This window comes from Onychomys torridus, chromosome 1 (assembly GCF_903995425.1).
Source record: "Onychomys torridus chromosome 1, mOncTor1.1, whole genome shotgun sequence".
Lineage (NCBI taxonomy): Eukaryota > Metazoa > Chordata > Mammalia > Rodentia > Cricetidae > Onychomys > Onychomys torridus.
The window spans coordinates 5,945,372-6,017,460 of record NC_050443.1 but is presented as its reverse complement, the minus strand read 5'-3'; the positions used below and the strand labels follow the sequence as shown (position 1 = coordinate 6,017,460).

Genomic DNA, 72,089 nt, shown 5'->3' with positions numbered 1-72,089 from the left:
AGAATCAAAAGAAGACTCGGAGGAGGAGAGATTAGTCAGAAATCAAGGAGTTAAAGAAAAATTAAAACAATGTAAAGTGAAACCAAAAGACAGTTCAGGCAAAGAGGACGCTGTTGGCACTCAGCTGTCTGTGCTACCTCTACCTCAGGCCTATTATAAGGAGGAGGATTGGAGATGACCAAATGTAAAAGAGTATCGAGGAGTAGCCTTCCAAAAATGAGGTGCCCATGCATTCCCGGTCATAAAGACAGATGATCCTGCTAACCCTGGTCAGAGAATCAGACAGCATGTTGCCCTCACCTTCAAGGAAATGAGGCAGTTGAAGGAAGCTGTATCCAGTTACAGAGCCTTGGGTCCTTTTACTTATCTTTGGTAGAATCTTACCAGGTATCTAACCTTATACCCAGTGATTGGCAGCAGCTATGCCGTGCTGTTTTGTCTGGAGGTGATTGCTTACTATGGAGAGGAGAATATCAAGAAAAGTATATACAAATTGCCCATTTAAATGCACAAGCTGGATTTCCTCAGAGGAATTTAGACATGCCCACCAGCTGAGGAGGGTACAAATTGTTTATGATCCTGGGGTATATACACAAATAGCTACTGCTGCAAACCAGTCTTGGAAAGCATTGCCTAATAAAGTGGCCAGTGATTAAATGTCTCGAGTGGTTCAGGGCCCATCTGAGGTTTATCATGATTTTATTTCACACTTGTTTCAATTAGTTGGAAAGTTGTTTGGGATGCTGATCAAGTCATGCCAATAGTAAAACAGTTGGCTTTTGAAAATGCCAATAAATACTGTAAGGAGCCATAAGATTTCATAGAAGTAAGAGTTTGAATGATTATATCAGGATCTGTAGAGTTATAGATGGAAATCACATAACTTGACAGGTGTTAGCTGTGGCCATACCCCACGGCCTTGGAGGGCCTGCAGGTAATGCAGGACAGCACAACTGTTTTGGATGTGGACAAGCAGGACACTTTAAAAGGAATTGCCACTTATAGCCACTCCGGGGCCCCTGAAAAGCCCAAGTGCATGGAGCAATGAACCCTTTCAGTATACCAGGAAGCGGCAGGAGTTTGTCCTTCAAGGCAATGCCTTCATGTTGAGAACCTCCCCAGAGGAACACCAGGGAATGCAGTATTGGACCTCACTACCATGGCCAGAGCAGTCATATCTCCTCAAATGGGAAGCAGGCCTTGCCTACAGGAGTTTATGGGCCCTTACCACCTAATACCATGGACCTTAAATTGGGCCACAGCAGCATAACTTTAAGAGGGGTCACAGTTCTTCTAGGAGTCATAGATCAAGATTATCAAGGAGAATTTAAGATTATGACCACTGTTCAAAGAGAAGTTTTAATATTTCCCCAAGGGGAGCAATTGGCTCAATTACTTTTGATACCTAGGGTATCTACAAATAATCTAATTATTAACCCTGTTAGAGGCACTGGGGGTGGGAGGGGTTGGCTCCACAGGTCATGCTGCCTTTTGGGTTGCTTCTTTACAGCACAGACCCCAGTTACATTTAACTATAGATGGGAAGGTTTTTAAGGGGATTCTGGATACTGGGGCAGAAGTTTCTGTTTTGGCTTATGAACATTGGCCTAAAGCCTGGCCCCTGGAGAGTACTTCATCAGAATTACAAGGAATAGGGCAAGCCACACCTCTTAAAAGTATTAAAATTTTGCATTGGAAACATGATGATGGCCATCAAGAGAGTTTTCAGTCTTATGTGTTGCCCGGATTACTTACACACTTATGGGGAAGAAGATGTGCTCTTCCAGATGGGAGCAGTATTAACAACTAATCTAATAGGGATTCCTCCTTCTCCTGTTACTAAAATGATGATGGAAATGTGCTGGGTTCCTGGGTCTGGACTAGGAAGAAATGCCCAGGGCACGAAAGCAGCTATTGAGGCTGATGACCAAATTGTCCAACTGTCAGGAGATCAAACAGGACTAGGGCATTTTTACTAGGGGCCGTTGTTCCATAGCCACAACCCATACCTATTACTTGGCTTAATGATAATCTTCTGTGGGTGGAACAATGGCCCCTGCCAGCCGAAAAATTGTAGGCCACTAATCAGTTGTTGGAAGAACATCTCTTGGCAGGACACATTGTCCTTTCAACTTCATCCTAGAATACCCCTATTTTGTTATTAACAAAAAATCTGGAAAATGGAGATTGTTACATGATCTTAGAACAGTGACTGCTACTGTGCAATGCATGGGCGCCTCACAACCTATTTTACCTATTCCTCTGGCTATACCTAAGGATTGGCACCTTATGGTGATAGATTTGAAGGGTTTTTTTTACTACTCCATTACATAGTAAGGATTGTCAAAGATTTGCCTTTATTGTGCCTTCTATCAATTTAAGAGCTCTTGCTCAGAGGTATAGTTGGATGGTTTTGCCTCTAGGAATGGCCAATACTCCCACTATATATCAAATGTATATTTCAGAAGCACTCCTGCCATTAAGAAAGGAGTTTCCATAATTGTATATTATCCATTATATGGATGATACATTTCTAGCTTCATCCCAAGAAGAGCAACTATTAAGGGCCTATGCACAGTTGCAAGAATGTTTAAAGGTAGCAGGTTTACTTATAGCCCCAGAGAAGGTTCAGTTAATGTCCCCTTATTGATATTTAGGCCATGTTATTAATCAGGGAGGCATTAAGCCTATAAAATTACAATTGAGTATACAACATTTAAATATATTGAATGATTGGCAAAAATTTGGGGGAGATATAAATTGGATTCGGTTTTTTCTATCCATGTCCTCTAAAGCATTAAAGCCCCTTTATGATTTATCACAAGGAAACTCTGATCTGATTTCTTTGCAGCAAATCACTCCAGAAGCCAAAAAGGCCCTTCAACTAGTAGAAGCCTTGGAAAATACTCATTCACCATTCATTAATTATGATTTTCCATTTCTATTGTATTTTTTCCTTCTCAATTCAGTCCTACAGGAGTTTTTTTCTTTTTTTTTTTTTTTTTTTTTTTTTTTTGGCTGGAGGCCCACCCCCCCTCTTTTGGGTTCATGGGTTGGCTTCACCAAATCGAACAGTTACTCCATATTATGATTTAATTTTTACAACTATTATGGAAAGCCAAGCTTATGGATATTAGGATATTTGGTAAAGAACTAGATGTAATTATTCTTCCCTATAATAATCAACAGATACATTATTTACAGATTACACATGATATATGGTGCTTGTTTCTTAGCACCACTGCTAGTCATATTGATTGCCATTATCCTGCCAATAAATCCATGGATTTTATCAAAATAACCCTCTTATTTTTCCTAAAGTTTGTTAAGAATATGCCCATCAAAGAGGCTTGATTAGTTTAAATTCTCCAGCACTGGGAATGAATCCCCTAGGTCTCCATCCCAATGATATTTGGCAGATGGATGTTACACATGTGCCCTCCTTTGGTGTGATTAAGTATATGCTTGTTTCAGTAGATATGTGTTCAGGAGCTATTTTGCTTTCTTACATCAAGGAGAACACTGAAAAATGTACAAAACCATTACATTAAAGCTTTTGCTCACCTTGGAGTTGCCAGACAAGTAAAAACAGATAATGGCCCAGCTTATACTAGCAGAAGGTTTGCACAATTTTGTGCTTCCTGGTCTATTCATCATGTTACTGGCATTCCTTATAATCCTCAAGGCCAGGCTGTAGTTGAACGAGCACATGCTACAATCAAGCAGTATTTAATTAAAATAAAAGTGGGGGATATTGTGGGGCAAGAATTAGGACCAAATGTAAAATTATCATCTGTTTTATACATTTTAATTTTTTTGCATTCTCAGCTCATGCTTTCATTGCTAAAAACATACACATACAGGTGCAGTTTCAAACTCTCAAAACAGTTCTTTTTCCAAGGAGTCAAATGTCTTTAAAACTCCCAAAGATGCATAGATTAAGAAGCTGCCTTTTGTAATACCTCAAACATTCAGTGAAGCTTTTTTTTCCTTTGATCTACAATTATTTTCTTTTCTTATTATTAAGAAAATGTTTATTCATTTTACATATCAATCACAGATCCCCCTCTTCCCTCCTCCTGCCCCTCCAGCCTTCCTACCCCAACCAACCTCCCATTCCCTTCTACAAGAAGGTAAGGCCTCCCCTGGGGAGTCAGCAGAGCCTGGTACATTCAGTAGGAGCAGGTCTAAGGCCCTACCCCAGCCTCAAGGCTGTGCCAGGTGTCCTATCACAGGTAGTGGGCTGCAAAAAGCCAGCTCATGCACCAGAGGTGGATCCTGATCCTACTGCCAAGGAGCCCCCCTGGATAAGCGAGACAGTTGTATAGCCTGATCTACAATTATTTTCTGCCTGCAAGATATGCTAGAGCAATGTTAGCAAAATCTTTTTTTAATATCACATAACTATAAACATTTTAATAGTTTATACTTCACCATGTGTTCACCTGCATTCAGCTCTGCACAGTTCATTTTATCTGGGCTCATTCTTACATATACAAGCAACTTGAAGTACATTTAGGTACTGTTTTGGTTTGAATGTGAAATGTCCTCCATTGCCTTATGGAGTTTAATTCAGTGAAGCTTTTTTAATATCACCTCGTATACACCAATGGCACAATGGAAGATAACACGGAAGAGCAAGCAAACAGCAACACCTTTGCTTGATGGGCAGATGTACCTCCATTGTCAGGTAAATTCCGTGAATATGTGTAATTCTTTTCATTATAGAAATGGGTGAGTTAAGGTTAATGCCCAGACTAGTAAAATTTAAAAACTGAAAACATGCTGGCAGAAAGAATATCTATTTGATCCATGGGATGGGGTGTCAGTGCTGAGGACTGACCCCGGGGCCTAACTCTTCTCCAAGAGCTATATTCCAAGCAAAAAGAACAAAAAAGATTTAAATTAAAGACACAGCATACCATTTCCAAAAGTGTCAAAATGTTTAGATAATATCAGTAATCATAAGTATATTCTGACTTTAAAGGTGTTTATAAGTCTGAGCTCTAAATATACATTTAATTTTCCTGTGTGATCTGTTTTAATTGACTTAGTGGATTATTAGAAAGAGAGTGTTAGAAGACTGAACTCTGACCTTTCACCTTTCTTAGCTGGCAGATATATCAAGAGGCAAAGAACATTTCTATTTGGGATACATCACACACCTCCATTCCTGAACTTCAGTCAGAAGCAAACACCACACTGACAACTCTAATTCAGTTCTGAACGCTGGAAGTTACCTCTCTAGGTGACATCCATAGCAAAGCTCCACAGCAAACGTTAAATTTCCAACTAGTTTTCCATCATGTAGCAGGTAAATTGGATTAAACCCAGTGAAAGTTTTATTTGAATTCTATTTAGGTCTTTCACACATTACAATTACTTTTCATTATTTGTCAAAACTATTTGTTGCTTGGATCATTTCCAAGTCAAGAAGTCTAAGAGGTTCTTAGCTTCCACCATGGGTTTTGGTAGTGCTGGCAACTGAACCCTTTTATCAGCTAAATGCTCTACCATTAGGTTATACTTCTGCTCCTTTTATCATCTTTGTTCATCCAAATACACATCTTTTTTGGAAGAAGAGGCACTTTTACTGTCCCAAGGAATCAAAAGTTTTAGGCAAGATCCATACTTTGACCATCTCATCTAGAGTGAAACTGTAGCTCAACAGTTGTAAATACAGCAACAAGTGCAATCAAAACAGCAATGGCAGTACTTCTGTACCTCTACAGAGACCCTTATGCAATTAGCATAGCATATGAGACATGCAAAATAGAAAATAATTCTCTGAACACAAAATAGGGAAAATGAACCCAAGACATATAATACAGACAATATATGAACAAGCTAGCTTAAAACTAAGAAAGCAAGACATAACCATGAAAAAAGGCCTTGCTTTGAGGACTGAAAAGCTGCAAAGGCAGTATTTCTAGCTACCCTGTGAAAGGCTAACATTTCCCAAAGCACAATGTTTCTCAATGTGAACACACATTTCTGTTCAGACATCAGTTGTTTTGGCCTTTATCTCCTATTCCCAGGGAGAATATCACAGATTCATACACAAAAACAGTAAAGGTCTTGGATTTTCCACTCTTTTTACACTACTAGTTATTATCAATATTTCATCCTGAAGTTAAAAATTATAGTAGATTCATGCACTAACCCCTAACATGGCACTACAATATGCTACTAAGCACTACTGCTTACAAAATTATACACATCTCAAAATGGAAGACATTGGTGATTTTGTTGTTCTTAAACAACTTGTAACACATGTCCACAAGTATTAATATATCTCTATATATCTCTATCTCTATCTCTATCTCTCCATCTCTCTATCTCTCTATCTATCTATCTATCTATCTATCTATATCACATATCCCATTTTTGTTTAGTAACTTCAGAAGAAAAACTGCCAGCTTCCATGGAGAAGGGAGGAGGCACGGCTACAGATGGAAGCACAGCCCTAAAATGGTAGTTTTGGCTGCTATTAAGAAAACCCAAGCAAGACCACGAAATGGAAGTGTACCACACACCAGGCAACCAAAACTGGCATGTCCCCATGGGTGAAATGCCATCTGGTGCTGACAATACAGGACACAGGAGCATGTTTGATAAAGCACACTCAACACCTGAAGGTTTAAGCTACAAACCTGAAGCATCTGGAGCAAAAGATGTTACCTCCTTGGTGTTGACAGCCCTGCCTGAGGGCCATATCCCACAAAGTTGGCCAAAGGAAGGTGCAGGAGGGATTGGACATCTATAAGATTCTCAGTCACCAGCTAGGTTCCATTGTCCTCTAAATGAAAATATAAGTGGCTGGGGTATTTAAAGAGAAAAAAATTGGGTTATATTTGTGTTTCATTTTGAGATTTGTGGTACAGGTGCAGGTTAGGTGGAAAGATCTGTCTACAGGTATTTGGAAAGACCCTGCTCCAGTTCTGGATGGGGTAAGGGGAGCAGTTTGTGTTTATCCTCTAGATGCTGAGTCACCAGCATCTGAGAGGTGTGTCCGTCCTGTAGAAATGTCTGTGGCTGATGGAAATGCTGCTTCTGATTTATCAAGTGAAGCTGGAGACAGTGTATTGGAATCTGGTAAAAAAAAATCCCCCAGTGCTGATGCCTGTGGGCATACATAGCCCTATTTTTCTTCTGTTTATGCTAGTAATTGGACTATGGGCCATCCATTGTCTCATATACCTATGGATAAAACTTTATGATTCTATTCCATCTCATCCTGACTTTTGAGGAGTCTATAATAACAAAGTCAATTATTCTTCTGGGAAAACTTTTAGTGTTTCTTCCTTTACCTGTTTATTAGCTCCTTTTTTGTGGTGTGGAATGATATTGGGGCAGGAGGGGTTGCTTTATTAAAATTGTTCTGTTCAGAGTTCCAGCCTTAGCAGTTGCTGGCATGATGAAGATAATGTGTTAATTGTGGAGAATTCCTGTTGACATTCTGATGCCTGTGGAAGCATCTTCCCAGTTTCCTGTACAATTGTATAGAACAAAGAGAGGTTTTGGAATCACTGCCACCATTGTTACTGCCATTGCTGTTTCTGCTGTTGCTGCTGCTATGGCAGGAATTGCCCTTTCTCAACAGACCCAGTAAGCTGATGTGGTGAAAAGAGTCTCTAATGCTTTGGACATTCAAAATCAGATAAATGGACATGTATATTCTGGACTGCCAATGCTTAATCAACAAATGGCATTGGTACAAGAACAGTTAGAATTGTTATGGACTCAACAACATTCGACCTGTGCTCAGATGTCCATATCTATGTATGTGAACCCTGGGAAGGTTGTTAATGCCTCTCATGAAGTTTGGAGGCTGAATAAGTATATTTCAGGGTCCTGGTATATGACATTTGTTAATTTTACTATGCAGCCTTTTCATGCCATACAAGCCATTAATGATACCAGAGTTATTCCAATTTCAGATATTTGATGGTGGGGTTGAGTGGCCCAGGTTGGGGATTGGTTTCAAAAATGGTCAGGATCACTTGCTATAGCAACCCTTGGATGTCTTGGAATTGGGGTATGCTTCTGGGCCCTCTGGCAACTTAAAACACAATTTACCACTCATCCAGGTGTCACCCGACAGGCCCTGCTAGCTGTCTCAGCATATACTGAATCTGCTCAATCATGGATTCAGATAAGTGGTAACCAGAGGAGTAACTTCATAGGATAGCATGGGTGCCTAAGACAGAAAGTATGGAGGGCACTTTCCTATGATGGGTAAGTTCATGCTAAGACAGGTGCCGCTTAAATAGGTAAAAAGGGAGGAGATGTTGGGATCAGAATGGCTCTGACCCCTCTAAGACTGCCTCCACCTCCCCTGTTCTGAATGCACTGAGGCCAGGCTGTTCTGCAGATGTTTTGCTGATCGGTACATCTTGTCGTTTGGCAGCTGTGGCTTCCTGGGGCATGCTGGCTTTTCGTGACCCTGGGTGCTTGGTAAACAATTTTATTTGTTCCTCCTTCTGAAAGTGCTGTGGATATCGCTCTGTGTAAATAAAGTTCAGATTGGCCAGTGGCCAGGCAGGAAGTATAGGCGGGACAAGAGAGAAGAGAATTCTGGGAAGTAGAAGGTTGGAAAGAGACACCGCCTACTGCCGCCATGAAAAGCAACATGTAAAGACACCGGTAAGCCACAAGCCATGTGGTAAAGTATAGACTAACAGAAATGGGTTAATTTAAGATAGAAAAGGTAGATAACAAGAAGCCTGCCACGGCCATACAGTTTCTAAACAATGTAAGTTTCTGTGTGCTTTCTTGGTTGGGTCTGAACGACTGTGGGACTGGCAGGTAAGAGAGATTTGTCCTGACTGGGCCAGGCAGGAAAACTCTAACTACATGAAAGGGTATATAAGATGAGGAAGAAAGAATAAACGTCTCCCGATGCTTGCATCTTAACTTGTGTGTACTGTGTTCATCCTGACTTCTCCCGCCAGATTTTGGGCTCAATTGCTGTGTCAGCATGGCATTTACATACAGTTGTGCTAGCACCATTTGTCAAAGATGATATATTTCTTCCATTGTACAGTTTTGGCTTCTTTGTCAAAAATCCATTCATAGGTATATGGGTTAATGTCAGTGTAAGGATTATGTCCTTAATTACGTCACCAGCCTGTGATGGTATCCCAGCCTAAAAGAACAGGTGTGCCCTCTGTGTGCTCTCTTTTCCACATTCTCTTCTTCCATTCTCTTCCCTCCACTTTGTCTCTCTGGTTCTCTGTTCCTCTGTTTCTCGTTTCTCTCCCCACCTTTTTCTCCCAATAAAGTGCTTGAAAAGTAACCATCACTTGTAATTCTTCTGCCAACCAGCACTCTCCTCTGTTGGCATGGCTACTGCGGGTGGTGGCCAGCCATGAGCGGCACCCCTTAACCATCACTTGGTACTGTTCACACTGGGATAGACCATGGAGGACCTGCTGACTACTGCTGTTTGCTGCCTCCTCCCCTGTCCAGAGAGACTGCAAGACCCAGAGCACGTGTGTTCCTTGCCTCTGCTGGACACCCTACACAGCTACCACTACTGATACCACCATGAGTCTTCACTATAGTGAGTCTGCCCTTCTCATGGCTGTAGCCTGAGCTATACTCTTTACGATGGACACCCTGGGTGTTGTCCTCGGGCTGTGCTGGCAATGGTAGGCACATTTTTATTCCTGATGAGGGGGTAAAATGCTGTCTTAGGTCCACCATGGACCAACTCCAGCACAGCTGCAGCCCATCCTTTGATGAAGAGGACAGGAACTTGAGCTGATTCTTAGATCTCTCTCCACTCTTTGGGGATGTCTGAGATTGGAGTCTGATCCCTGTTTGTTATTTTAATTTTTGATTTTTCTCTAGGCTACAGCCAAGAGACAAAGGGGCAGATACACTTACTACTTACATTGGCAGATAGGGATGAGTACCAATAAATCTGGCCACATAACAGTGTCATGGGAACTTCTGCCAGCAAATGAACAAAATCCATAGAAAAAAGGGGCAGGTACAAGTAAATCTAGAGACATAACAGCTCCATAGTACCAGTAAATCTAGTGGCTAACAGAATTGTGGGAACTTCTGCCAGTGAATGAGCAAATAAAAAAGTTACTTTATGCCCAAGCTTTGTGCTAAAGCTTTAACCCATTCTCCCTCCCCACTTCTGTGTCTGTCACTTGCAACCTTTTCTGTCTGACTTCTGCCAGAAGTGGGTGAGCTCAAATGGGCAGGCTTGGATAGCTCCTACTCTAGCCCTAGCTCACCTGAACTCCACCCATTCATTCTCAAACTGCCTTGAGAGACACAGACCTGTCTGGTAGCAGCTAAGATCCAAACAAATAAGTTTACAGTGGTCAGGATGGCTCTTAAGTAAAAAATCATCTGAGAGCTTCAGACAAGTCTTCCAAAAGGATCGGTTTATAGTCTGCTTCCTGGCAGATCTTCCAAAAGCTGCCCTTAAGCCACCAATCATCAGAAAAAAAATTCAGAACATAGAGTAAAAACTGTCTCTTGTTTCCCAGACATCCCCTACTAAACTTAAGCATCTGGAGAGCAAGGCTCCTGACCCCACAGGCAAAAGAGTCATCTGTGGCATTTAAGGTCTGCCAGGGAAGATATAAAAGCTGAAAACAAAATTGCCAAGTGCTGGCACTTGCTGACTCCCAAAAGCAGTTGGGTCCCTGTTTTAAAATGTGAAAAAAAAAATGCCACAGGCTAGCAAATATGCCGGGGACCAGCTGCAGCAGTTTTGGTGGTCTGAAGGATGGGATACCTGGAAGGCAAAGGAAAGACTCAGAGACAATGTTCATGCAAGCTATAGGTCACTTTGGGCTTCTGCAGAAGCTAAGTTTCTTTTTCTTCCCTGGCTTCTCTTAGCTTCTGCTTTAAGCCTGGTAACCTCAGTCTTTTATTATCATAAACATGGAGGAACAAAAAGAAAAGGGGAAATCACCCAATACAAAATTTTCTCATGATTCCAAAATTATTCTTAGAAAATCATCAATATATTCCTCATCTTTTACTAAAAAACAGGAACTATCCCAGACTTAATACTAAAGCAAGCATAATCTATTTTTATTATTAATGATTATAGGATCTTTTGAGCACTTGATCCAAAGTCTAGCAACATGCAATTTCACATAAAAGGTAAAAATAAAAACAGTGGTCAATGTACTAGACAGCCATTTCCTTCTCACACAGCCTGTTCCAACCTCAAGACCCCTGCAGCCACCTAAGTTCCTCCTCAGCCCTCTGCAAACACCAAGCCCCATGACTGGTGGGCCACAATGACCTCAGACAAGAAATCTGTTGCTGCAAGTCAGCAACTTCTGTCTTTCTATATCCAACAATTCCAAGGAGGAACTAATCTAATTTATAGAGCTTCTATGAAAGAAAGCTCACCTTTTTTGGCATCTCTTTTTAATCTGGGAGCCCAATAAAGCTTGTAGCAATCATTCCATCAATTGTCAATTTATCTCTACACTCCCTCAGGAGGAATAAAAAATATCTGAATTAAAGTTTCCATCTCCCTTTCTTGGTGGAGGCCACTATTTTCCACCTCTTCTAGGTTCCAACACTTTTAGTTTGTCATCCCATCTATATGTTACTCCATCCACAGTCTTCAGCCAATACCCCTTAGGGTCTCAAGTTTTATACAATGTCCTTGGAAGATACTCAGAAACTTAATTATTCATCATGGCCAATTTAAGTACAGTGTGTTGACCACACATTCAGGACAGTTTATCCAAGCCTAAAAAGATTTTCCAGGCCGCAGGTTCTTTTCCATGAACTACATAACTGCCTCAACCCCAGTCTTAGTGATCACCCCTGTATAATTTCCTGTGAAATTTACTTCACTCCTTTCCTGCATCACAGAAGTCACCATTAGTCTAAGAACACAGAACATGAAGATCAGATAGAAGAAAAAGACTAGCATTACAAGAAATATTTATAAGGAGGAGGACATGACATGTGCACATCATAAAGCATGACCTTGGAACATGTAGGTATTTCTTCCTTGGCCCTCTAGAGGCATGCTAAGCAGACGATCCAGAAGGGAACACACGGAGGGTTGATGATCCACAATCTCAGGTCCCCTTTTCTCCAATCTCTGCTGGCAACCCATCATCCATCTTATATGACATGCCAGGCCATCAACAGCCTTGTTAAAAGTGCTACCTGGAAAGACAACCAGTCAGCTGACTGCCCCCAGGCACCAAGACCTATGGGTACATCAAGCTAAAATCTCCACTAGATGTAGGCTTGGCTACAGACATGGCTGGGAACCCAGAATGCAGCAGAGAAGTGACCTATTTCTTTTCTTCTGGACACCAAAACCATTGACTCAGTCCTGGGAGTTTTGGGATGTCACCTCTCTTTTCTCTATCATCAGGAATACCCTTACCCACCTCAGCAGATTTAATTGCACTTTCTGCAGAGGGCAGCCTTACTTACCTCACCAGATTTAATTGCACTTTCAGAGTTACATAATAAAAAATGTTTTCCAGCTAAGATAAGAGCTCATTGTGTCACTTCAGAGTTACTGCCTGTGTTTCTCAAATGCACACAGATGGGGCCCTGATCTTTACCTTGTCCCTAATTCCAAAAATATAAATTCTTATACACCATGAGCTTTTCTCTTCCCAGTTCCCTGTTCTAACTCACTGTTCAGTTAATGATACAGGACCACCACACAACTGGAGTACAAATATCATCAAGTAAGAAACTGTAACAGCTAAAAGGTACTTACACCCCCAGACCCAAAAGCATCTGGGTGCTACAAAAAGACTTTAATGTAAACATCTATTACTGTGAGATGCTTTTAACAATTAATCACCTGTCTCCTGGATGCTAAACTAGTAAAGGAAACAGGTGATTTAAAATAATTTGTCTCTGATAAAGCTTAACATGTTTCAAAATGCATCTGGACAGGTTGGATTTCCCAACATAAAATAATAATGATTCTTTTCTTTCTAAGCTTTTTTCTATGCTGTCAGCACCTTGTCAAACAGAAAGTTCCCAGCCACAGCCAAGAGGGATACATGTCTCCAGAACAAAGAGATGACAGACAGCATCCCACAACACCAGTCTACTTTGTAAGACTCCCCTTCTCTATTCCCCCAAGAGCCAACTGACATCCAAAAATCAGCTGGAAGCAGTTTTGAGGGGAATGACACCCCATTCCCATCTACCTGCTTTTTTTAATAATACGCAAAAGTCTGGGATATAAGAATTATGTCCTTAATTACGTCACCAGCCTGCTATGGCATCCCAATCTAAAAAAGCAAGCATGGCCTCTGTGCGCTCTCTTTTCCTCATCCTCTCCTTCCATTCTCTTCCCTCTGCATGGTCTCTCTGTTTCTGTTTTTCTCCCCCTCTCTCCCCCTTTTTCTCCCAATAAATCTCTAGAAAGGTAACAATGGCTCATGATTCTTCCTCCAACCAGCACTCTCCTCTGTCAGCATGGCCGCTGTGGGCAGTGGCCAGCCACTAGCTCAGCAACTTAACCAAAAGTCAGGGTCTTCAATTTGATTCTATTGTCCCTCAAGTCAGATTTTATGTCAATACCAGGACCTGTTTATTACTATTTCTCTATAGTAGATCTTGAAGTCAGGGATAATGATGCCTCCAGAAGGTTTTATTATTATTATTATTATTATTATTATTATTATTATTATTGATTGTTTTAGCTATCCTAGTTTTGTTTTGTTTGTTTTTTTTTCAAGTGAAGTTGAGTAATATTCTTCCAAGATCTGTGAAAAATTGTTTTGGAATTTTGAGGAGGATTGCATTGAATTTGTATGTGGTCAATTTTAGAGAGGTTTCCATGGGGTGCTGAGTAGAATGTATAGTCTTTTGTGTTTGGATAGAATGATCTGTAGATATCTATTGGGTTCATTTCATTCATAACATAATGTCTATTATTTGTTGGTTAACTTTCTGTCTGGTAGATCTATTCATTGGTAAGAATGAGGTGTTCATATCTCCCACTATTAGTGTATGTGGTTTGATGTGCAATTCAAGCTTTAGTATTTTTTATTTAACATATGTATATGCACTTACATTTGGGGCACAAATGTTAAGAGATGATGAATTTTTGATACATCATCTGGATGTATTTTTTGTGATGAATATATAATGTCTTTCTTGATCTCTTTTTATTGATTTTATTTTGAAGACCATTTTGTTCAGTATTAGGATAGCTATACCAGCCTGCGTTTTAGATTCATTTGATTGGAATATCTGTAAAGTATTTTCTTTTTAGGATTCCTATTTGTTCAAGAATTAAGGAAAACAATATATTTTTCCTATTAATTCTAATTGTTTTAGACAATTTTATATGTATAAATACACACACACACACATATATATGTATGTATACATATGTACATATCTCCAGTCAAGAAAGTTTTTAATTCCTGTCTCATCACCTTATATCCCTTTCTTTGCCCAGCATTAAAGGGGTGTATGCTTCACAAGTTGTGGAATTAAAGGTGTGTGCCAATACTGCCTGGCTCTATTTCTCTCCTAGACTGAAACTATATTATACATTACAGGGTGACTTTGAACTCACAGAGGTTCATATGTATCTCTGCCTGGTGAGTGCTAGGATAAAAGATGTGTAACACCACTGTCTGGCATCCACGTTTAATCTTGTGGCTTTTTTTGATCTCTAATTTTCAGGCAAATTTTATTAGGGTAAACAACATATCACCACATTCTTGTGCACAGGTATGGAGGGATATGTTGATAGATAGTTGCCCTGAGTGCCTAATATGTGTAGAGGCAACATAGTTTCTTCTCTACAACAAGGAATATGCTTGGTAGAGCTGGTAGTGGACTTGGGCCAGAATTAGAGAGGTTCTAGCTTCTGATCCTGAGAAGACAACTCTTAGTACCCTAAGGGGCAATGGTAATCATTGAGATATCCCATGTCTCCATGTGCAACATTGCTTAATTCGGCATCCCATTGACTTTGTCTCATTGTGACAGTTTTCCTTCTTTTTTTAAAATTCACCTTTTTCCTTTAATACTTTTTGACTCTTATTACCAAAAGTTACATTACACACATTTGCCTATTTTTTCTCTAATAAATTTCTAATACAAAAATTTACTATATTTTTCTAAATTTTAAAATATATGTTATTACATGAATCTAATTATGATTTTTTTCTCCTTGTTTATTTATTATATTTGTGTTTTATTTTAAACATCAGCCATGGGTTCCCCTGTCCTCTCCCATCCCTCCCCAGCCTCCACCTTCCCCCCAGCACCTCCCCTCCATTCCCATGTCCTCTCGGGCCAAGACTCCTCAGGGGATTCATTTAAGACTGGTGGATTCAGTACAGGTAGGTCCAGTCCCCTCCTTACAGGCTGAGTAAAGAGTCCCTGTGTAAGCCCCAGGTTCCAAACAGCCAGCTCATGCACTAAGGACAGGTCTGGGTCCCACTGCCTGGGTGCCTCCCAAACAGTTCAAGCTATTCAAGTGTCTCACTTATCCAGAGGGCCTGATCCAGCTGGGGGCTCTACAGCCTTTGGTTCATAATTCATGTGCTTCCGTTCATTTGGCTATTTGTCCCTGTGCCTTTCCAATCTTAGTCTCAACAATTCCCACTCTTAGAGTCACTCCCCTTTCTCAAAAATTGGAATCCTGGAGCTCCATCTGGGGCCTGGCCTAGGATCTCTGCATCCACCATTAGGGTTATGGCCATCTGATCACCAGACTAGGTCAAATCAGGCTTTCCCTCGACCATTGCTACCAGTCTACAGAGGATGTATCATTGTGGACTTCTGGGAACCTCTCCAGCACTCTGCCTATTCCTGTTCTCATGTGGTCTTCATTTATCATGGTCTATAATTCCTGGTTCCCCCTTTCTGTTATTGATCCAGCTGGAATCTCCTGCTCCCATAAGCTTTCTTTCCCTCAAATCTTGCCCTTCATTACTCCCACTGTTGTCCAGGTTATTCTTGAAGATCTTATCCATTTCTCTGTCATTGGGTGATCCCTGTGTCTTTCCTGGGGTCCCATTTTCTAGGTAGCCTCCCTGGAGATGTATAGCAGTCTAGTCATCATTGTTTTATATCTAGTATCCTCCTTTGAGTGAGTACATACTATGTTTGTCCTTCTGAGTCTGGATTACCTCACTCAGGATGATTTTTTATAGATCCATCCATTTTCCTGCAAACCTCATGATGTCATTGTTTTTCTCTGCTGAGTAGTACTCCATTGTGTATATGTACCATAATTTCTGTATCCATTCTTCAGTTGAAGGGCATGTAGGTTGTTTCCAGGTTCTGGCTATTACAAACAATGCTGATATGAACATAGCTGAGCATGTGCCCTTGTGGTATGATTGATCATTCCTTGGGTATATGCCCAAGAGTGCTACAGTTGGTTGTTGGGTGAAATGGATTCCCCTTTTTCTAAGGAAGCACCATATTGATTTCCAAAGTGGCTGTACAGGCTTGCATTTCCACCAGCAGTGGAGGAGAGTTCCCCTTGCTCCACATCCTCTCCAGCATAAATAGTCTTCTGTGATTTTGATCTTAGCCATTCTGACAGGTGGTATCTCAGAGTCATTTTGATTTGCAATTCCTGGACAATTAGGGATGTTGAGCAATTCCTTAAATGTCTTTCAGCCATTTGAATTTTCTATGTTGATAATTCTCTGTTTAGTTCTATAACCCATTTCTCAATTGGACTGTTGGGCATTTTGATGCCTAATTTCTTGAGTTCTTTATATATCCTGGATATCAGCCCTCTGTCAGATGTGGGGTTGGTAAAGACATTTTCCCATTCTGTAGGCTGTCGCTTTATCTTGTTGACCATGTCCTTTGCTCTACAAAAGCTTCTCAGTTTCAACAGGTCCCATTGATTGATTGTTTCTCTCAGTGTCTGTGCTACTGGTGTTATATTTAGAAAGTGATCTCTGGTGCCAATGCATTCAAGAGTACTTCCTAATTTCTCTTCTATCAGTTTCAGTGTAACTGGATTTATGTTGAGGTCTTTGATACACTTGGACTTAAGTTTTGCACAAGGTGACAGATATGGATCTATTTGCAGCCTTCCACATGTTGACATCCAGTTATGTCAGCACCATTTGTTGAAAATGCTTTCTTTTTTCCATTGTACATTTTTGGCTTCTTTGTCAAAATTATATGTTCATAGCTGTGTGAGTTAATGTCAGGGTCTTCAATTCGACTCCATTGGTCCACATGTTGGTTTTTATGCCAGTACCAAGCTGATTTTATTATGGTAGCTCTATAGTAGAGCTTGAGGTCGGGGATCATGATGCCTCCAGAGGTTGGTTTATTGTACAGAATTCTTTTGGCTATCCTGGGTTTGTTATTATTCCATATGAAGTTGACTATTATTCTTTCCAGGTCTGTGAAGAATTGTGTTGGTAATTTGATGAGGATTGTGTTGAATCTGTAGATTGCTTTTGTTAAGATTGCCATTTTTACTCTGTTATTCCTGCCTATCCATGAGCATGGGATATCTTTCCATTTTCAGACATCTTCTTCAATTTCTTTTTTCAGGGACTTAAATTTATTGTCATATAGGCCCTTCACATGCTTAGTTAGAGTAACCCCAAGGTATTTTATATCATTTGTGGCTATTGTAAAGGGTGATGTATCTCTGATTTCCTTCTTAGCCTGTTTGTCTATTGTATATAGGAGGGCTACTGATTTTTTGAGTTGATACTATATCCTGCTATGTTGCTGAAGGTGGTTATAAGCTGTATTATTTCCTTGGTTGAATTTTGTGGGTCACTCATGTATACTATCATGTCATCTGCAAATAGGAAAGCTTGACTTCTTCCTTTCCAATTTGTATCCCCTTAATGTCCTTATGTTGTCTTATAGCTCTGGCTAGAACTTCAAGTACTATATTGAATAAGTATGGGAAGAGGGGACAGCCTTGCCTTGTTCCTGATTTTAGTGGTATTGCTTTGAGTTTCTCTCCATTTAATTTGATGTTGGCTGTTGGCTTGCTGTAGATTGTCTTCATTATGTTTAGGTATGTTCCCTGCATTCCTGATTGTTCCAAGACCTTTATCATGAAGGGGTGTTGGATTTTGTCAAATGCCTTTTCTGCATCTAGTGAGATGATCATGTGTATTTTTTTTTTCAGTGTGTTTATATGGTGTATTACATTGACCGACTTTTGTAAATTGAAACACCCTTGCATCCCTGGGATGAAGCCTACTTTATCTTGGTGGATAATTGTTTTGATGCATTCTTGGAGTCTGTTTGCCATTATTTTATTTAGTATTTTTGCATCATTGCTCATGAGGGAGATTGGTTTGTAGTTCTTTCTTTTTTGCAACTTTGTTTGGTTTAGGAATCAAGGTAATTGTAGCCTCATAGAAGGAGTTTGGTAATATACCTTCTGCTTATATTGTGTGGAACAATTTAAAGAGTATTGGTATTAAGTCTTCTTTGAAGATCTGGTAGAATTCTGCACTGAAACCATCTGGTCCTGGGCTTTTTTTGGTTGGGAGACTTTTAATGACTGATTCTATTTCCTTAGTGGTTATTGGACTATTTAAATGGTTTATCTGTTCTTGATTTAACTTAGGTATGTGGTACCTATCCAGAAAATTATCCATTTCTTTTAGATTTTCCAGTTTTATGGAGTAGAGGTTTTTGAAGTATGACCTGATGATTCTCTGGATTTCTTCATTGTCTGTTGTTATGTCCCTCTTTTCATTTCTCATTTTGTGAATTTGGATGCTCTCTCTCTGTCTGTTGGTTAGTTTGGATAAGGGCTTGTCTATCTTGTTGATCTTCTCAAAGAACCAACTCTTTGTTTCATTAATCCTTTGTATTGTCCTCTTTATTTCTATATTATTGATTTCAGCTCTCAATTTGATAATTTCCTGGCATCTGTTCCTTCTGGGAGACTTTGCTTCTTTCTGTTCAAGAGCTTTCAGGTGTGCTGTCAAGTCACTAGTATGAGATTTATCCAACTTCTTTATGTTGGCATTTTGTGCTATGAATCTCCCTTTTACCACTGCTTTCATATTGTCCCATAAGTTTGGGTATGTTGTGTTCATTTTCGTTGATCTCTAGGAAGTCTTTAATTTCTTTATTTCTTCCTTAACCCATTGGTGATTCAGTGTTGTATTGTTCAGTTTCCATGAGATTGCAGGTTTCGTGTTGGGGATTTATCTCATTGGTAGAGTGCTTCTCTAGCAAGCACAAGGCCCTGGGTTCGATCCTCAGCTCAAAAAATAAATAAATGAGTTGTGCTTAAGGCATGCATTAGTCACGGGGAGAAAAGGTCCCTTGTTAGAGCAAAGGAGGAGGAATTCTGTAGCTTTTTTGTTGTAGAAATCTAACTTTAAACCATGGTGGTCTGATATAGCACAGGAGGTTCTTCCAATTGTTTTGTATCTGTTAAGATTTGCTTTGTGGCCAAGTATGTGGTTGATTTTAGAGAAGGTTCCATGGGGTGCTGAGAAGAAGGTATATTCTTTTTTTGTTTGGGTGGAATGTTCTATAGATACCTATTAAGCCCATTGAGTCATAACATCAGTTAAGTCCATTATTTCTCTTTTAAGTTTCAATTTGGCAGATCTGTCCAGAGGTGAAAGTGGAGTGTTGAATTCTCCCACTATTAATATGTGCAGTTTTATATGTGATTTAAGCTTTAGTAATGTTTCTTTTACATACGTGGGTGCCTTTGTGTTTGGGGCATAAATGGCCAGAATTGAAACTTCATCTTGGTGAATTTTTCCTGTGATGAGTATGTAATGTCCTTCATCATCTCTTTTGATTGATTTTAGTTTGAAGTCCATTTTCCTGGATATTAGGATGGCTACACCAGCTTGCTTCTTGAGACCATTTGTTTGGAAAGACTTTTCCAAGCCTTTTATTCTTAGGAGGTGTCTATATTTGAATTTGAGGTGTGTTTCTTGTATACAGCAGAAAGATGGGTCCTGTTTTGGTATCCATTCTGTTAGTCTGTGTCTTTTTATAGGTTAATTAATTCCATTGCTATTAATGGATATTAATGACCAGTGATTGTTTGTTCCTGTTGTTATTTTTAATTTTTGGTGGTAGTTTGTGTGTACTTTTCTTCTTTGGGCTTTACTGCTGTGGCATTATCTATTTTCTGTGTTTTTGAGGGTGTATCTGACTTCCTTAAGTTGGAATTTTCCTTCTTGTGCTTTTGTAGGGCTGGGATTGTGGGTAAGTATTGTTTAAATCTGGTGTTGTCTTGGAAGGTCTTGTTCACTCTATATATGATGATTGAAAGTTTTGCTGGGTATATTAGTCTAGGCTGGCATCCATGGTCTTTTATTGTTTGCATTATATCTGTCCAGGTCCTTCAGGTTTTCAAAGTCTCCATTAAAAAATTAGGTGTTATTCTGATGGGTTTGCCTTTATAAGTCACTTGGCCTTTTTCCTTTGCTGTCCTTAATATTCTTTCTTTATTCTGTACAGTTTGTTGTTTAATTATTATGTGGCCAGATGACTTTTTTGGTGGGTCTCATCTGTTTGGTATTCTATAGGCTTTTTGTATCTTCATAGTCTTTTCCTTCTTTAAGTTGGGAAAGTTTTCTTCTATGATCTTTTTAAATATATATTTTGCCTTTGAGTTGGTATTCTCCTTCCTCTATCCCTATTATTTGTAGGTATGGTCTTTTCATGGTGTCCCAAATTTCTTGGACCTTTTTGGTCATGAGTTTGTTGGTTTTAGTGTTTTCTTTGACTGATGAATCTATTTCTTCTACCGTATCTTCAACACCAGAGATCCTCTCTTCCATCTCTTGCATTCTGTTGGTTATACTTGCCTCTGAAGTTCCTGTTTGTTTACTCAGATTTTTTTCTTTCCAGCATTCCTTCTGCTAGTGTCTTCTTAATTTTTTCTATTTTCCTCTTCAGGTCTTGGGCTGTTTCCTTTGCTTTTTCATGATTTTCTTTCAGGTACTTATTGTTTTCTTCTGCTTTATTTATCCTTTCCTCTAGTTTTTTATAGCGTTCTTCCCATTTTTTGTTTGTGTATTGCTCCACTTCACTTTTGATTTCTTCTAAATAAGGCTCTAGCCTTTTCATGATGTTACTTATAAGGTTGTTTCCTTCTGCTTCTTCCATTCTGTGATGTTCAGGTGTAGCTGTTGGAGGAGGGCTAGGTTCTGGTGATGCTGTATTGGTCTTTATTTTGTTGTATGTACTTCTGCCTCGATGTCTGCCCATCTCCTCATGGATTTGTTCTTGGTCACATCAGTGCACTTGGTCCAGACAGAGCAGATTTAGGGAGCCTCTGGGAAAGATGGGAGCACTGATCCATTTGAGAGTGCTGGCCAGATGGGAGCTGGGGGATGGACACTGTGTCTCAGGAAGTCTCTGGGGTCTCCTTCTCTTGTCCAGTTGGGACCTCCTCTTGTCAAGATGGGAGTTCCTGTGCAAGATGGAAGCTCTGGTCCAGATGGGAGTTCCGAGTTGGATGGTAGCTGGGTGCTCTCTTGTCCAGATGGGAGTTCCAGGGCAGGATGGAAGCTCTTTTCCAGGTGGAAGTTCAGGGGCAGGATGGAAGCTGGGGGCTGGTCTCTGAGTCTCAGGAAGTGGCTGAGGTCTTGGGTAGATGGGTATGGAGGCAGGGTGTGGAGATTGTAGGGTCTGCCTGAAGTCTTGGAAAAGGAGAGCCTTCCTGCAGGGCCCGCCAAATGGCCAAAACTGGGCAGTTTTTCCTTCTTTATCTTCCTATTGTTGTCTTCATTCCTCCTTTCAGGGAAACTAGAGAGAAGATGTATTTCTTAATAATCTTAATTGACATGAGACATATCTTTTCTAAAGCCACCTAGCCTCAAACATTATATTTCTCATCCCCCTATCACCTTATCTTCTGACCTCCTGGTTGTCTCTCCCAAGACTCTGACACTGATAAATGACTTGCTTTTTCCAGTTCACATGGGAACACACAGGAGAACTTACATATACCCAGAAGCAAAGCACATAAGAAATAAATGATACATCTCCTCATCTTAAAAAATATTATATGCAATTGTTATATCATTATCTACATACAGTCAATGTTTTAATATTTTTTTAAAAAATATCTTGGAAACTTCATATAGGTATCTAATGAAATGTTTTATATATATATATATATGCACACACATATATACATACATATATACATACATATACATACATATATACATACACACACACACATATATATATATCCTCTATTTGCTCACTCCAGTCTTCTTGTATCCCTTTTTACATCACCCATCTCTAAAGTCTTATCATTCTTTTTTTCATTTTTCGTTATAAAGAAAATTTCTGCTCACTCCAATGCTATCCACAGATCCTCCCTTCTCACTTCCCCACCCAGAGTTCTTTCCAAAACCCCCCCACATCCTCACATCCTACAAATTGAGCTCTCCTATGAGAAGTCATCAGAGCCCAGCACACTGAGCCTAAGCAGCTCCAAGCCCCTTCTCCCTGCACCAAGGCTGTGCAAGGTGTCACTCCACAGGCACCAGATTCCAGAAGCCTGTCCATAGACCAGGGACAGATCCTGATCCCCCTGCCTGGATGCCCCCCCCAAATGGTTCGAGGCAAACAACCATCTTCCTATAATCCAAAGGGCCTAGTCCAGTCCCATGGGGGCTCCAAAGTCACCAGTCCACAGTTCATGGGCTTCCACTAGTGTGGCCGGTCATCTCTGCATGTCCTCCCATCATGATCTTGACATCTCTCGCCTACAGTATCTCTCCTCTGTCTCATCAATTGGATTCCTGAAGCTCAGCCTGGTACGTGGCCATGGATCTTTCTATCTGCCTCCATCTGTCACTGGACAAAGGCTCTATGATGACAGCTAGGTTATTTGCTAGGCTGGTCACCAGAGTAGACTGGTCTAGGCACCCTCTGGACCACTGCCAGCAGACCAAGGTGGGGTCAACCTTGTGGATTCCTGAGAGAATCCCCAGCAACCTACCCCTTCCTATTCCCATGATGTCCTCATCTATCATGGTATCTTCCTCCCTGCCCTCCAACTCTGCCATTGATCCAGCTTGACCTTCCCATTTCTCTATATTCTCATCCCTCACTCCTCACCTCCTGCCACCCAGCCCACTCATGTAGATGTCTTCCAATTCTCCTTCACTGTACCCTCCATGTGTTCCTCCCACAGTCTTTTCCTGTTAGTTAGCCTCTATGGAGTTGTGGATTGTGGTCTGGCCATCCCTTCCCTCCCATTTAGTATCCACTTATGAGTGAATACATACTATGCTTGTCCTTTGAGTCTGGGTTACGTCACTCAAGATTATATTTTCTAGATCCATCCATTTGCCTGTAAATTTCATGATATTGTTTTGTTTTGTTTTTAACTGCTGAGTAGTACTCCACTGTGTATATGTGCCATATTTTCTTTATCCATTCTTCAGTTGAAGGACATCTATGTTGTTTCCATGTTCTTGCTATTACAAATAATGTTGCTATGAACATAGTTGAGCATGTATCCTTGTGGTAAGATTGAGCATTCCTTGGGTATATGCCTGAGAGTGGTTTAACTGTGTCTTAAGGAAGACTTATTCCCAATTTTCTGAGAAACTGCCTTAATGTTTTCCAGAAGGACTGTTCTTATAGATATGTCTTTATGTGTTACTTGGCCTTTTTCCTTTGCAGCTCTTAATATTTTTCTTTATTCTCTATATTTAGTAGTTTTATTATTGTGTGGTGAGGGGAGTGTTTTTTTTTTTTTTTTTTTTGGATCCAGTCTATTTGGTGTTCTCTAAACTTCTTACATTTTTATAGGTATTTCCTTCTTTAGGTTGGGAAAGTTTTCTTCTATGACTTTGTTGAATATATTTTCAGTGCCTTTGAGTTGGTACTCATCTTCTTCTATCCCTATTATTCTTAGGTTTGGTCTTTTCATGGTGTCCCAAATTTCTTGGACATTTTGGGTGATGACTTTGTTGGTTTTAGTGTTTTCTTTGACTGATGAATCTATTTCTTCTGCTGTAATCTTCAATTCCAGAGATCTGCTTCCATCTCCTACATTCTGTTGGTTATGCTTGCATCTGTAGTTCCAGTGCATTTACTCATACTTTTCCACTTCAAGCATTATCTCAGTTTGTCCTTTTTATTGACTCCATTTCAGTTTTGAAGCCTTGAACTGTTTCCCTCACTTGTTTAATTGCTTTCTCTTGGCTTTTAAGGGGTTTACTGATTTCTTCCCATTTTTTTGTTTGACTTTTTCTTGATTTCTTTAAGGGAATTTTTCATTTCCTCTTTTAAGATCTCTATTATCTTATTAAAGTCATTTTTATGGTAGATATCTTCTGTTTCTTCTGTGTTTGGTTGTTCAGGTCTTGCTGATGTAGGTTCTGATGGAGCCATATTGGTTTTTATGATGTTAAATGTATTTTTGTACTGACATCTACCCATTTCTTTCTTCACTTGGTGCAAGTGGTGACTGTGTCTGAGGGAGCCTCTCTTTGTCTGATTGATACTCTTGATCCAGTGGGAGCTCTTGGTCTAGTCAATGCTGATGGGCTTTTTGTCTTAGGGAGCAGCTCTTAGTTCAACTGGTGCTAGTGGGCTCTTTCTCAGGGAGTAGCTACAATCTTACTGTGTGGTAGATGGTGGTAGTCTCACCTGTCTGCAGGATGTCTGCCTGCCAACTGGCCTCTTAGTCCAGTTGTAAACTGTCAGGCTCTTTCTCAGGAACAGTTGCAGTATTGGAGGGTGGGTGGGATTTGGGGGAGGTGGGGCTTGAGTTACAGGGTCTGATGGGGGATGGTGGTAGTCTGTCCTGTGTGTAGGAGGTATGCCTGCCAACTTGCCTGAGACTGGAACTACAAAAGGTGGGGGTGTAGGGCCACAAGGCTGTGTCCCTGGGGCCAAAGCCTACAGGTTGAGGTTTTCGAGTATGAGGATAAAGACTCACTGCTTTGTCCAGTTGGGTGCGGGCAGGGTCTGTCTCAATTCAGCACTTTAAAAAAAGCTAAAAACATGCAATTTTGTGGTGCATTTTGACTTCCAGTTTGTAGAATGGAGTTGAGTGCTTTCCAAGAGACTTTTCAAAGAGGAGGTAAAAAAGTGAGAGTTAGTTTCAGGTTCAATCAAATATAGCTCCACCAGAGTTAGGATGAGGGAACTTAGGCTACATCAAAAAACCATAGATATATTCTGAGTGGTATTATAATTTCCTCACTCCATATCTTCTATTTTTAGATGAGATAAACATTAAGCATTGATATATTTAAGTTATTGAAGTTGTTTTTTTTATGCCATGACTACAAAATATCAGTATATTCTGGAAATCTTGCATTATATTTGTTCTATGGGCTGTGATTTTTCACTGTCTCTCAATTGCCCATTTCACATCATTGTGAATGTTTCATTTTCTATGAAACTTGTTGGATCTCATTCCACCATTATGGACAGAGATGACTGGGCACACTTGTGGAAGCCCATGAACTAGGAACTGGTGGCTGTGGAGCCCCCATGGGACTGGCCCTCTGAATATGGAAGACAGCTGTTTGGCTTGAACTGTTTTGGGTGGCACCAGGCAGCAGGATCAGGATCTGTTCCTGGTCTATGAGAAGGCTTCTGGAATCGATTGCCTGTGATGTGACACCTTGCATAGCCTTGGTGCAGTGGGAAGGGGCTTGGAGCTGCCTAGGCTCAGTGTGCTGGGCTCTGCTGATTCCCCATGGGAGACCTCAATTTTGGGGATGTGATTATGCGGGTTGGCTAGGGAAAGATGGCCGAGGGGTGAGGAAATTGGGAGCCTGTGGATATCATGTGGAGGGAGTAGGAAATTTCTTTATAAAGAAAAATAAAAAGGAAATCTGAGACAAAAAAATACGAGATTTTATAAGATCAATCTATTTTAAACATAGGTTTCAATGTCTGGAAAATGGGAATGGCCTGTTGTAAAAAAGTCTATACAATTTAGAGATATTTTAGTTTCATATTTGCATCTTTAGTGTAGTAATTGAATCCTTAAATGTATCGGAAGAGAATCTGTTACAACCATATCAGATGAGAATGGAAAAAGTCATAAAGCCACCACAGCTGCTTGACAATGATCCAGGAAAGCTGAGCCACATGATGTCTGCCATACAACCTCCTATTTTCATCTCCACTGGTTGCATACTTGAGGCACTTTTAGTATTTGTACAATTGGGGATACTGGATTGATGCAAAATTTCTTATGAATCATTTATGCCTTCTTCCAAGAATGTTGGAATGTTGCTTCTAAGCTTTTTCATAACAGTCTTGATCATACTATTTCTCCCTGCTTTAAGGGAGATATCATTATCTATTTGAAGATAGCCTTATGCCTTGGAGATTGTGTCACAAATAAACAAGCTAGAGGTCTCTTTATGAGGCTATGAGATATTTTTGAAACATCTGTCCCTGTACTTACTCAGGAACAAGATAATCAAAACAAAATAAACTTACAAATTTACTATTAAGATTTGGTGGGCTAGACCAGTTGGCTACAGATCAGATTACAAGCCTTTTCCTTGTATACACTCAGGAAATTATGTGTTAGTAACCAAATTAGGTTAACTTGAGTTATCTCTTCCCTACACAGACACTTATACTTATGGGCAAGGAATGATGTAGAAAGATGACAAAAGCATGATACATGAGGATCTCTCTTTCTTAGAAAGTTAGCACATGCAGTACCTTTATGGTGACACATGACCAAGGAGGAACAGTATGCCATGATTAGACATATAAATACAATTTATAAAGACATAAATGTGAACATAGTATAGGCCAGAATTTGAATAATAACTGCAGTAGCTTTGGTCTGAGGGTATTTTCCTGGGCTTCTGACCATTAAAAGTTAACAATAAATTGCTTTCCTTGTAGCAGTATGCCTGAGCTGGCTTGGAAATTTTGTTTTGGTCTAGTGTCTTGAAGCTACCAGAGATAGTAGCCTGAGAAAGGACTGTCATATGCCTGTATATTCTTAAAAATTGGGTTATGGAGTTAATCAATAAAAACGATAACTCTGTTTATCAGTGATGTTAAAATTTGAGGGAGATGGTTGGAAAAGATAACTCTGTCCTATCATGGTTTATAAGTGATGACGAAAAGATATACAAGAGGAAATCATTTTGTGTATAAATAAAGCCTGTGATAGAGATGGGAAGCCAGAGAAGAAAATGTCATACTGAGATGTGTTTTCTCTCTGTCAATCTATTGTAAAACCAAGTTCAGAATATACCATGTCTGATTTATCTATTGCCAATTTTGCATTCCCCCATGCTCACAATGTCCTCATCTGGCATGAATCTACTTCTCTAAATATGTAAATTATGATTCATAGAGACCAAAATCTCAGAGACCAACATGTTCATTCTCTTATTATGTGCTCAAAGGGAATGTTTAGCATGTGTTGCACTGTGAAATTGATATATCTGTACGTTCCAAATCATTAAGAATGGGCATTTAAAATACGTTCAAATAAATTGTTTGGTCCACACTGGATAAAGAAACCTCAAAAATGAAGGCAATGATTTTAAAACATATGGAATAAAAACCTGATTAAACCTTTTCAGAAGCAGCTGTGTCAGGAAGTAAAGGAGGAGTGTTACTGAAACCATAAATTTAGAGCCCTAAGATTATTTCTGGACACCATTAGCTGGTGGCTTTTCCACACTTAGGCTTATACATAAATCACTCAGACAACATGGATGGATCCCAGTTTCTATGGCTCTTCTGGTCCATGGTGATGATAAATCAATGCAAAGAGCTGCAGAAGGGGAATGTGGAATTACTTACGCAAAGAGATGTTTAATTGAACATTTTTATTTCCTAAAATAATCCAGAAGCTATTTAAAGCAACCATAGAACAGTGTAAGAAAAATAGCAGTACTCAGAAAATATTTGGTTACAAGTAATAGCCAAGGTTATCCATGAGGAGTTTAATATCACAGATTGGTCATTGATTCAATGCTCTTTTAAAAAAAAAAAAATTCAAATTTTATTTTTATATGAATATTTGTGTTTTAATTTTACATATCAGACATTGGTTCCCCTGTCCTGCTCCCTCCTGCCCCTGCCCCCGCCCCTGCCACTGCCTTACCCCAGCCTCTCCCCTGCATTCCCATCTCCTCCAGGGCAAAGACTCTTCTGGGGATTCACTCAACCTGGTAGATTCAGTACAGGGAAGTCCAGACACATCCTTCCAGGCTGAGCAAACTGTCCCTACATAAGCCTCAGGTTCCAAACAGCCAGCTCATGCACTAAGAACAGGCCCCGGTCCCACTGCCTGGGTGTCTCCCAAACAGTTCAAGCTATTCAGTTGTCTCACTTATCCAGAAGGCCTGATCCAGTCAGGGGCTCCACAGCCTTTGGTTCATAATTCATGTGTTTCCATTAGTTTGGCTACTTGTCCCTGTGATCTTTTCAATCTTGGTCTCAACAATTCTTGCTCATACAATCACTTCTCTTTCTCACCAATTGGACTCCTGAACCCCATCTGGGATCTCTGTATTCACTTCCATCAGTTATTAGATGAGAGTTCTAGCATGACAGTTAGGGTGTTTGGCCATCTGATCACCATACTAGGTCAGTTTGGGCTTTCTCTCAATCATTGCCAGTAGTCCACAGTGGAGGTATCATTGTAGATTTCTGGGGGCATTTCTTGCATTTTGCTTCTTCCTGTTCTCATGTGGTCTTCATTTATTGTGGTCTGTTATTCCTTGTTCTCCCTTTCTGTTCTTGATCCAGCTGGGATCTTCTGCTCCCCCAAGCTCTCTTTCCCTTGAACATTGTCTTTCATTACCCCCACTCATGTCCAGGTTGTTCATGTAGATCTCATCCATTTCTCTGTCATTGGGCAATCCCTGAATCTTTCTATATACCCAAGGAATGCTCAATCATACCACAAGGGCACATGCTCAGCTATGTTCATATCAGTATTGTTTGTAATAGCCAGAACCTGGAAACAACCTAGATGTCCTTCAACTGAAGAATGGATAAAGAAAATGTGGTACATATACACAATGGAGTACTACTCAGCAGAGAAAAACAATGACATCATGAGGTTTACAGGCAAATGGATGGTTCTAGAAAAAAATCATCTTGAGTGAGGTATCCCAGACTCAAAAAACAAAAACAAAAACAAACATGGTATACACTCACTCATAGGAGGATACTAGATGTAAAACCAAGATGACTAGACTGCTACTCCAACTCCAGTGAGGCTTCATGGATTCAATGTTCTACATTTCGTCTAGTAATGTTTCCCATCACTTCCATCCTCTCCCCTAGCATCTTAACTCCTCTCTACTTCTGTTTTCATCTCCTCTTCTCCTCTCATCTCTTCTTTGCTCTAATTATACCTATATTACTCTTCCTGTCCAGGACCATGTTCTGGGACCCAGAGATTTGTTTTCATAAAAATAAGGATGAGGACCACCCTTGAATTACATTCAAGACTATTTCCTACTTTCTTTTCTATCAAGTTAATTTAACTGATGTATGTTGAGGTCTTTGATCCACTTGGTCTTGAGTGTTGGGCATGGTGACAGATATTGATCTATTTGTAATCTTCTGCATGTTGACATCCAGTTATGCTAGCACCATTTGTTGAACATGCTTTCTTTTTTCCATGGTACACTTTTGGCTGCTTTTTAAAAAAATCACACATTCATATGTGTGCAGATTAATGTTAGAGTCCTCCAATAGACTCCATTGGTCCACATGTTGGTTTTCATGCCCAGATGTTTTTATTACTATAATTATATAGTAGATCTTGAGGTTAGGGATCATGATGCCTCCAAAGAAGAATGGATATAGGAAATGTGGCACATATATACAAAGGAGTACTACTAGGCAGTAAAAAAAATGATATCATGAAAATGGCAGGCAAATGGATGGAACTAGAAAATATCATCCTGAGTGAGGTAATCTTGATTCAGAAGGACAAACTTGGTATATACTTGATCATAAGTGGATACAAGATGCAAAGCAAAATATCACCAGGCTACAACCCACAGCTCTAGAAAAGCTAGCTAACAAGGAGAACCCTAAGAGGACACATAGATATCCCAGTGAAAGGGAAATAGATTTAATCTACACGAGCAAACTGGGAGTGAGCAGGGTTAATGGAGGTCATGGAATGGAGTATGGGAACATAGGGGAATGGGAAGTTTGACCTGGAACAGGGACATAATGGGAGAGCAAGTAAAGAGATATCATAATAAATGAAGACATCATGGCAATAGGGAGAAACAGGGTGCCAGGGAAGTTCCCAAGAATCCACAAGGATGACCCAACATAAGATTCCTAGCAATAGTCTAGAGGGTGTCAAAACTGGTCTACTCAGGTAAACAGATTAGTGAACACCATAACTATCATCATAGAGCCTTCATCTAGTTGCTGATGGAATCATATGCACAGATCTTCCCCTGGTTATCAGGTCAAGCTCCTCGAGTCCAACCAATAAAGAGAATACAGATTCTATAAGTAAGTGACATTGAGTTATGATGGGAAAACATACAGAGATGGCCAGCCAAACTAGTGGAGTCCCATGAACTGTGGACCAATAGCTGTGGAGCCCCCACAGAACCTTACTAGACCCACTGGATATGCCAGAAAGTTGTTTAGCTTGAACTCTTTAGGGGTCCCCAGGCAGAGGGACCAGGATCCATCCCTGGTGCATAAGTGGGATTTTTGGAGCCCAATGCCAAAGTGATACCCCTTGTACAGTCTTGGTACAGGAAGGAGGTCCTTGGACTTTCCACAACTAAATGTACCAGGCTCTGTTCACTCTCCATAGGAGACCTTGACTTGGAGGAGGTAGGAATGGAGGATGGGCTGAGGTAAGGCTGGGAGGCAGAATCTGGGGTTGTTATGTAAAATGAATAAAAAAATTCTTAATAAAAAATTAAAAAAGAATTGTGGATGCAACACATGAAAACCTTTACAGCAAAATTCCAATAACAAGTCACCATAAACACTCAATCGTGTTTTGGGCAGCACTATCTGCTTCAAGTGTGCACTAAAAATGCACCTAATACAAGGGAATCATAGTAGAATACAGATTGTGGGAGATAAATAGGAAGTTTTCTGTGATATCTGTCTTCTAGAAATGTGGCTTTCTAAACAAGCCGTGAATAAGGATTATAATGATAGACATGCTAACATGGAATAGATGAATCTCATGAATTATCTACATAGACAAAAGACAGTAGACAATGAATGCTGAGATCGAGAGAAATAGTCTTCCCCAGGGAAGAACCTCCAAACTGATCATCAAATACATATTGGTCAGCACTGAAATATTATATATAATAATAACACTGTATGTAATAAGGAGGTTGTATTTATATATTTATGATCATGTGTTTGTGTGTGCGTATGTGCACACATGTGTTTGTGTGTGTGTGTGTGTGTGTGTGTGTGTGTGTGTGTGTGTGTGTGTATGTGTGTATTGTGCGAAGCAGTCTATAAATGTATATAGGATATGAAGTTCAAAAAATTCATGTGGTTTACATATTTTGAATTAGAAGCAGTAAAGAGTGTGGGAACTGATTAGAGTATGTGTAAATTTTTTAAATAAGAGATAAACCTTAAAATTTAAATTGTATGCTTCATGACAAAATCCACATTTTTTCACTTTTCCCAGAGTATTTTTATGCCAACATTATAAAATTAATTTGTACTGTGTAACACTAAGTATTCCAATGCTGTACATTATAATTGTATTATCATGCTTTTCTTTTTACCTCAACTTTATTAGATATTCTTCTCAAACTTAACTAATTATTTTCCTCTGCTGAGTCCTCTAAAGTGGGTGAGATTTGACCTTTGAGATTTAAAAAATAAATCGAAGACAACCAAGAACAATGTCAATATCCTATAATGTTTAGGGGTCTATGGTGATTAGATGGCATTTCCCTGTTGCTGAAGGTACCATATACTTGAGCCATAGACCAAGAAGTATCAAGCTGATAGTCAACTGAAAGCTTCATCCCTACTTGATAGTTTTCAAAGTATTTGAAGTAATCATAAATTTTACCTAAGGGTGAACCCTGAGAGCTATGACAACGAACCTGTTTCAATAGGGTCATGAACATCATGGGAGTAAGCAACCATTTCATAATTGATTTGAAGACCAAGTTCACAAGATGGAACCTATGCCTGGTACAATTATCAGAGATAAGAACATGTGCCTAGAGATACAAAGACCCTGGGAAAGCAAATATTAGTATTATTCTGATAAGTTTTTGAAGTAATAATCTGCTTTCTATACTCTTATGTTCATACAAAGAGATTAGTAGAACTCTCAACATTCATCAGAGAAGCTTAATTTTGTACTTCATAGTAATTATCATATAGACTACAATTATTCTTGGTTCTGAGAATAAAAGGTTTTGGAGGGTTCAGATTAAAATGGTGAGTCTATATCACATCCTTTCTTCTAAACTCTCAGGGATCGTCTTGGAAGAAGAGGCAGAAAGAGTCTAAGAATCAGAGGTGGCAGACGATTCCAAGGAAACAGGTTTTGTTGATACTCAACAGGGCACTTGCACAAACAAATTTATTTGTTAGGACAGTATGTACAAAACCTGCCCAAAATTAAGCCAGCCCAAATACCAGCACAGTGAATTGTTGAGAGCTGTTGGGTTCAAAAGAAATGGGAGTATACAGCAGGTGATTACTAGTGTTCAGAAGGTCAACCAATCAAAACCAAGAGTTCTGGATGTGGACTGAGCCATCATTCAGGGTTTGTTTGAGTTATTGTCTTTAGATTGAACAGACTGTTTCTTGTTGTAAATTTCTAATGCAATTACAGCTATGATATCACCCCATGTCATACATCTTTATGTAATATGCATATGTAATCTCATGATTCAATGTCAATCTTCTGTGCACACATATCTGTGGGTGGTCAGGAGATGACATTTCATGTAGCTGTATAATGTTGATATATAGAAAATAGTCTAGGATATGCCTCCTAGACAGATTTATTGTCCCATGAGACTGTAAACACTTCAAACCTACTTTGTTGTTTTTTCTCAGACTATCACATAAATTAATAATCTCTCCTCAGTCTAACACAAACTGCATGCATCAGGCTCACTTGTACTTCAGTTCATATTCAAACTAGAGTAAAGACCTTTGTATGTAGATCATAAGTTTAAAACTTTACAGCTATGACAAAGGTCAGATTTGCAGTGGTCTCCAAGGATACTAACACAAAGCACCCTAAGAAAAACCTGCAAATTCCTTGCTTGCCAAGTATGCTGACAAAAGTCTATGTCTTGGGGTTTGTAATTCTGGGCACTGCACGCACCCCTTCACTGTGTCCTTACACCTTGGAACCTTGGGTCAACGTAATAATGGCTGTGATGTTTATCATCTAATCTGGAATGTGCTATGAACTTGAGGGTTTTGAAATTTTTCTCAGTACTGCATGGAGTCTCCTGTTATTAATGTTAGGATAGTCAGACAAGAGAGGAGCTGAGAATTAAAGCTGAAAAGAAGATGTAGAGAAGCAGTTGAACTAAGAGGGAACAACAGAGAGATCAGAAGCTTACTTAAAACATTAAAATGGATGGACTGAAAGAGCATGATGTCCATAGATTTATTCATACCTTCAGATAAGTAGAGTTTTCTAGCTGGTTGTAGATTCTTCCTTGCACACCAAGAGAAATATTTTGGGGGCAGGACCCTAAAAGCTTTTGTTAGTGAAGGGGATCTACAAGTCCCAATACTGGCTGAATAACTATTGGCCCCACATGGATTCTGTGAGACAAAGTGTCATATTTCTTTGAGTGTTCAACATTTAAGAGGCTAAGAGTAATTCCATATATGTTCCTGGATTAGGCACATGTTAGATTCAGTAAGTAGACTCAGTGTTTGTTGTGAAAACAAGAGATTTGGAGATAATGCTAGTGGAGGGTATTAAAAGTAAACTGAAAATGTGATAATGGGAGTGTACTGGCCTAAAAAATATACACATCTATGAAATACTCAAAGAAACATTTTAAATAATTAATTTTATAAATTTTTTTTAAAAGTAATTTGACTTGCGCTCAAGAAGTCAGTGAAGCCTCTATTCAAGGAGACTGAGAAACTTCACTAACTTTGTTTGAAACAGATCTCCAAGTTTCTAGTGCCATCCACAGGAGACTTATTCAGTCTTGATAAATCATGAAAACTCAATGGCTCCTAACAATACTTTGCCTCTGTGGAGATAATAATAAGACACTCTTATGTATCTTTATTAATGAGCAACCGGAAAAGATTCATGAATTATTTTGTCTTCCCAAGCCAACATTTTCATTGTAACTGTCATTTCAGCGAAATGAAAATTGCAGTTCTGGAGGGAGGTGAGTTCACAGACCTCTCCCTCAGGTTTGGGCTGTCACTCTTGCAATTGCTTCTTAAGAGTCAGGATCAGCTATTACCCCACCATCCTGTGGATGGTGAAGCCTGATGAGTACTTTCTATTTCATGTGGAATGGAAGATTCAACCAAAGAGCCAGACCACAGAGCATATATGCTCATGTCTGGAAATGGGAATCTGTGGTAGAAACAGGTCTGTGGAACACAGAGTGAAGCCACAGGCCTAATTCATTAACTAAAGAGTGACTGAGAAATACAAAAATGTTCTTAACCTTCTGCCCTTCCTTGTTGGTTCTTAATGCAATGTAAGCTCCCGACCAAGTGCCACTGTGAGTGGAGTACGATAATGTAGGCCATCTGCAAAGATGCTGAATTCTAATCAAAGTGATAATTCTGCTTACCTTCCATGAGTGTTGATTATCTTTGAAGTTTTAATATAATGGGTGAACTTATCATGTTTTTGTGCCCATAGTGAACAATAAAATGGAAATATAAGAAGCACACAACCCTGGGAATGTTGCAATTATGAACATGTTTCTGGAGTAAAAAAAAGCATTCTTATGTGACACTACATTTATCACCTGGTTATACAGGCAGTAGTGACTTTGTGTTGAATGGCCAGTGGTAAAACACCTGGTTTGAAAACTCTTTCTCCTGAACTAGGAAAGGTAACATGGAATGGAAGGTAGAATATAACTATTGGGAAATGACAACCAGGACCATAATGTTTCCAAGCTAATCAACACAGTATGGATGGTAGGGTGAATTTTCATATTTACTTATTACAATAGCACTTCAGCACCCTCTCAGATGAACTCCATTATCCTGCTATACCCACAGCCACCCACAATGTGGAACTTACATTACAGTAAGAACCACAGGGACTGGCACACGGTTAGGAACACTTCTGCATTTCTCAGTCACACCTAAGTTATGAAACTATTATTGTGTCTTCTCACTCTGTTCCATGGATCAGTTTTTACCCCTTATTTCCATTTCCAGTTATCTCCCCTGTATTAGTCCTACTCTAATGTTAACCAAAACCTGATACCATGCCTTCCTCACTGCTTATTGTTGTTGCTAATAAACAAAGGGCCACGTGATTTACAGTCCTGGGCTCTACCACTAGGCTATGTTCTATCCTCAGTAGTGCTATATCACACTGAATAATATTTAAGGAATCACTTATTCTGATTTTTCTTTATAATATAACATACACTATCTGAATTTTAAATCAGCATGAATTTCATTATAATAGATAAATCAATATAACCATAATAAAATAATCCAGTTGCCAAGGTGCATGACTTTTATCTCCTCCTTTGAAAAGCATGGGAAGGAAAGTCTCTATAAATTTGAGAGCAACATGATCTACATAGTGAGTTTCAGGACAGTCAGAGCTATATAATGACACCATGAATGGAAAACAAAAACAACAACAAATTATTAGAAAATGTGTGCAGAATTTACATCAATTGTTTTAGTCATTAATATTCTTCTCATGCAATTTTTTTGTTATTCACATGTTAGTATTTCACATTGATTTTGTACAGAGTAGAAGTGTTAGTAATTCCTCATTAGTTACCACTATAGCCTTTATCTCTGTAGTAATAGCAATGAATATTTCATGTAGAATCATAAAATCCTAGTGTAGCTCATACTCATGAAATTAAACTGAGAGTTTGGGCAATTTTCCTATATGTCTAACCATACTTAGAACATTGTATTTAATTATATCTTGGAAGTCGTATGTGTACTTTGAATTTTCTTGAGGAGTGAACATTCGTCTTGAAGTAGAAATGTAATTTTACAAAGATGTATTTTTTTTATTTTCCTATTTTGTTTATGAATGTTTTGCCTGTACACATATATGTGTAATATGGGAATTCGGTACCTACAGTGGCCATAAGAATGTGTCAGTATCTACTCTACCTGGAATTGCAGCTAATTGTGAGCCACCAAGTAGGTGCTGGGGACCAATCCCAGGTTGTCAGCAATAGCAGCAAGTGTTCTTTACTACTGAGCCATTTCCCTATTCCCCTCAATTGAGGACTTGCACCAAAATGCATACAGTTACATACCAACAAAACAAAAATATCAGGAGGGGAATCTAATCTGTAAATGTGTTGAAGAATATATCTCATGGCTTTGTGACCCCAGACTGAGGTGATTCTGTTTGTGTCACACTATCCATGTTCATTACCTTATTGTATCCACACTGCCTCCAATCAGCTGTTGGATTTAAAGAGTCGTTTATCCTCAGTATTTCTGTGGTCTTAGCATGACTGTGTATATTATACAGTCAAAACAAAAACAAAAACAAAAACAAAAAACAAGGAAGGTGCCAAACTTACAAGATAGCAGTGACTCCTAAATTGTCCCTACTATTTGCAATATGTGCACTTAACTCTTAAAAATGCTCAATTCTTAACAAATAAACTAAGTGATTATTTACTAGTGAGGATATTTAATTTCACTGGAAATGACTGTACCATTTATGTTTTCATATGCAGAATCCTATAGCTTTGAAGGCAAATATCCATTACCATAAGTGGGCTGAGTGACTATACAGATCTGTGGATAGTAATGGTGTCTAACAGTGGTGGTAATTGGTCATTATTTCATTTCTTTAACATTTCTTCTTACTTCAATACACTAAATGCAGGTGGACCCTGAAATACTCAATTGTCTTAGATGTGGTACAGATATATCTTGGCCATAGTCATTCAAGGAAACTAAGACTGCAACATACTGTTGACACCTGTAATTTTTCCTATCCTCACAGATACACAGGGTAAGTCCATTGTCATCAGTTTCCTAGATATGTCTCTGGTATCTCACCAAGGGAAAAATGTGAAGTATGTATAACTTTTAAAGGCATCCAGGGATATTTTATATTCATGTGTCTTCTGTTGAACAGAATGTATCCTAAATGATGTCAAATATTCTGTGTATATCATATGAAGAAGCAACAGTTTGTTTAAAGAACATAATTGTTACACTGTTCTGTCCAACATTGAAATGAATTATCATATCACTCAGTATCAATGTTCACAAATATCAAATGGTGTTTGTTGGAATAATGTTGCTATCAAACACTGAACCAATGAGTTTCATGCACAAATGTCAGCTCCCACTAAAGAAACATACTGAAATCACACTCACTTTCTTCTTTTGTTTGTGATTCATATTGTTATACTTTAATTACTTAAAATTCATGATTATAAAGGTTATACATTTCACAGCAATTTTCCAAGTGAAACATACTTGGAAACCAGTAGCAATAGGATAAAACAATAGTGTAAGATTTTCAAGGTTCTCCATGAATATAGATATCCATTATGTGTCTACTGATTAATTGAAAATGTTTTGCTATTGAGTACATGTGGATGATGTGCAGGTGATGGTGCCCATGACGTTTTTGAATTTTGCTTTCATCCAAAATCTCACTATTCCCCCCTCTTCTCCACTTTGGAACAGTAATATACTGTGCCAGTATATGGTAGAAGTATGTGATCTGTCTTTGATTTTTATTTAATAGGAGATTACATTTTCCCATTTGCATGAAGCTCAGTAGAGACTGAACTTTTGACTTTAAAACATTGATGAGACTCTGATAGACTATGGGGACTCTTGAAGTTGAACTGAATGCATTTTGTATATATTGTTGTTATAAGACAATGGGAGCCATGCAGTGGAGTTTAGTGGTTTGAATAAGTATGGCACTTATCGAATAATGGTTTCAATATTTGGCCTAAAGTGTGGCATTATTAGGAAGTGTCGTTTTGTTGCAGTAGGAATGGCCTAGGTTAAGGTGTGTGATTGTGGGTTGATGTATGAGGTCTGTCCCCTAGGCTCAGGCTATGCCCAGTATGGGAGGTAGTTCACTTCCTGCGGCTGCTGAACAAGATGTAAAATTCTCTGCTGCATTTACAGTAGCATTTCTGACTGCATGCTGCTATGTTTCAAACCATGAGGATAGAGGACTAAGGCTCTAAAACTGTAAGCCAGCACAAATTAAATATTTTAATTTCTAAGAAGTGCTCTAGTCACAAGGTCTCTTCACAGCAAAAGAAACCATAACGAAGACAGACATTAATTTTAGACAGGAGTTATCATCTTGTAGGCTTGTGTTGGTATTGATCTTTCTGGGCCTGTTTTACCTAACTTAATGGAATACTTTCTATTTTCTGCTATCATAAAACAGTGTGTTCTACAATACCAATGCACTGAGATGGGGAAACTGCTAGTATGTTGTAGTTCTTAAAATCTCACCTCCTTTCCCCATTTTGTTTTAACTCCTTCAGATCCCAAGACACATAGACAATTTTATTCCAGTTCTTGATTGTTCAGCTGACTGTCATTGCATGGCTGTTGATTGTCTGGAACACTGGTCCTTTCTCAGAACTGCACTGTTCAGCCCAGTACTGATTCAGATGTGTTTCTACCTAGTACTTCAAGGAGATCTCACCCTACTTAAGAAACTTTTAGATACTTTCTTCTACATGAATAGTGTATGGTGTGCTGAGAATTGACTCAGAAACTACTGAACTGATTTACTCTCTGACCCACTGCCTTCTTTCCTATGATTTTCCCTCTGAGACTGAGGATTGGTACATGACTGCACAAAACACTGTTTCAATATAGATTCTAAAACTTTCTTCATTAGCTGTCATTCATCATATGTTGTCATCCTTTTCAATTCATGGTAACATTTTTGCCTTACTTACATTTTGCTTTAACTTACATTGTGTCAGATGTCATTGTATCAGATATTCCTGTCTCTCTACCAGCCCTGACATGCATGTGCTAACATATATGTATATGTGGTGTGATTTCCTAAAGTCATTTCTTAACATGATGTAAGATGTCACTTAAAGCATCATTCTAATGCATATTGTGCTTCCAATAATTTTTTTTATCTAAGTCTGTTGCAGGAATTGTGAGTCTGGATAAGTAGACTGATTACTACATAAGAGAAAACATCTCATAGTGAAGCCTCAAATTTATTTTTTCAGGAAATATTTAAAGGAAAACTTAACAGGACCAGATTATTTGTGTTGGCATTTGGCGGGGTTAGGTAGGGAGTAAAACAACCAAGCAGTATAAAAGAAGGTAAAACTTGCAGTTATTTGAGGCATTACAACCCTCAGTTTGTAGAATATTGTTGGGTACTTCTCCAAAAGATTTTTCCTGGAAGGAGTAGAAAAGGGAGAGTGTGATTCAGGTTAAACCAAAGATGGCTCTCCCTGAGTCAAGATGTAAGAACTTTGTGACATCAAAAGAACATAGCTATGTTCTGAGTGGTATTATAAATCTCTCACTTCATATAGTTTATTTGTAGACAAAATATACACTATACAATGATATATTTATTTTTTTCTTGACTTTTATTTACATTTTCTTTTGTACTATGACTAGAAAATGTCAATATATTCTGGAAATCTTGCAATATGTTTGTTTTATGGGCTGTCACTTTTCACTGTCTCTCATGGGCCTATGTCACATCATTATGAATGTTCCATTTTCTATAAAACTTGATGGTTCTCCTTCCAACGCTCTGAGGTATTGTGCAGTCTCACAGTATCATACATGGAAACTAACTACTCTTGTCAAATTTTAAGGATGAGATCTGTTTAAGTGGTCAGACTGGCCTTGAACACCTGAGCTTAAAAGACACTTTGTTTCAATCTCTCAGTAGTCCCATCAATTAAAGGCTTCTTCCTCCACTGCAGACTGTAAATATTTGTCAGTATTTATTTGAGCAGAAGAATAGCAGTTCCGTATTCATAAGGAAATTATGCTGTAGTGGATAGCCATCCCAGCATTGGCTGGGAAGTTCCAACCCCCATTGAGGCTTCGGTAATGGTCGCACCCACAAGGCAGGGCAGAGAAGGAAATGGAAGACAGAGGATCCAAGGGGAGGCACGAGTTGTTTCCGGGACCCCAGATGCTGGAGGGAGACCAAGCAGAGTTCTGCAGTGAACACCAATGGACTGCACTATACCTTTGCCAGACCCTGCAACCTACCCCTTCATTGTAAGTTACCCCACAAAATAAACCTCCCTTTTAACTACATGGAGTGGCCTAAATAATTTCACCAATATTATGCCAAATCACACAATGGATTTCTGGATTCTGGCTTTCAGTTTTATTTTCTTATCTGAAACTACAGTTGGAATTCTGGGAAACATCTCTCTAATTTTCTACTATCTAATCCTTTACTACAGAAAATGCATATTAAAGCCCACAGAGTTGATTCTCATACACCTTTTGACAGCCAATGCCTTGATCATTGTTTCTGATGGAGTGCCCCAAACAATGGCAGCTATTGGATTCAAGCATTTCTTGGATGATTTTGGATGTAAGCTCCTATTGTACTTCCAAGGAATTGGCAGGAGTGTGTCCATTGGCATCACCTGCCTCCTGAGTGTCTTCCAGGTCTTGACCATTAGCCCTAGGAAATCCTCTTGGAAAGAACATAAAGTCAAATTTGAAAAGAACATTGGCTGCTACATTTTCCTCCTCTGGATCACATACTTGTTCATAAATTTCATTCATTTTGCATACATACTTGTCAAAAACCATAGAAACAATGTTACCAGAAAATGGGATTTTGAATACTGCCATAGTGCAGGGATTGGTGAAATTGGTGGCTCACTTTATACAGCATTGGTGGTATGCCCTGAGGTCTTCTTTTCTCTGCTCATGACCTGGTCCAGTGGATACATGATTTACATTCTTTACAGACATAAGCAGAGGGTTCAACACATCCGAAGCACTCATGGTTCCATCAGAAACTCCCCTGAATCCAGAGTCACCCAGAACATTCTGATACTGGTGTCTACCTTTCTGTCTTCTTATACTCTCTCCTCCATCCTAAAAGGCTACACTGGTATTTTATATAATCAAAATTTGTGGCTAAAGTACTTCAAATCCCTCATTTCTCTCTTTTTTCCATCCTTTCTTCCATTTTTTCTCCTATATCATTACTCTATTATATCCATGCTTTGTTTGTTCCGGACAAGGAATAAAAATCATTTAATCTCATTTTAACATTTGAAACAATATGTTTTGCTTGATATCCAGTGTTTGTACTCTGTCTCACTGATAATGTCAATGTAGAAAATTATGTAGGTAGTATGGGTTTTTTTTTATAAGATTAGCTAAAATGAATATGAGCATTTTTTTAGCTGGCTGAATCAACAGTCTAGATAAGCCAATCCTATTCTGGGAGGCCCATTATAGTCTTCAACTGAAGCTGTTAGACTATTGTATTTGCCACCTGATATGCAAAAGAGCCAGCATAAATCTCACAACAAAAATGCCCTCCTTGTGATTTCATTGCCCCAGGAAATCATGGCTGCTTGGAGATTTCACAGTCAGGATGTTTAATAATATCTATCTGCATGAACCCTGAAATAGTGCCTGGCAATGAACTTGTGATCTGGGTCCAATGGAATATCGTAAATGCTGTAGCCAACACCAATACCAGAAAAAATAGGATTAGTATCTTTTACCTTGTACAAGAACCAATTCAAAATGACTGAGGGTCTTCCTGTAAAGCTGTGTTTTGTATGTTAGTGTTTTATTGAGGAATTTAGCATCCTCAGGGAAATTGACTTTTACCCATCCTTTGCTGTTGTTCTGTCTTTACCTCCTATGGCATCAGTGTAATGCCCTCTTCACCAAAACAGTTTGGAAGAATTTAATACAGTAATTATAGAAATCAATTTTGTGGTTTCTCAAAGAAACTGAAATTGGAAGTACTATTTGACAAATGTATTCCACTCAGGGGCACATACCCTGAGAACTGCATATCATAACCTAGAGACAACTGTTCACCCACTTTCTTTTAAGCTCTATTTACTATGACAAGGAATTGGAGGTCATGTTCATGTACATAAACAAATAAATTGATAATTAAATTTATTTTCATGTCCAAAATGGTATATTATTTGACTACATTGAAAGGAAAAATTATGACATGAGGAGCAAAATTGATGAACTTATAATGGATAATATTCAGCCAGGTCACAATCTCTAAATGAACATTTAAAAAATCACTTGTTTTCCATCATATGCATAGCTTATCCAATATTGTCTACAGGTATATATGCACATGAGTATAAGTATAATTTCAGTATAAGATTTAGAAAGGAGAGCTTGACAGGTACTACGAGCTGATGACCTTATAAAAGGATCCAGGAGTCATACAAGAGGATATAAAGATAATTATTTTTCTATTTTCTACTTTGTATTTTTTCACTATTTCCCGTGCAATGGTCATAAAATGCAATTGGACGTGACACTGCAAAACCATAAGCAATACTTAATGTCTTTTATGGCTATTCTAACTGTATCAAAGTTCAGGGAAATGTACAGAATTTTTGCATGACCAAATGTTGCTATTAATGCTTTTTACATTGCTTCACTTTTATTAGTTAATTTATTGCTATAAACTGATGTTAGTTGAAAATGAAACAGTATCGCAATCTTTCCAAAAATGCAGGAATGGTTCCACATACAGCCGTCAGTAAATGTAAGGCACTGATGAAGTAAAAGACAGAAATCCCATGATAATCATATTAGATGTCTGAAAAAAATATTTTTCTTTTTGAACATATTATTGAAAATAAATTCTACTCTCATACAATATAACCTTATTACAGCCTTATCTTCCTCAGTACTTCCCAGGTCCTTCCCACCTTCCATTCCATGAAGATCTACTCCCTTTCTGTCATTAGGAATGAACAGGCTTCTAAGACATCAGAACAAAACATAACAAAATAAAATATAACCAGATAAAACCTTCACATGGAAGTTGGCCCTGGCAAACTGTCAAATGATACTTCCCAAGAGAAGGCACAAGAAACTTAGACACACTCATTTACATATGATGAATTCCATAAAAATACTTATCTGAAAGGTATAACATTTTGTTTCAATCTCTGTGAATTCATATGAGATTTACCTATTTTATTTAGAGGGTCTTTTACTCTTGGTGTCATCCATCCATCCTGGCGTTTATTCCTTTCCTGTCTCCTCTTCCATGGATTCCCTAATCTCTGAACAGCAGGGTCAAATTAAACAGTCCACTTGCCAGACCTGATGTCAGAAATGTTGTAAAAAAATTTCTTCATTATAAATGCCACAGAGTGTCTAGGAATCAATAGAACATATGTCAACATAAGACAGGCTTCATGCTATGAATGTACACTCAAGTGTTAGGACCCAAGAATCTTATATATAATAAGCACATGATTACTGACCACCTCCAGTTATGTTTAGTCTTCAAAAGTGTAAACTAGTTTTTGGTATAATACTGTAATTAGGGAATGACCTGGAAAACAAGGCATTTTCTTTTTTAGCAATATTTATTCAAAAAACAGATTTGGGGAAAGATAAAGTTAAGTGGAGGCAAAAATGAACACAATAAAATGAATGGAACTTTAACTAATGAAAACACCTACTTACCCAGCAAGTTTTCAGTGTGGAAAAGGGATGCCATAGAGACTAGTGACATATGCTGATATGTAGTGAATTTCTGCTAGTCACTATGGAAGAAAGATGGTAGATCTAGACAGTGCTTTCTCAATGGCCCCTAGAAGTATCTATGCCTTTTCTGACCCAAGATATGTCTATATAGTATAAACCACTCATCATATCTGAGAAGGTGTATGTCACAAGTACCATATTATCTGTATCCATGTCCTATGAATGACCAGTTTTAGACAGGGTAATAGCTATCAACATGTCTAGATTTGTCTTCCAGATGCTGAGATTTTATATTTAAAGCTATGTGATGAAATGTTTGACCCTGTCTTTGGAAGGGTAAATACATGATGAGACTCACTATTTGAATAGTTGCTATGCTATAATAAAGAAGTTCTAACATAAGTGGTGTCCTTGCTATGCTGAAATCTTCCTATCTGGGAAACAGTGACTGACAGTCCAGATGGAAAGAAACAGTAAAACTATTGCTGTGATTTGTTCACTTTACCAAAAGAATTTTTAAGATTCAATAGATCCCCATTGAGAATCCACATCTCATTCTTCATATAAATAAAAAAAACCCTAAAATTTCATGTGCAGCACAATAGACCTAGACATAAAAAAAAACCACAATTCTGAACCTATAAACAAATGCTAGCAGAATTGCTATTACAGTTCTTAAGAAATATTAGAGAGACCATAAAATATGTTGTTGACATTAATACACAATGTAGAACAATGGGACAAATTTGAAACCCAACATGAGGACATATAATGAAGCCAGTTAATATTAAAGAGTGTGTTAAAAGTGTTATGTGGAGGAAAGATATCATCTATAATAAATAGTTTTGCAAAATTGATTTTCTACTTTAGAAGAATGAAATGAGACCTGTCCTTTTCACATTGCTCAAAAAACTAACTCCACATGAAACAAAGACTTCAATGTGCAATTTAAATACAGAAACAGCTAGGGGAAAATATAGGCAGGATCCTGCATGGCATAGAGTAGGAAAGGATTTTCCTTTAGTCATTTAATAATTTTTTTCATTCATTTTACATATCAATCACAGATCCCCCTCTCATCCATCCTCCCATTCACACCCAGCTTCCTCCTTGAACCACTGCACAGACCCGACTCCAAAAGGGTAAGGCCTCCCATGGGGATTCATCAAAGCCTGGTACATTCAGTTGAGGCAGTACCAAGGCCCTCCCCATTCCATCAACGATGATCAAGGCATCTGAATCAAATGTAATATGCTCCAGAGAGCCAGCTCATGCAACAGGGAGAAATCCTGATCCCACTGGAGGGACGCTCAGACAGACGAAGCTACAGACCTGTCTCTTGTATGCAGAGGACCTAGTCCAGTCCCATACATGTACCACAGCTATTGGTTTTAGGATAATGAGTTCCTACTAGCTTGGTTCAGTTGCCTCTCCATTTCCTCATTATGATCTTGACCCCCATTATATATATATATATATAATATCCTATATACATCCTCTTTCCTCTCTTTGAGTGGACTCCACAGGCTCAGCCTGGTGGTTGGCTGTAGTTCTCTGCATCTGGTTCCATCAGTTATTGGATGAAGGCTCTATGACAGGGCATTCACCAGTCTGATTATCAGTATAGGCCAATTCAGTCAAACTCTCAACTATTGTTAGCTGTCTGATCTGGTTTCATCTTGTGGATTATTGGAAATTTTTCTAGCACCAGGTTTTTCCCTTATCCCATAATGTTTCCCTCTATCTATCAAGATATCTCTTTCATTGCTCTCCCACAACATCACACCCCCATCTTGACCATCCCATTCGTTCATGTTCTCATTGCCCCTCCCCTCTGCTCTATTGCCCACCTCATCCCAGTTTACTCACGGATATCTCCTCTGTTGCCCCTTTCCAATGTGACTGATATGTTCCTCTTAGGGTCCTCCTTGTTTCCTAGCTACTCTGGGTCTTTTGGTTGTTGTCTGATTATCCTATGCTTTATATTTAGTATCCTCTTACAAGTGAGTACATGCCGTGTTTGTCTTTCTGAATCTGAGTCTCTTCAATCAGGATAATATTTTCTCGTTCAATCCATTTACCTGCAAACTTCATGATGTCATTATTTTTTACTTCTAGGTAATAGTCCATTGTGTATATATACCATATTTCTTTTCCATTCTCCACTTGAGGGGCATCTAGGTTGTTTCCAAAATCTGGCTATTACAAATAATGCTGCTATGTACATAGTTGAGCAAGTGTCCTTGTGGTATGATTGAGTATTCCTTAGGTGTATGCCAAAGAGTGGTATCATATAGTCTTGAGGTAGATTGATTGCCAATTTTCTAAGAAACTGCCATACTGATATCCAAAATGGCTGTACAAGTTTGCACTCCCATCAACATTGGAAGAGTTTCCCCTTGCTCCACATTCTCTCAAACATTAAATGTCATCAGTGATTTTGATCTTAGCCATTCTGACAGCTGTAAAATGGTATCTCAGAGTAATTTTGTTTTGCAATTCTTGATGACTAAGGATGTTGAGCAATTCCTTAAAAGGCTTTTTTGCCATTTGAGAATCTTCTTTTGAGAATTTTCTGGTTAGTTCTGTATCTCTTTTTATTGGATAGTTTGGTATTTTTATGTCTAGTTTCTTGAGTTCTTTAAAATATTTTGGAGATGAGCACTCTGTCAGTTATGAGGTTAGCAAAGATCTTTTCCCATTCTATATGCTGTCATTTTGTCTTATTTACTGTGTCCTTTGCATTGCAGAAGCTTCTCAGTTTTAGAACATCACATTAATTAATTGTTGTTCTCAGTATCTGTGCTACAGGTTTTATATTTGGAAAGTGGTCTCATGTGACAATGTATTCTAGGCTACTTTGATCTTTCCCTTCTTTCAGGTACAGTGTAGCTTGATTTATATTGAGATCTTTGATCAAGTTTGACTTAAGTTTTGTGCATGGAAATAGATATGAATTTATTTGCAATTTTTTTATATGTGTACATACAGTTATGATAGCACTATTTGTTGAAGATTCTTTCTCTTTTTTATTGTACTGTTTTGGCTTCCTTGTCAAAAATCCACTCATAGTTATTTGGGCTAATGTCAGGTTCTTCAATTTGATTTCCTTGGCCCTCATATCAGCTTTTATGTCAATACCAAGCCTGTTTTATTACTAATGCTCTGTAGTATAGCTTGAAGTCAGGGATAGAGATGCCTCTAAAAGTTTCTTTTTTCTTTTAACTTTAAAGGATTGTTTTAGCTATCTTAGTTTTGTTGAGTTAAGTCCTTTCAAGGTCTGTGAAAAAATGTGTTGGGATTTTGATGAGAATTACATTGAATCAGTATTGGTCAATTTTAGAGAGGTTTCCATGGGGTAGTGAGTAGAATGAGTACTCTTTTGTGTTTGGGTGGAATATTCTGTAGATATCTACAAGGTTCATGTGATTCATAACATAAAATCCATTAATGTCTGTTAACTTTCTGTCTGGCAGACCTATCCATTGGTAAGAATGGGTCATTGTTATCTCTTACACTTAGTGTGTGCGGTTTGATGTGCAACTTAAACTTTAGTATATTTTACATATGCAGGTGCCCTTCTATTTGAGGCATACATGTTCAGAGTTGAATGTTTGATGCATCATCTTGTTGTATTTCTTGTAATGAATATGTAATGTCTTTCTTGGTCTCTTTTGATTAATTTTATTTTGAAGTCCTTTTTTCAGTATTAGGATAGCTACACCAGCCTGCTTTTTAAATCCATTTGATTGGAACATCTGGAAGCGATTTTCTTTTTAGGACTCCCATTGTTCAAGAATTAATGAAAACAATATATTTCTCTTATTAATTATAATTGTTTAGGATAATTTCATATACATATATATATATATATATATATATATATAGAATGTATATACATATACATTCACACACACACACACACACACACACACACACACACACACACACACACACACATCCAGCCAAGAAAGTCTTTATTTCCTGTCTCATCACACTGTATATCCCTTTCTCTGCCAAGCATTAAAGGTGTGTATGCTTCCCAACTACTGGGACGAAAGGTGTGTGCCACTACTGCCTTGCTCCGTTTCTCTCCTAGAATGAATCTATATCATGAAATCGACGGTGACTTTGAACTCACAGTGGTTCATATGGATCTTTTTCTGGTGAGTGCCTGGATAAATGTTGTGTGCCAACACCGTCTGGCATCCATGTTTAATCTAGTGGCCTGTTCTATTCTCTTATCTTCAGGCAAATTTTATTAGGATAAACAATATATCACCACAGACATGTGCACATGCATGGAGAGCTATGTTGATAGAGAGTTGCCCTGAGGGCCTAATGTGTATAGCGTCAACACAGCTTGTATCCACAACAATGAATATGCTTGGTAGTTTTGGCAGTGGACTTGGGTAGGAACTTAGTAGCTCTAGCTTCTGATCCTGAGAACACAACTCTTAGCATCCTAAGGGGCAATGGTAATCATTGCAAGTCCACTGTGTGCTTTATATCTGATGTTCTTGAGATATCCCATGGCTCCATGTGCAACATTGACTAATTCAGCATCCCATTGACATTGTCTCATGGTATGATAGTTTCTCCTTCTTTATCTTACTACCATTGTCTTAATTTTTTTTCTTTTAGGATAACCATAGATAAGATGTACTTCTTAATATTCTTGATTTACATGAGACATGTCTTTTGTAAACCCACCTAGCCTCAAACATTATTTTTCTTGTACTCCTATCACTTTATCTTCTGAATCTCTGGCCCTTTCTCCCAAGACTCTGACAGTGATAAAATACTTGTTTGTCCAGTTCCCATGGGAATACACAGGAGAATTTACACATACCCAGAAGAAATGCATATATGTAATAAAAGATATATATCTCATCATTTTTTAAAATATTATGTGCAATTGTTATATCATTATCCACAGTGGTATTTTAGTGCTTTTAAAAAAATATCTTGGAAACTTCCTACAAAAATATAATGAAATATGAGTATATATATATATATATATATATCCTCTATTCACTCACTCCAATCCTTCTAGTATCCCTTTTTATGTCAACCATCTTTAAAATCCTATCATTCTTTTTGATAGCCTATAAGACTATTTAGTGTAGGATCACCCACTAAGTGTAGGAAACCTACCAGTGATTACAAACTACATAGAGAATTATTCCCCTTATCCTGCAGCTGTCAATTGCAAATAGTTCATCAGTGAGGCATTGGAACTGAAGAACTTCTGCCCTGTATATGCATATAATTAAAACTAGTATTATAACTAACCTAGAGACCTCTGGATGTAGATCATAAGTTTAAAACTTTAGAACTGTGCCCAAGGTCAGAGTTGCAGTTGTCTTATTAAGGATACTAACACAAAGCACACAAAGAAAACCCTTCTATTTCTTTGCTTGCAATATATCCTGAAAAATGGCTATTTCTCAGGGAGTTTGCCACTCTGAGCATTGCACACCCTCCTTCTTATTTCAGACCTTGGATCCTTGGGTTATCATGTTATAGCCCATGCTCTTTATCATCTATTCTAGGAATGTGCTGTTAATTTGAAAGTTTTGAAACTTTTCTTAACATTGCCATGAATTTCCTGTAGGAAATGTATGGATAGTCAGGCAAGAGAGGAGTTAAGAATGAGAGCTGAAAAGAAGATTAAGAGAAGCAGTAGAACACTGAGAGATGAGCAAAGAGATCAGAAGCTTACTGAAAACAATAAACTGGATGGACTTGAAAGAACATGGTGTGCATAGATTTATTCAAATACTCAGATAAGTAGAATTTTCTAGGTGGTTGTAGATTGTTCCTTGGACACTGGGAGAAAGCATTTGGTGTAGGTCCCTAAAAGGTTTTCTTAGTGCATGGTGTCAGGAAGTCCTACTTCTGCCTGAATAATAGCTATTGGCCACAGATGGCTTCTTGGAGACAAAGTGCACGATTTCTTTGAGTATTCAACATTTAGGAGGATAACAGTGTTTCCATATGTGTCCCTGAATTGGGCACATACTAAATTTAATAAGTAGACTCAGTGTTTGTTTTGAACACATGAGATTTGGAGAGAATGTTGGTGGAAGGTATAAAAAGTAAACTGAAAAGGAGATAATGGGAGTTCACCGACCTAAGATGCATACACATCTATGAAATTCTCAAAGAAATATTTTAAATAATAAATTTTATAAATCATTTTTAAACTAAATTCATTTGTGCTCAAGAAGTCAGTGAAACCTCTAATCAAGGATACAGGAAACTTCACTAACTTTCTTGTTAAACAGACCTCAAAGTTTATATGCAATCCACAGGAGCCTTAGACTTGCAGGATCATGAAAACTCAATGCCTCCTAACAACACTTTGCCTCTGTGGAGATATTCACAGGAGCCTCTTAAGGACCTTTGTTAATGAGCAACTGGAAAAGTTTCATGAGTTATTATGTTTCCCAAAGTGGACATTGTCATTGTCATTGCAGAAAATTGCAGTTCTGAAGGGAGGTGATGTAACAGACCTCTATTTCAGGTTTGTTGTGGCTCTCTTACAAATGCTTAGTAATCTTCAGTATCTCTCCATGACCTACAATCCTGTGGATGATGAAGGCTGCTGAATACTTTGTATTTGAGGTGGAGTGGAAGATCCATCAAAGGGGCAAGACCTGCATAAGTGATAATGTCTGGTAACGGGAATCTGTGGTAGAACCAGTTCTGGCAAACAGAGAGAGAAGGCACATGCCTAATTCATTAACTAAAGAGTGAATGAGAAATACAGAAATTTTTTATCTTGTGTCCTCTTTGCTGGTTCTATCTACAATAAGGTCCCCACTAAAGATAACTGAGGGTAGAGTGTGACAATGCAGACAAACTGTAAAGGAACTGAAGGACAATTGCAATAAGACAATGTGATAAATCTGCTTACCTACCATTCCATGAGTGTTGAATAACAGTGAGGTATTATTATTATCTTGAGCTTATCATGATTTTTTCCATAGTGTACAATATAATGTGATTATTATAAGCACACCATGATGGGACTGTCCCAGATATGAACATTTCTGGAGTAAAAAGTTTTCCTTTGTGACACTACATTTATCATTGGGTTATACAGACAGTGGTAACTTTGTGTTGAATGGCCAGTGGTAAAATAACTGGTTTGAAAACTCTTTCTCTTGAACTTGGAAAGGTAACATGGATTAGAAGGTAGAGTGTAAGTATTGGGCAATGACAACCAGAACCATAATAATTTCCAGAAAATCAACACAGTATGGTGGGTAGGTTGATTTTACACATTGACTTATTACAATAGTCCTTAAGCACCCTCACAGATGCCCTGCATTATCCTGGGGTATCCACAGTTCACCTCAGTGGGAGACTTATATTACAGTAATAATCATAGTGATTGACAAATTTAGGAACAAGTCAATATGTCTCAGTCACCACTATGTTATTAAATTATTCTTGTTTCTTCTTTCTGTTTCACAGATCAGTGTTTACCCCTTATTTCCATTTCCAGTTAACTTGCCTACATTAGTCTTACTCTAATGTTAAGCAGACGGTAACACCATGCCTTCTGTTACTGTTTATTGTTGTTGTTAATAGAACATAGGGCTTTATCCTTTGCAGTCTTGGGCTCTACCACTCAGCTAATTTTACTGACACTCATGCTATATATCATTGGAGAATATTTAAGGAATCTCTTTATTCTGATTATTCTTTATAATCTAATACACACTATCTGAATTTTCAATCATCATGAATTTCATTATAATATATTTAATAATAATAATAATAATAATAATAATAATAAATATATTCCAATAGTTGAAGTACACAACTTTTATCTTATCATTTATAAACCATGGGTAGAAAGTATCTGTGACTTTGAGAGCAACATGAGCTATATAGTTTGTTCCAGGATAGCCAGAGCTATATAGTAGCACCCTGACTTGAAAATAAAAACAAGAAGTTATTAGCCAATAAGAGCAGAATTTTCAGTAATTTATTTTAGTCACTTAATTTTTTTCTCATTTGTTATTCAATGATAGCATTTTATATTGCAATTTTATGGAGTAATAATGTTAGTAAATCCTCATTATTCCCACTGTAGTTTTTATATGAGTAATTTTAACAAAGCATATTTCTGGTAGAATCATAAACTCATGGTGTATCTCATACTTGTGAAATTAAACTGTGAGTTGAGGCAATATTCTATTATGTCAATAACACTTAGGACATTGTATTTATTTTCAATCTTGAAAGCTTTATTCGCACTTGCATTTTTTCTTTCATTTTTTCATTTTTTCCCTAGAATTTAATTTAATTTTACATATAAGCCATGGATTTCCCTGTCCTCCCCCACTCTTACCCACTCCCTTCCCCACAGCCCCCACCATTCCCATCTCCTCCAGGGCAAAGACTCCCTTGGTGATTCAGCTTAACCTAGTAGATTCAGTCCAGGGAAGTCCAGACCCCTCCTCCCAGGCTGAGCAAAGTGTCCCTGTATAAGCCCCAGCTTCTAAACAGCCATCTCATAAACTAAGGTCTGGTCCCAGTCCCACTGCCTGAGTGCTTCCCAAACAGTTCAAGCTAATCAACAGTCTCACTTATCCAGAGAGCCTGGTCCAGTTGGGGACTCCTCAGCTAATGGTTCATAGTTCATGTGTTTCCATTAGTTTGTCTATTTGTCCCAGTGCTTTTTTCAATCTTGGTCTCAACAATTCTTGCTCATACAATCCTCCTTTTTCTCACCAATTGGACTCCTGGAGCTCCACCTGGGTCCTGGCTGTGGACCTTTGGGTCTGCTACCCTCAGTCATTGGATGAGATTTCTAGCATGACAGTAAGGGTGTTTGGCCATCCAATCACCAGAGTAGGTCAGTTCAGGCTTCCTCTCAACCATTGCCAGTAGTCTACAGTGGAGATATCTATGTGGATTTCTGGGGGCCTCTCTAGCACTTTACCACTTATTATTCCCATGTGGTCTTCATTTATCATGGTCTCCTATCCCTTGTTCTCCCTTTCTGTTCTTGATCCAGCTGGGATCTCCTGCTCCCCTAAGCTCTCTTTCCTTTGAACCTTACACTTTAGTACCCCCACTCACATCGAGGTTGTTCATGTAGATCTCATCCATTTCTCTGTCATTTGGCAATCCCTGTGTCTTTCTTAGGGTATTGTTTTCTAGGCAGCCTCCCTGGAGTTGTAAAAAGCAGTCTAGTCATCTTTATTTTACATCTAGTACCCTCCTATGAGTGAGTACATACCATGTTTGTCCTTCTGAGTCTGGGTTACCTCACTCAGGATGATTTTTTCTAGATCCATCCATTTGCCGGCAAACCTCAGAAGGTCATTGTTTTTCTAGGCTGATTAGTATTTCATTGTATATATGTACCACATTATCTTTATCCATTCTTCAGTTGAAGGGCATCTAGGTTGTTTCCAGGTTCTGGCTATTATAAACAATTCTTATATGAACATAGCTGAGCAAGGGCCCTTGTGGTATGATTGAGCAATCTTTGGGTATATGCCCAAGAGTGGTATAGTTGGGTGTTGGGGGAGATGGATTCCCAATTTTCTAAGAAATTGCCAAATTGATTTCCAAAGTGGCTGTACAAGTTTGCTTTCCTACCAGCAGTTGAGGAGAGTTCCCCTTCTTCCACATCCTCTCTAGCATAAGCTGTCTTCAGTATTTTGGATCTTAGCCATTCTGACGGGTGTAAGGTGGTATCTTAGAGTCATTTTGATTTGCATTTCACTGATGATCCAGCAATTCCTTAAATGTCTTTCAGGCATTTGAGCTTCCTCTCTTGAGAATTCCCTGTTTAGTTCTATAGCCCATTTCTTAATTATACCTTTGGGAATTTTGATGTCCAATTTCTTGTGTTCCTTATATATTCTGGCTATCAGTCCTCTGTCAGATATGAGGTTGGTGAAGACCTTTTCCCATTCTGTAGGCTGTCACTTTGTCTTGTTGACCATGTCCTTTGCTCTACAAAAGCTTCTCAGTTCCAAAAGGTCCCATTGATTGATTGTTTCTCTCAGTGTCTGTGCTACTGGTGTTATATTTATGAAGTGATCTCCTATACCAATGCATTAAAAACTACTTTCTACTTTCTCTTCTTTCAGGTTCAGAGTATCTGGATTTATGTTGATGTCTTTGAACCACATGGACAAGTTTTCTGCACTGTGACAGATATGAATCTATTTGCAGACTTTTATAAGTTGACATCCAGTTATGCGAGCACCTTTTGTTGAAGCTGCTTTGTTTATCCATTGTATGATTTTGGCTTCTTTGTCAAAAATTATATGTTCATAGGTGTGCAGATTAATGTCAGTATCTTCAGTTTGATTCCATTGGTCCACATGTTAGTTTTTATGCCAGTACCAATCTGTTTTTATTACTGTAGCTCTATTGTACAGCTTGAGGTCATGGATCATAATGCCTCCAGAGGTGGTTTTATTGTAAAGGATTCTTTTGGCTATCCTTGTTTTTTTGTTTTTCCATATGAAGTTGACTATTATTCTTTCCAGGTATGTGAGGAATTGTGTTGGTAATTTGATGGGGATTGCATTGAATCTGTAAATTGCTTTTGTTAAGACTTCTATTTTTACTATGTTAATCCTGCCTATCCATTAGCATGGGAGATCTATTGGTGAAATTATTTAGGCCACTCCACATAGTTAAAAGGGAGGTTTATTTTGTGGGGTAACTTACAATGAAGGGGTAGGTTGCAGGGTCTGCCAAGGGTATAGTGCAGTCCGGCGGTGTTCTCTCAAGAACTCTCCTCCGTCTCCCTCCAGTGTCCTGTGTCCTGGAACCAAGCACGCCTCCCATTCTGATCCTCAATCTTTTGTTTCCTTCTCTGCCCTGCCTTGTGGGCGCGACCATTACCAAAGCCTCAATGGGGGTTGGAACTTACCGGCCAATGATGGGATGACTATCCACTACATCTCCCTCTTTTGTCTAAATAAGAAAGTTCTAACCTAATACATGACTATGTACAAAGAGATGGTTATCAAATATTGTCCAGGAGTAATGAGGGATAATGACTTAGATAAGTTGGAATTACCATAAGTGCAAACAATATCAACTAAAAAACACATAGTAAAATCCAGGGAAAGTCTAGAACGTGGGTAGATGGCATGTTACAAAGATCATTCCAAAAGGTGTCCTATCCTAAAGAACCTGAGTCTAATACATAATATATTCTATTTAAGATATTATATCTGTATATATACTAAGTTTTAACTATAACTGCTAATCTCCAACCTCATCAAAGACCTGAGAAGGAATATAATAATCCCTGAGAAATGGGAGAAGGACGCAAGCAACTTTTGGAAGTCTCACAAGAGTAGACAGAGACAGCTAGCAGCCTGGACAGTCACCTAATGTTTCTCAGCATGCTTGGTGCATTCAAATTGGCTACAGGCCTAGAGTATCTGACAGACCATTTTTAGAAGCAGCAGGAATTCTGAAAGACCATCTTACCCTGTCTTAGCAAAGTATAGTGGTTGCTTTCCTATGTCCCACTTGTCTCGAAAGGACAGCATTTGTACTGTCAGCAGTTGAGGCAAGGGCAGTTCTTTGCCCAGTAGGCCATTTTGTGCCAAGAAGACAAACTTCCAAATGGAAAGGTCTTAGAAGCCCAACATTCTCTCAGGATCAAATTGGTGCTGCCAGGAGCAATTGTGTCTCACGTCAACAGAATTCTAAGTGATTTAAATGCCATATTCTCTAGGTCCATGAAGTGATTGAAGATTACCTGTCCATCAGACCTATGTATTTATAAATCTGGATAACCTAACTAACATAATTATAGAGATAACAAGCATAGGTGACAATAACTACTCTATAAGTCTTATGGACCTAAACAACCTAAGGACTAAGGCTTCCTATAAATAAGGCAAACAGTCTGTAAGCAAATGTACAGTAAAAGGACAATGACTTTAAATTGTGACAATACACAAAATATCTTTAACAGAGGTAGGAATGTATAGTGCAATATGCAATATGATAATAATCCTAAATATATGTAATTATACAGAATATCTTAAACAGAAGTAGAACATACATACAGTATGACAGATATAAATTCACATTTGCATCAATATACAAATATTTCAAATAAGAGTAAAAATATGTGTACAATATAACAAACAATGTTCTGTATTTGTATCAATATACAAAGTATCTTAAATAGGAATATAAAGGGTTTATATTTGTATCAACATATAAGAATTCATAACAGTGCAAAGGCTGCTATATTACTAAATTTGTTTACTAATGTATATAGTAGTCTACCATAATGTCTTATACCTATCCATTCCAATTCTTATTTTCCTTTTTTTAAAAACATATTTTTCTTTCTTAAGGAGAGTACTGAGTTTAACAGTTTCTTCCACCCCCAACCCTAGAACCATTATCCATAACCCTGAGAAATATGAAACCTTAGGGATAAGTGGCGTCGTTTTCTTAGAATTGTTTCCTGCTGTTTAGGGGGCGATGGTATCTCTGGGTATTGTGAGAAAGCTCAGATAGTTAAATCTCAGTTAGACTAACTGTAGATTCTGCAGCAGGTCTCAGCGTAATGGGTAAGATTGTCTGAAATTCTGGCAAGAAGTATAGTATGATGATGATTACCATGGCAATATTCTGGATTGGGTAGTGTTGTTGTTGTTGGGGCCCCATCTTCCTTGGGTGCCAGATATTGGTGAAATTATTTAAGCCACTCCACGTAGTTAAAAGGGAGGTTTATTTTGTGCGGTAACTTACAATGAAGGGGTTGGTTGCAGGGTCTGGCAAGGGTATAGTGCAGTCCGGCGGTGTTCTTTGGAGAACTCTCCTCCGTCTGCCTCCAGTGTCCTGCGTCCTGGAACCAAGTGCACCTCCCCTTCCGATCCTCTGTCTTTCATTTCCTTCTCTGCCCTGCCTTGTGGTTGCGACCATTACCAAAGCCTCAATTGGGGTTGGAACTTCCCAGCCAATGCTGGTATGACTATCCACTACAGAGATCTTTCCATTTTCTGACATCTTCTTCAATTTCTTTTTTTCAGGGACTTAAAATTAATGTCATATAGGTCCTTCACTTGCTTAGGTAGAGTTACCTCAACATATTATGTATCATTTGGCTATTGTAAAGTGTGATGTATCTCTGATTTTCTTCTCAGCCTGATTATCAATTGTATACAGGAGGGCTACTGATTTTTTTTATTTGATCTTGTATCCTGCTATGTTGCTGAAGGTGTTTATAAGCTATATCAGTTCCTTGGTTGAATTTTTGAGGCCACTCATGTATACTATCATGCCATCTGCAAATAGGAAAAGCTTGACTTCTTTCTTTCCAAATTGTATCCCTCTAAACTACTTATGCTGTCTTATTGCTCTGGCTAGATCTTCAGGTACTATATTGAATAAGTATGGGGAGAGTAGAGAGCCATGCCTTGTTCCTGATTTTAGCAGAATAGCTATGAGTTTCTCTCTATTTAATTTGATGTTGGCTGTTGGCTTGCTATAAATTGCTTTTAATTATGTTTATGTATATTCCCATCTAGAGAATTATCAGGTCATACTTCAAAAACCTCTTCTCCACAAAACTGAAAAATCTAAAGGAAATGGATAATTTTCTGGATAGGTACCGCATACATAATTTAAATCAAGAACAGATAAGGAAATAAAATAGTCCAATAACCCCTAAGGTAATAGAATCATTAACTAATAGTCTCCCAACCAACAAAAGCCCAGGACCAGATGTTTTCATTGCAGAATTTTTCAAGATCTTCAAAGAAGTATTAATACCAATACTCTTTAAATTGCTCCACTCAATAGAAGCAGAAGGAACATTAGCAAACTCCTTCTATGAGGCTACAATAACCCTGATTCTTAAACCAAACAAAGATGCAACAGAGAACTAAGACCAATCTCCTTCAGGAACATTGATGCAAATATACTCAATAAAATACTGGAAAACAGACTCCAGGAACACATCAAAACAATTATCCAGCATGATCAGGTAGGCTTCATCCCAGGGATGCAAGGGTGTTTCCACATAGGAAAGTCCATCAATGTAATACACCATATAAACAAACTAAATGAAAAAAAAAAAAAAACATGGTCATCTCACTAGATTCAGAAAAGGCATTTGACAAAATCCAATACACCTTCATGATAAAGGTCTTGGAGTGATCTTTAATACAGGGAACATACCTAAACATAATAAATGCACTTTGCATTTTTTATGGAGGGAACATTCATGTTGAAGTAAAAATTAAAATTTAAAAAGATGTATTCATTTATCCATTTTTATTTTGTGTCTATGTTTTACCTTCATACAGATGTGTACAATGTGGGACTTCTGTGCTTACTGTGGTCATATGTGTGTGTCATTGTCAACTGCAACTGCCATTGTAGTTAATTGTGAGCCACCCAGTGGGTGCTTGGGACCAAAGCTAGGTAGTCAGCAACAGCAGCAAGAGTTCTTTACCACTGAGACATCTCCCTAATCCCTTCAAATGAAAACTTACACCAAATAGCATGTAAGCACATAACAACAAAATAAAAAATATCAGGTGAGGGACACAACCATGTAAGAAGTAAATGTGTTTTAGAACATCTCTCATGGCCTTGTGATCACAGACTGAGGTTACTGTGCTTGGGATACACTTATAATTATCTGGACTTTTCTGTATTCACTCTGCCCAGAAACAGCAGTTGGATTTAAAGATTCATATATCCTAGATGATTCTCAGGTCAGATCATGACAATGTCCACAAAATACAGATTAAAAACAAGGAAAGTGTCAAACAAAAAGGGTAACAGTGACTCAATATTGCTACTGCTATCTGCCATATTTGCACTTAACTCATAAAAATTTTATTTGCCGTTATACACTCAATCCTTTAACTAATAAACACAGTGACTATTATTAGTGAGAATATTGAGGTTCTGTGGATGTGACCAGGACCTTCTTGCCTTGTGGGCAATGTACTATGCCTGTGAAAACAAATATTTATTTCAAGAATTGGGCAGAATGATACTACAGATTTGTGTATAAGAGTGGTCACAAACAGTTATGGTCTTTGGTCCCTATTTACTGTACCATTCTCCTTCACTAAAATAAATGCAGGTAGACACTGAAATACTCACTTCTAAAAGATGTGGCACAGACATTTCCTAGTCATTATCATTCAAGGAGTCTCCAAGGCCACAGCAGGTCTTAGTGTGGAGCATCTTGTTGATACTTCTCCATCCTCACAGATGCATCAGTATACGTACATTCAAATCAATTTCCTAGAAATGAGCCTGGCATCTCAGTAAGGAAACAATGCCAGGAAGGCCAACCTTTGAAAAGCATTCTGGGATGTTGTGATTTTATGTGTCCACTGTTGAATGGTGTGTATGCTATATGATGTCAAATTTCTTGTATATATATGATCATCATATTAAGCAGCCACTGCATTAATAAGGAACATACTTGTGACACTGTTATTCCAAACATTTCAATGAATTCACAGGTCAGTCAGTATCAGTGTTCACAGATAATGCATGGCATACAACATCACTGAACATGTGCCCTTGTATTATTGAACATTCCTTGGGAATATGCCTAAGAGTGGTATAGAAGGATCTTAGGGGAGATTGATTCCCATTGTTTTCTAAAAAAAAGCTCTGTATTTATTTCCAAAGTGGCTGTACAAGTTTGCATTCCCACCGACAGTGTAGGCACATGAGAGGGGTGTAATGAAAGGAATGGGTTGGGGGAAAGAGAGCTTAGGGGAGTGGGAGATACCAAGTGGATCAAGAACAGAGAGGAAGAACAAGTAAAGAGAGACCATAATAAATGAAGACCCCATGGAAATAGGAAGAAGCAAAGTGCTAGAGAGGTCCCCAGAAATCCACAAAGATAACACCACAATAGACAACTGGAAGTGATCAAGGGAAAGCCCAAACTGACCTACTCTGGTGATCAGATGACCAAACACCCTAACTGTCATGGTAGAACTCTCTTCCAGTACCTGATGGAAGCAGATGCAGAGATCCAAGGCCAGGCCCCAGTTGGAGCTCCAGGTGTCCAGTCAGTGAGAAAGAGGAGGGATTGTATGAGCAAGAGATGTTGAGACCATGTTCGGAAAAAGCAAAGGGACAAAAGCCAAACTAATTGAAACACATGAACCAATAGCTGAGTAGCCCCCAACTGGGTCAGGCACTCTGCATAAGTGAGACAGTCCATTAGCTTGAACTGCTTGGGATGCCCCCAGGCAGTGGAATCAGTACGTGTCTTTAGTGCATGAGCTGGCTTTTTGGAGCCTGGGGCCTTTGCTGGCACACTATGCTCAGCTGGGTCAAGGGAGGAAGGGACTGGACCTGCTTCAATTGAATCTACCAGGCTGAGTTGGATCCCCAGGGGAGTCCTTGCCCTGGAGGAGATGGGAATGAGGGCTGGATCAGGGAAGGGCAGCAGGGGTGAGCAGGAGGAGGGAGGACAGGGGAATCCTTGCCTGATCTATAAAATTAAATTAAATTATAAACTTTTCAATAATAATAATAAAAATAATAATAATAATAATAAACAACTTTTATGTGGCTTTCATTCTGTCAGGGAACCTTGGCCAATTAGTGATTTCACAGGCATCTCTCTGTCCTATATTCTAAGTGCACAAAGATGGAAATAGGGCATGGTCATGAACTTGGGACAGGGTGCCCATGTTCTATCACAACTGTTCTGCCCTGCAACAACCTAAGAAGAAAATAGGATTGATATCTTTCATCTATACAAAAAAATCAATTTAAAATGACTGAGGGTTTTGGTGTAATTCTGAATTTGTTCTGGTAGAATTTTATAGAGAATTGCAGAATTATCAGAGACATTGACTTGTAATTGCCTTTGTGGTTGTTCTGTCTTTTTCTGGTTTGGCATTAGTGTAGTGCTGGCTTCACCAAAAGAGTTTGATCAAGTTTTAAACATCCATAATAGAAATCATTTTGTTGTTTCTCAAATAAATGGAAAATGGAACAACTATTTCTCCCAGCATTCCATTCCTGGGCAAATACCCAGAGAACACCACATCATCCCCTAGAGACATCTGCAATTCTATTTTCATTACTGCACTATTTATTATAAAAAGTGGGCCACTTACATATCCATAAATGGCTAAATTGATAATTATATTTGTGTCTGTATAAAAAATGGAATATTATTTAACAACAGTGAAGATAAAATCACAAAACATGCAGAAATATTGATGGGATTATAAGGGATAATATTCAGCCAGATCATATATCATATAGATATGATCAGATAAAAATGAGCATGATTGAATCTACTTTTAGAATGCAATTACTAGTTTTAAATATTTTACATTGGATTAGATTTTTGTATATTGAATAGAAATTATTTATATTGATACAAATTTGAGGTGATTTTGTTGGAAAATACTGAACACATACTTATAATCTTATTCAAGGTATTGTACCTATACATCACTTTTTAAAAATGTAATGCAAATTGCTAGTCCTTGAAAATTATTACCTACTAGTAAGGATTATACAGAAATGCAAATTAGTATTTAGTCACTCACCTATTACAACTGAACTTGAAGTCATATTAGGTATATTTTCAAAGTCAAAGAGAAATGTATTTTTGATAAACAAGTCAACTTCAAACACTTCATAGGTCTACAGATGAATAGAAATGATTACTCTGTTTATCAGTAATGGTAAATGTTGAGGGAAATGGTTGGAAAACGTAACTCTGTCCTGGCATGGTTTATCAATGCTGACTGAAAAACGTCCAAGAGGAAATGATTTTGTGTATAAATAAAGCATGTGAGAGAGACAGGTTGCCAGAGTAGGGAAAATCATATTGAGATATGCTTCCTTATAGTTAGAAAGCTTCTCTCCAGCCCATGCCAAGCCCTATTAGTCTGACAACCCATTTATAAAATAAACACACAGACATTCATATTATTTAAACTGCTTGGTCATTAGCTCAGGCCTACCATTGTCTAGCTCTTACTCTTATATTTAGTCCATTTTTATTAATCTATACTTTGCCACATGGCTTGTGGCTTACTTGTGTCTTAACATGTTGCTTCTCATGGCAGCGGCTGGCAGTGTCTCTTCCCAGCCTTCCTGTTCCCAGCCTTCTCCTCTTCCTTGCCTCCCTACCCTATCTTTCCTGCCTGGCTACTGGCCAATCAGCACTTTATTTATACAGAGTGGTATCCACAGCACTTCCCCTTTTCTTTTTTGTTAAAAAAGGAGGGTTAACTTTTACATAGTAAAATTACAGATAACAAAACAATTATCAAGCAAGAATTATAGTTACAATATTAAACAAGATATCCTATCTATCTTATATTTGTGAGTCTAAAGTTTTGTATGTAACTTATCTTTTATCACAACTGAGGAAATTATAACTATCTAGTCTTCAACCACATCAAAGACCTCAGAAGGATATATTACCTGAGAACCAGGAGAAGGATGCAAGCAACTTTCTGGAGTCTTACAGGATAGACAGAGACAGCTGGCAGCCTGGAAAGCCACCTAATGTTTCTTTGTAAAGTTTGGGCATTTGTCTTCAGCCCACAGGTCTAGAGTCTCTCAGTCACTTCTCTCAGTGCCCTGTAGAATGTCTGGCAGTTTCCTCTGTGAAGCAGGAACCTGAAGGACCATTTTGTCAAGCAAAGTTTAGTGGTCACCTTTCTATGGGTCTTGTATGTCCAGTCGATCAAGCAGTCTAGGTCAGAACAGTTTCTTGCCCAAATGGCTATTTTTGCCAAGGTGAAGATGAACTCCATATGAAGTGTCTTTAATGCCCATCCTCCGCTCTGAAGTAAATTGGTGCTGCCAGGAGCAGACATGTCTCACTGTCCAGAAAGTCTAAATTTTAAAAATTTTTTAAATGCCATATTCTGTAGACATTTGAAGTGTTTGAAGATTACTTTTCTATCTGAAATATCTCTGTGTATACATAGAAGACTTAACTAACATGGCTATGAGTATGATTATCATAGATGACCAGTTATTAATCTATTTTTAATTGTCCATTACAATTTTAAATGAGCTTTACAAACATAATACCTTAAATAAGAGTAAAAATATACACACAGTATAACAAAATTAACTTTAAGTTTGTATCAATAGATTAAAATCTATATCAATGTAAAACATTTTAAATGAGTTGTTGCTCTTTAGAAGTAAGTTCATTAATCTACCCTTTCATCCTATCATATCTATATCACATCCTTTTTGTAAATCTCTTTTAAAACAAAACTCAGAAGTATACCATGTCTGATTTATCTGCTGCCAATTTTGCATTCACTCATGTTCAGACTGCCCTTATCCAGACCTGTACTATGGCAAGAATCTACTTTTCTAAGTACGTAAATTACAATTCACAGTGACAAAAATCAGAGAGACCAACATGTTCATTCTACATGCTCAAAGGGAATGTTTAGCATGTGTTGCACTGTGAAATTGATAGATATGCAGGGTCCTGAATCATTAAGACTGGGCGTTTAAAAATATGTTCAGATAGTGTTTGGCCCACACTGGATAAAGAAACCTCAAAAATATGTAGGAAATTTTTTGAAAACATATGGAAGAGAAACCTGAATAAACCTTCCCAGAAGCAGCTGTGTCAAGAGGTAAAGGAGAAGTGGTATTTAAACCATAAATTTAGAACCCTAAGATTATTTCTGGAAACCATTATGTTGTGTCTTTACTACACTCAGGTTTATGCATAAATCAATCAGACAACATGGATGGATCCCAGTTTCTATGGCTCCTCTGGTCCATAGAGATGATAAATCAATGCACAGAGCCACCAAAGAAGAATGTGCATTTACTTATGCAGAGAGATATTTAATTGAACATTTTTTATTTCCTAAAATACTCTGGAAGATACTTAAAGCAACAGGAGAACAGTATAAGAAAAATAGCAGTACTCAGAAAGTATTTGGTTACAAGTAATAATCAAGGTTATCCTACATGAGGAGCTTAATATCACAGATTTGTCATTGATTCAGTTGTTGCTGGAGACCTTCTCTCCAGCGCCCAAACCCTGTTAGTCTGACAGTCCACTTATAAAATAAACATACAGATGCTTATATTATTTAAACTGCTTGGCCATTAGCTCAGACCTACCGTTGTCTACTTCTTACTCTTATATTCTGCCCATTTCTATTATTCTATACTTTGCCACGTGACTTGTTGCTTACTGGTACCTTACATCTTCCTCGTCCTGGTGGCCACTGGCAGTGTCTCTCTGCCTCAGCCTTCTCCTTCCCAGAATTCTCTTCTCTACTTGTCCCACCTATACTTCCTGCCTGGCTATGGGCCAATCAGTATTTTATTTCTACAGAGTGATATCCACAGCAATTCAATTCTCTTCTACATTTCGTCTAGTAATGTTTCCCATCTCTTCTATCCTCTCCCCTAGCATCTTAACTCCCCTCTACACCTGTTTTCCTCTCCTCCTCTCCTCACACCTCTTCTTTGCTTTAATTATACTTATATTACTCTTCCTGTCCAGGACTTAGTTCTGGGACCCAGAGATTTCTTTTCAGAAAAAGAAGTGGTCTTTGGTGACTATATTGAACTTTTGTTTCTATCAGGTAGAGTGTAGTTTGATATATATTGATGTCTTTGATCCACTTGTACTAAAGTTTTGTGCATGGCATTAAATATGGATCTATTTGCAATCTTCTCTATGTTTACATACAGTTATGCTAGCACCATTTGTCGAAGATGCTTTCTTTTTTCCATCATACAGTTTTGGCTTATTTGTCCAAAATCCATTCATAGTTAAGTGTGGTAATGTCAGATTCTTCAATATGATTTCCTTAGCACTTAAGTCAGTTTTATGTCAACAACAAGCACTTTTTTATTACTATTGCTTTATAGTAGACCTTGTTGTCAGTGATAGTAATGCCTCTAGATTTTTTTTTTATTTTAAAGGATTTTTTAGCTATTCTAGCTTCTTTGTTTGTTTTTTTTTGTTTTTCAAGTGAAGTTGAGTAAGGTTCTTTGAAGATCTGTGAAAGTTGTTTTGGGATTTTGATGAGAATTTCATTGAATCTGTATGTGTTCAATTTTAGAGAGTTTCCATGGGATGCTGAGTAGAATGTATTCTCTTTCCTGTTTGGGTCGAATGTTCTGTAGATATATACTAGGTTCATTTGATTCATAACATAATATCTATTATTTATCTGTTAACATTTGTCTGGTAGACCTATCCATTGGTAAGAATGGGGTGTTGATATCTCCCACTATTAGTGTGTGTGGTTTGGTGTGCAATTCAAGCTTTAGTATTTTTTCTTTTACATATGCAGATGCCCTTCTATTTGGGGCATACATCTTAAGAGTTGATGAATTGTTGATAAATTACCTTGATGTAATTTTTGTGATGAATATGTAATGTCCTTCTTGATCTTGTTTGATTGATTTTATTTTGAAGTCCATTTCATTCAGTATTAATATAGCTACACCAGCCTGCTTTTTAAATCCATATGATTGGAACATCTGGAAAGGATTTTCTTTTTAGGACTCCCATTTGTTCAAGAATTAAGGAAAACAATATATTTTTCTAATTCATTAAATTTTTATATTTTTTATAATTTTAAGATAATTTTATATATGTATACATACACACACACACACACACACACACACACACACACACACACACACACACACACATATATATGTCTCCAACCAAGAAAATCTTTATTTCCTGTCTCTTCACACCTTATATCCCTTTCTCTGCCAAGCATTAAATGTGTGTATATTTATCAAGTACTGGGATTAAAGCTGTGTGCCACTATTGCCTGGCTCTGTTTCTCTCCTAGACTGAATCTTTATCATATATTCCAGAGTCACTTTGAACTCACAGAGGTTCATAGGTTTGTCTGCCTGGTGAGTGCTAGGATAAAAGTTGTGTGCCTCCACTCTCTGGCATCCATGTTTAATCTAGTGGCTTGTTCTGGTGTGTAATTTTCAGGGAAATTTTGTTAGAGTATCCAATATATCACCCCAGATATGTGCACAGGTATGGAGGGCTGTGTTGGTAGAGGGTTGCCCTGAGGGCATGATGTGTATAGAGTGAACACAACTTCTTCTTTACAACAAAGAATATGCTTGGCCATGTTGGTAGTGTACTTGGGCCAGAAGTTAGAGCAGCTCTAGCTTCTGATCCTGAGAACACAACTTTTAGCACCCTAAGGGGCAATGGTAATCATTGCAAGTCCACACTGTGCTTTATCTCTGATGTTCTTGAGATATCCCATGTCCTCCATGTGCAACATTGCTTAATTCAGCATTCCCATAAATTTTGTCTCATTGTTTGACAGCTTTTCCTTCTTTATCTTCCTATCGTTGTCTTCATTTCTCCTTTCAGGGATACCACAGATAAGACGTATTTCTTAATAATCTTGATTGACATTAGACATATCTTTTGTAAAGCCACCTAGCCTCAAACATTATTTTTCTTTTCCTCCAATCTCCTAATCTTCTGACCCACTGGTCTTTTTTTCCAAGACTCTGACATTGATGAATGACTTGCTGGTCCAATTCACATGTGAACACACAGGGGAACTTACACATACCCGGAAGGAAATGCACACAAGAAATAAATGATTAACATCTCATCATTTTTAAAAAATACTATATGCAATTGTTATTTCATTATCCTTAGTGGGTTATATTCTCCTTTTAAAAAATGTTTTGGAAACTTCATACAGCTATACAATGAAATATTTTCCTATATACACCCTCTAATTGCTCATTGCAATCCTTCTTTATCCCATTTTGTATTGCCCATCCCTAAAATCTTATCATTCTTTTTGATAGCCTATAAGTGTAGTTAGTGGTTCCTAAACAAACATGACTGTAGGATCATCCACTGACTGTAGGAAACCTACCAGTTACTACAAAATTCAAATACTGTGATTTCCCCTTATCTAGCAGCTGTCAACTGCCAATAGCTCATCAATGAGGTATTGGAATTGAAGAATTTCTGCCCCATATATGCATACAATTAAAACTAGAATTATAACTAGACTACAGACCTCTGAATAGATCATGAATTTAAAAGTTAAGAGCTATGGCCTAAGGTCAGAGTTGCAGTTTTCTTACCATGGATCTAACACAAAACACCCTAAGAAATCCCTGCATATTCTTTGCTTACCAAGTATGCTGATAAAAGGATATGTCTCTGCATTTGTCACTCTGGGCACTGCACCCTATTCTTGTGTACTCAGACCTTGGAACCTTGGGTTACCATGGTAATGCTCTGCTCTTTTTCATCTATTCTAGGAATGTGCTATGAACTTGAGAGTTTAGAAATTTTTCTCAGCATTGCAAGGAGTCTCATGTTAGAAATGTATGGATAGCCATTCTGACAGGTATAAGGCGGTAACTCAATCATTTTGATTTGCATTTCCCAGATAATTAGGGATGTTGAGCAATTCTGTAAATATCTTTCAGCCATTTGAGCTTCCTCTGTTGGGAATTCTCTGTTTAGTTCTATAGCCCATTTCTTAATTGGACTTTTGGGCATTTTGATGTCTAATTTGTTGAGTTCTTTATATATTCTGCATAAATGCTCTCTGTCAGATGTGAGGTTGGTGAAGACCTTTTCCAATCTCTAGGCTGTCACTTTGTCTTCTTGTCCATGTCCTTTGCCCTATAAAAGCATCTCTGTTTCAAGAGGTCCCATTGATTGATTGTTTCTAGCAGTGTCTGTGCTTCTACTTGTTATATTTAGGAAGTAGTCTCCAATACCAATGCATTCAAGACTACTTCCTACTTTCTCTTCTATCAGGTTCAGAGTAACTGGATTTATGTTGAGGTGTTTGATCCACTTGGTCTTAAGTTTTGTGCCCGGTAACAGATATGGATCTATTTGCAGCCTTCTACACATTGACATCCAGTTATGCCAGCACCATTTGTTGAAAATTCTGTCAGAATGGCTAAGATAAAAAACACTAAAGACAGCATATGTTGGAGAAGATGTGGAGCAAGGGAAACTCTCTTCCACTGCTGGTGGGAACACAAGCTTGTACAGCCACTTTGGTAATCAATATGGTGCTTCCTTAGAAAATTGGGAATCCATCTCCCCAAAACCCAGCTATACCACTCTTGGGCATATTCCCAAGGAATGCTCAATAATACCACAAGGTCACATGCTCAGCTATGTTCATATCAGCATTTTTTGTAATAGCCAGAACCCGGAATCAACCTAGATGCCCTTCAACTGAAGAATGGATAAAGAAAATGTGGTACATACACACAATGGAATAATACTAAGCAGAGAAAAACAATGGCATCATGAGGTTTGCAGGCAAATGGATGGATCTAGAAAAAAATCATCCTGAGTTAGGTAACACATACTCAAAATGACAAACATGGTATATACTCACTCATAGTAGGATACTAGATGTCAAACAAAGATGACTAGACTGCTACTCACAACTCCAGGGAGGCTACCTAGAAAATGTGACCTTAAGTGTAGAGAGCTGCGCACAGCCACACCCATAAGATGGCACTGGCTTCTGCCCCCACCTTCCCGATGGTGAGTGTTCTCAGGAGTAAACAACTCCATATTTGGCTTAGTCCTAGTATCTGGCTTGCTTCTGTGAACCTGGACCTATCTGCAGTACCCACATGGCAGGCTGGGGTTGGCAACCCAGGTACTATTTAAGTCATGGGCGGGCTTTCCCCAGGGTCAGAAGATTGTTCAAGGTTCCTGAGTAAACTGCTGAAAGAAGAGCTTGGTGTTGCATCTTCCTTGCTGGTCGAGGCGGTCGTAACAAGTGTTGGCTCATACCTAAGAAAGACACAGGGATTGCCCAATGACAGAGAAATGGGTGAGATCTGCATGAACAACCTGGATGTGAGTGGGAGTAATGAAAGGCAAGGTTCCAGGGAAAGAGAGCTTAGGGGAGTGGGAGATCCCAGCTGGATCCAGAACATTGAGGGAGAACAAGGAATAACAGACCATGATAAATGAAAACCACATGATAATAGGAAGAAGCAAAGTGCTAGAGAGGTCCCCAGAAATCCACAAAGATACCTCCACTGTAGACTACTGGCAATGGTTGAGAGAAAGACTGAACTGACCTAGTCTGGTGATCAAATGGCCAAACACCCTAACTGTTGTGTGAGAACTCTCATCCAATAACTGATGGAAGTGGATTCAAAGATCTATGGCCAGGCCCCAGGTGGAGTTCCAGGAGTCCAACTGGTGAAAAAGAGGAGAGATTTTAAGAGCAAGAATTGTTGAGACTAAGATTGGAAAAAGCACAGGGACAAATAGCCAAACCAATATAAACACATGAACTATGAACCAAAAGCTGTGGAGCCCCCAGCTGGATCAGGCTCTCTGGATAAGTGAGACAATTGAATAGCTTGATCTGTATGGGAGGGACCCAGGCGGTGGGACATGGACCTGTCCTTAGTGCATGAGCTGGCTGTTTGGAATCTGGGACTTATACAGGGACACATGCTCAGCCTGGAAGGAGGGAACTGGACATGTCGGGACCTAATCTACAAGGTTGAATTGAATCCCCAGGACAGTCTTTGCCCTGGAGGAGATGGGAATTGGGGATAGGCTGGGGGAAAGGCAGGGGTGGAAGCAGGAGGGGGAATACAGTGGAATCCATGACTGATATATAAATTAACTTAAATTATTTTTTAAAATAGAAAATAAAAGAAATGTATGGATATTCAGGTAAGAGAAGAGCTAAAAATGAGAACATAAAAGAAGATGTACAGAAGCAGTAAAACACAAAGAGATGGGCAGAGAGATCAGAAGCTTACTTAAAACAATAAATTGGATGTGCATAGATGTATTCATATTCAGATAAGTAGAATTTTTAGCTGGCTGTAGATTCTCCCTTAGACAGTGGGAGAAAGATTTTTGGGGCAGGATCCTAAAAGCTTTTCATTAGTGAAGGTTTTCAGGAAGTTCCACTTCTGGCTGAATAGCTATTGGACACAGATAGCTTGTAGGAGAGAAAGTGTCAGATTTCTGTGAGTATTCAGGATTTAAGAGGCTATCAGTTCTTCCATATGTATCCCTGAATTAGGCACATAATAGATTCAGTAAGGAGACTAAGTGTTCATTTTTAACACATGAGATTTGGAGAGAATGTCAGTAGAGGGTCTGGAAAGTAGACTTAAAATGTGATAATGGGAGTGCACCAGCCTAAAACTCATACATATCTATGAAATACTCAAAGAAACTTTTTAAATAATAAATTTTATAAATCTTTTTTAAACTAAGTTTATTTGTGCTCAAGAAGTCAGTGAAGCCTCTATTCTAGGAGACTGAGAAACTTCACTAACTTTTTTTGTGAAAAAGACCTCAGAGTTTCTAATGCCATTCATGGAAGTGTTAGACTTGAGGGATCATGAAAACTCAATGCCTCAAGCAACACTTTGCTTCTGTGGAGATATTCATAGGAACTTCTTAAGTATCTTTGTTTTGAGCAACTGGAAAAGTTTAGTGAGCTATATTGTTTCCCAATGTCAACATTGTCATTGTCACTGAAGATGATATTAACAATGTAGTTCTGGAGGGATTTGATGTCACAGACTTCTGTCTCTGGTTTGATGTGACTTTATTACAACTGCTTCTTAATCTTCAATATCCCCCATGAACTACCTTCCTATAGAAGATGAAGCCTGGTGAGTACTTTGTATTTCAGGTGGAGTGGAAGATCCAGCAAAAGGGCATTTCCTGCATAAGTGTTCATGTCTGGTAATGGGAATCTTTGGTAGAACCAGGTCTGTGGAACAGGAGAGAAGGCAAAGGTATAAATCATTAACTAAAGAGTGACTGAGAATATAGTTTTTTGTTTATTTTTTACTTTGTGTCCTCCTTGTTGGTTCTTTCTACAATGTAATATCCCCACTAAAGATAATTGTGGGTAGAGAAGGATAATGCAGGACAAGTGTGAAGGTACTGAGGGACAATTATAATAAATCAATGAAATAATTCTGCTTAACTTACACGAATGTTGATTAGTTTTGAAGTATTATTATTATTATTACTATTATTATCATTATTATTATTGAGCTTATCATGTTTTTTCCCCATAGTGGACAATATAATGTGACTATAAGAAGCACACAATCATGGGAAGGTCCTAGATATCAATGTTTCTGGAGTAAAAAAGTATTCTAATATGATAATATATATATATCAACTGGTTATACAGGAAGTAGTGACTTTGTGTTGAATGGCCAGTGGTAAAATAACTGTTTTAAAAACTCTTTCTCTTGAACTTGGAAAGGTAACATGGAACAGAAAGTTATATGGTGTAACTATTGGGCAATAACAACCAGGAATATAATAATTCCAAGCTAATCAAGACAGTTTGGAGGGTAGGGTGAATTTTCACATTGACTTATTACAATAGTTCTTAAGCATCCTATAGGTGGCCTGAATTATCCTGGGTACCCACAGTTACCCTCAGTGGGGGACTTATATTACAGTAAAAATCACAGGGACTAAAAAAATGTTAGAAATACATCTACATTTTGCGGTTTCACCTAATTATTCTTGTGTCTTCTCTCTCTGTTTCAAAGATCAGTTTTGACCCATTATTTCCATTTCCAGTTAACTCCCCTTTATTAGTCTTACTATAATGTTAAGCAGAATGTGACATCATGCCTTTTGTTACTGTTTATTTTTGTTGATAATAGAACATAGGGTTTTGTCCTTTGCAGGCCTGGGCTCAAGCCCTCAGCTATTTTTATGTACACTTGTGCTATTGGAGAATATTTAAGGAATCTTTTTATTCTGATTATTCTTTATAATCTAACATATACTATCTCAATTTTCAATCATCATGAATTTTATAATACTATACAAATCAGTATAATAATAATAAATTATTCCATTTGTTGAGTTGTATAACTTTTATCTTATCATTTTTAAAGCACAGGTAGGAAGGTCTCTGAGTTTGAGAGCAACATGATCTACATAGTTAGTTCCAGGATAGCCAGAGCTACATAGTGGCAAACTGACTTGAAAATTTAAAAAAAAGATGTTATTAGCAAATAAGCGCAAAATTTTCAGTCTTATCTGCACTTTGCATTTTCTTATGGAGGGAACATTCATGTTGAAGTGAAAACTAAATTTGAAAAAGCTGTATTTGTTTACCTCTTTTTATTTTGTGTATATGTCTGTTTTGCCTGCATGCATATATGTGCAATGAGGGACTCAGTGCTAACAGTGGTCATATGAGGGTGTC

The 72,089-nt window shown here is 38.2% G+C and overlaps 1 protein-coding gene across 1 annotated transcript; it reads left to right on the top strand.

Annotated features, from left to right (window-relative positions):
- The first annotated feature begins 40,458 nt into the window (after window positions 1-40,458).
- Window positions 40,459-67,220, top strand: LOC118597647 (vomeronasal type-1 receptor 4-like). The gene is made up of 2 exons (XM_036209267.1): window positions 40,459-41,230; window positions 67,144-67,220. Exons 1-2 carry the CDS (start codon window positions 40,459-40,461, stop codon window positions 67,218-67,220), a joined length of 849 nt encoding a protein of 282 aa, XP_036065160.1.
- Window positions 67,221-72,089: the final 4,869 nt, after the last annotated feature.

Coding starts and splice junctions, on each gene's coding strand:
- LOC118597647 (XM_036209267.1), top strand. CDS start 40,459: ATGGATTTCTGGATTCTGGCTTTCAGTTTTATTTTCTTATCTGAAACT. Junction 41,231..67,143: donor CATCCTAAAAGGCTACACTG/GTATTTTATATA, acceptor CATCTATTCTAG/GAATGTGCTATGAACTTGAG.